Source organism: Notechis scutatus, chromosome 14, assembly GCF_049901735.1.
Source record: "Notechis scutatus isolate UNSWTSFEM ecotype Mainland chromosome 14, rNotScu1.2, whole genome shotgun sequence".
NCBI classification, from domain to species: Eukaryota; Metazoa; Chordata; class Lepidosauria; order Squamata; family Elapidae; genus Notechis; species Notechis scutatus.
The window spans coordinates 5,600,234-5,661,181 of record NC_142022.1 but is presented as its reverse complement, the minus strand read 5'-3'; the positions used below and the strand labels follow the sequence as shown (position 1 = coordinate 5,661,181).

Here is a 60,948-nt window from a genome sequence, read left to right as displayed (position 1 = left end):
TCCAACTCTCTCACTTACCAACTCAGTTTTATCTTCTATCATCACGGTGGTTGCATAACTTCAGGCTACAAAACGGAATCCCAGGTATTGGAGCCGAATTGTGCCACTTTATGGACTAGAAGATTGAGAGGGGGGAGGAGTCGGCCAGAGAAAACAGGAGGGGGCCAAAGCAGTTATGTTGAGTCTTGGGGGGTGTCAATGCCCCCCCTTCCAGATGTAGTTGACCTATACCTTGTCCCAACTCCCTAGGAATCAGCCCCCCACACCGTGAGGGATGCTGGGAATTATAGTTCAGCCATTTCGGGAGCTTTTAACCAAAGAACAGGGATCTTGGAGGTCTTCTAGTCCAACCCCCTTCTCCAGACAGGGAACCCAATACTATTTGAGACAAAAGGGGTGTCCTTTTGGGTACTCCTCCCTTTAACTCAGGAACCGGGGGAGCCCCGGTTCAAATCCTCGAGAACAAGCGCCCTCTCCTGCTGCTTACTCCGGAGTAAGCTCTTAGAGGCTTTCCCTCCACGGACCGGAGTTGCTGGCGCTACTCAAGATCGACTCCGAATTGGCTCTTTGCGCCTTTAAAGCCTCTCCCAGTTCTTCCCCTTGAGTTTCTCTTCTTCTTTTTTTCTCTCTCTCTTTTTTTTTTCTTTCTTTCTTTTTTTTTTCCTTTTTCCTGCCCCCGGGGGAGGCGTCGCCGCCACCCCTCGGCGGAGCGCTGACATCAGCCTTAAAAGCCAGCGGCCGGGCGTGGGAGGCGAGAGTAAGGCGCGGCTTTGCTTCATCCGGCGGCGCTCGCAGCCACTCTACGCGGAGGAAGGTAAGTCGTTGGGGGGGGAGGGGGAGAGAGAGGCAGGGGAGAAAGGGGGACCCCCAGGTGATCTTGGGGTAGGGGGGGACCCCTCTGGAAAAAGCCCACGCCTGTGGGGGTTGTTTTTCTCCTTCTCTTCCACGTGGAGCGGTGAGCATTCTCCTTTTCGCACGTGGCTTTGCAAAACCTCCGCGTCTGGGCTGGCCGCGTGGATGGCCTCCAGGGTTCCCACGCCCTTCTCCGCCTCGCTCGATGTCCCGTCCTTTCTTCTCTTCCCCCACCCTTCCGCCTTCCTTTCTCTTTCTTTCTTTCTTTCTTTCTTTCTTTCTTTCTTTCTTTCTTTCTTTCTTTCTTTTCTTTTTTTCTTTCTCTTTCTTTCTTTCTTTCTTTCTTTCTCTTTCTTTCTCTTTCTTTCTTTCTTTCTTTCTCTTTCTTTTTCTTTCTTTCTTTCTCTTTCCTTCCTTCCCCCGCTCTCTCTCTCTCTCTTTCCTTTTCTCTTTCTCTCCCATTTCTGTTTGCTTTTGGAGCGTTGCCTTCTGTCTTGGGACCGAAACTCCCATGTTGCCGCTAAAAGGGATGATGATATTTGTAGTCCTGAGCTTTTTGGGGAAGGTCTTGATCCCCTTTTTGCCAAGATCTTCTGCGTCTCGTTGGCAAAGAAAAGCCGGTTTAGAAGTTAGCCATAAGAGCTGGGCTGCGATTCTCCTGACAGCCACTAGGTGGCCCGCATAAAGATACGGTTTTGGCGGCCTCTGGTGGCTGTCTGGATGCCCCCCCCCCCCCCCCCCCCCGGCCCCCCCCCCCTTTGACACACACCCCAACCTTTGCACCCCAACTGTTATGGCTGATTTAACATCTGGCGCAACGTCCAGGCAATGTTGGTTTCTGCACTTAAAGGGTTGCCCAACAAGCTATGATTGAGTGAAAAACCCAGCTTTTCTTCTGAAACTGCTACCTGCCTCTTCAATGGTGGTCAGCTGTCTTTTCAAGAATCCCTTGCCTTTGGGGGTGAATGGCTAGGATCTCTCAATTCCCCGCCCAGATGTGCATTACTCCCAGCCTTTTCCCTGCCTCTGGCCTTGTGATTGGTGAACAGACGTACAGCTACCAACCTCCTCACCGCCATCAGCCTAAATCAGTTAGCACGCTTCTTCAAAGGCCCTCAGGAGTATAATTAATTTTTAAAAAATAGGAATAATGCTTCATCATCCCTATCCTCTGTATTTGCTGGTCAGTTGGCCTTACAGACCGGGCATAAGATAGAACAGGGGTGTCCAACCTTGGCAACTTGAAGACCTGTGGACTTCAACTCCAAGAATTCCCCAGATGGTCAAGCCAAGCCGGCTGGGGGAATTCTGGGAGTTGGAAGTCCACAGGCCTTTAAAAGTGGCACACTGTTGTTTGTAAGAAGAAAAAAGTTTGCAAAGCTACCGAAAATAGTTTGCAAAGCTACAGAAAGTGGTTTGCAAAGCTACCGAAAATAGTTTGCAAAGCTACAGTTTGTAAGAAGAAAGTAGTTTGCAAAGCTACAGTTTGTAAGAAGAAAGTAGTTTGCAAAGCTACAGTTTGTAAGACGAAAGTAGTTTGCAAAGCTACAGGGGGAATTTAGCGATCTGAGGCTTAGAAACAGCTCCATAAACCAGGAAACGAGAGTAAGGAGAATGCGGTTTTGCTTGGATGCTGGAAAAGGGTGAGAACGGAGTAATTTCTCTCTTTATTTATGGGCCCCCAAAGCCCGGCCTGTGAAGGCTGCTGCCACTGGACACTTCTGGCAAGTAGACAATTTGGACACTTTCCCAGGGCAGTTTTTCTCCCCCTGTAATAATTCTGGCTCTTTCCACCGACGCTCGTCCTCGGCTGATCTCTGGCAGAGTCTGGAATGTGGGGAATGACGAAACCAGGTTTCTGTGTAAACTTGCTCGTGGGGGGGTGGAAGGAAAAGCTGACCCAACCGATTTGCACCCTGGCTTGTCTCTACGGGTCGAGAAACAAGGGTGGTGGAAGGAGGAGGCTGGGATTGTCTCTGGCTGCCGGTGCCTCATTCATTGGGGGCAACACCCTGCTGGCTGGCTGGTGGGGGGGGTCAGCTACGCTTGGGGAGGGTGCCGTCTGCCCCGCAAGGGTTGTCGTAACCTTAGAAGCTGAGACAGTGGAGATGCACCTGTTATATTGTTCTCCCCCCCCCCCAATAATTTATTTTAGAAAGTTCAAATACAAAAAGGAAACTTTGCAAAAGCAGAACCAAACATTGAAAAAGCGCATTATAAAAGACGAGAGACAAAAACACATATATTGTCCCCCCACTAGACTGATAAATATATTGCAGTAATAGTTCTCCACCCCACTCGTTGCAAAGCAGGCCTACTTTTTATAAACTTCTCACCAATTTAACCTGTCCCCTATCTATTAAATATGAGAAAAGATAGTTAACGGGTAAACCAACAGAGCAGAGTTTCAATTTTATTATCCCTTTTATTATTTTGACAAGGGGTCTGCTAAGGGCAAACCTTCCTTTCCATGCTGCAAGTTCTCAATTTCTGCATCCAGTTTCTCCTAAGTGGCTGTTTTGAAGGGAGCAGGCATGCTACATGCAAGCCTTTTGAAGCTGTCCAAAATTGCCATCTTGTGGCGGGGAGTTCCATGGCTGGAGCTGTATTTGCCACCTAATATGACTGACAAAGAAAGCTTGTATGCTTTTATTTTTTGGCGCAATAGGACAATGCTTAAGTGTGTGATGGACTTAACAACCTTGGCAAAAAAGGGTTGTAAAACCAGGCAGGCCTCACTTAACAACTACTTCGCTTAGCAATGGAAATTAGGGTTTCAGTCGTAAGTTGAGGACTGCCTGTATATGCATAAACCTGAAGCATTTAAGAGGCTGCAAGAGAGAGTATCTGATAAGGCTCCAATACCAAATTTTTAAATTATTTAGGCTGAATTTCCCCCCCTTTTTAAAGGAATCCTCAGCAGGAGAAATGCAGATTGAGAATTTAATCAACGTTCCAATCTTTTCAACTTTTAATTTTCAGGAAACAGAAGAGGGAGCTAATTCAGACCTCCTTGCGGTCTGCAAGTACTCCTCGGCTTATGACCAAAAATTTGAGCCTCAAATTTCTGTTGTTAAGCGAGATATTTGTTAAGTTGAGACAGATTTCTGTTAAGTGAGAGTTGGAAGGGACTTGTAGGTCATCTAGTCCAACCCCCTGCCCAAGCAGGAGACCCAACACCCTTTCTGACAGAGGGCAGTCCAGTCTCTTCTCGAAAGCTTGTCGCTAAGCGAGACCTTTGTTAAGTGCCCCGTTTTACGACTTTCTTACCGTGAAGTGAGTCACTGCAGTTGTTAAGTTAGTAACCCGGTTGTTAAGTGAATCTGGTCACAAATGGGGATCATGTAACCTTGGGATACAGCAACAAGTCATAAATATGAAACCAGCTGCCCACCATCTGATCTTGGGGACGTTACAAAGTTTGAAACGGTGAAAAATGGCCATAAGTCACATTTTTCAGTGCTGTCATAACTTGGAACGGTCACTAAACGAACTCTTGCAAGTCTAGCTGTATTAGAAACCGTGCCGGTAATATACTTACTTATCTCTTGGAGGCCCTTGTCATTTTTTTATTGTTTTTTTTGGATGCAAAAAAAAAATGGAATTCCTTCCTCGCTACAGCTTGAGAGCAAAATAATAAAACTTTCGACCTCGAGAAAGGCACAAAAAAACACAATTTTTGCTGACATGCAATTCCTGGGATCGGAGTCCTTCCAACCGAGAGAAGAGGCTCCAATAAAGCCCGAAGTTAATTTAAATAAATATCTGCCTGGTATTGTGCAAACTTTCAAGAAAATAATATGAAACCGAAATGAAGGAATTTTCCCCCCCCCCTCCTTCCCTGCGCAGGGTGGTTAAAAACCACCTCGGTTTGTAAGAGGGGGGAATTCGGCCGCTGCATTTTCAAACTGTAGCCAAACTGTGATTTGTTTAATTGTGGCTTACTGAACAAACGCACATGGTTTGGGCTGTGCTGCGGCTGGGATTCCTCCCCTCCCCTTTTTATAATTACGGCCATGTCAGCCATGCAGAGTTGGGCTTTTGTTAAAGAGCCCCACGCCCATGTTAACAGATAACAGGTAATCAGAGTTGGAAGGGACCTTGTAGGTCATCTAGTCCAACCCCCTGCCCAAGCGGGAGACCCTACACCATTTCTGACAGAGGGCAGCCCAATCTCTTCTTGAAAGCCTCCAGGGATGAAGCTCCCACAACTTCTGAAGGCAAGCTTGAATTCCCACAATGCCCTGGAGCAAAACTACATCAGCAAAGGGCATTATGCGAAATTTAAAAGGGATAGCTGACCCTCAAGCTTTCTTGCCAAAACAGAAGAGGTCAGGATCTGTAGAAATATTCCTGCAGGATTCAGGCTGCTATTCTGTATAGGCAGTCCTCGATTTATGATGGTTCATTTAGCGACCGAAGTTACAACGGCATTGGAAAAAGTGACTTACGACGGTTTTTCCACACTTTATCACCGTTGCAGATCCCTGGGGTCATGTGATCAACAGAGGCTTGGCAACTGGCTCGTATTTATGACGGTGGCAATGTCCCGGGGTCACCCCATGCCCCTTTTTGTGACCTCCTGGGGACCAGCAAAATCAATGGGGAAGCCAGATGCATTTAACAACCGGGTTACTAACTTAAAAACCGCGGTGACTCACTTAGCAACGGCGGCAAGAAAGGCCGTTGAAAGGGGGCCAAAGGCATTTGATCTGTGTCTCACTTAATAACAGAATTGCAGTCTCGAATGTGGTCGTAAGTCCAGGGCGACCCGGACTGCATCAACCAATGGATTTTTAAGAAGAGACTGGACACCATTGGTCTGAAATGGTTGTTTCCTGCTTGAGCAGCGGGTTGGACTAGAAGACCTCCAAGGTCCCTTCTGACTCCGTTATTCTGTGAGTCTGTTAAATTCCTTTCTAAGTCACGTTTGCAAGAGGCATCTCTCTTCGAAAAGAGATCTGGGCCAATATTCTCATTCTGCTTTTGACATCGGACCCAGAAATCCTGAACTGATTTTTTTTGTTGTTGTTGTGTTGACCCACAATAGGTGTGACGGCACTTTCTGTTTGCCTTCTGCATTTCTGCATCGTTGTGGTTAGGAGGGTAGGGTGGTGGTGGCTGAATCAACATTTCAAAGATAAACAAGATCAACTTTCTAAGGCCAATGGGCTTTTGTGTGTGTGTGTGTGTGTCTTCCTAAGCGTATAATAAAACAGTTGCTCTCTACCTGAACTGTACAACTAGAAAAGTACAAGTAGACAGAAAAAGTACAGGTAGACAGAAAAGTACAGGTATGTGTGACCATGAGGGATGGTTCGTTTAGTGACTGAAGTTACAACGGCACTGGAAAAAAAGGGGATTTATGACGGGTTTTTCACCCTTTATTTTATTGCCTCATACAATCTTCAGTGCACATTATGACTATGAAAATAAACACAAACACACCTCCTTCACATTCTATACCAGGGGTGGCTAACCTTTTTGGGGCTTCTGTGTCAAAAATTGCATGCACGCTCACGTACTCGTGTGCCAGCACCCAGAAGGCCATGCGCGCGGGGCTCCCCCACACCCCTTGAACATACACATGCCATCTTCCCCTCCCCTCCCGCTGCCCCCTTCCTTGCATCACGCATATACGCGCCTCCCAGGTGATTTTCGGGCCTTTTTCGGCCTCCCAGAGGCTTGAGGGAAGCTTCTGCAGCCCTTGTAGGACGAAAAATGGGCCCGTTTCGTCACTTCCGGTATTTCCAGAAATACATTGCACTGAAAACCCCTGACATTGCATTTAACAAGTGTGGTAACATCCCCCCGAGTCACGTTATCAAAATTTGGGACACTTGGCAACTGACATGTTATAGGCACTCCTCGCCTTACAACCACAGTGGAGGCCAACATTTCTGTCGCTGAGCAAGACATTTGCTATAAGGGGGTTTTGCCCCCGTTTTACGACCTTTCACGCTGCCGTTGTTAAAGGAATCACTGGCAGTTGATACTGAATTCTTGCTGCGGTGAATCACTGCAAGGGGTTAAAGTTAGCAATCCGGTTGTTAAGTGAATCGGAAACCTTTTGAGAAGGTCACAAAAGGGGATCACGTGACCTCCGGGGACGATGCAACCATCGTAAGTATGAACCAGCGTCCAAGCGTCCGAATTTCAACCACGTGATCATGGGGATGCTAGAACGGTCGTTAACTGTGAAAAACGCCGATAAGTCACCTTTCCGGCGCCGTTGTTAACTTTGAATGGTCACTAAATGAACTGGCATAAGTCGAGGACTACGTTTATTTATGGCAGTTGCACTGTCCCTGGGGATGGGGAATTCTGGGAGTTGAAGTCCACCCATCTTAAGGCGGCTGAGGTTTGGAAAAATTGGCCGAAAGATGATCAGAAAAGGAAAATCAAAGAACAGAAATTGGTTTTGGGGGGGAAGAGTTGGAGAAGGAGGCAGGGTTGCTAGCTTTGTCTCTCTCCTTTCAGGCATGGGAGGGTTTATTTTACACACACACACACACACACACACACACACACACACACACACACACTAATCAGTCAATCCTGACCTTTCTTTTAAATCTTTGAGCTGCGAGGCTGAGAAAAACTGGGTGTGGCTTTAATCCTTCCTGCTTCCTTATCTGTGGCAAGGTGGGAATTTTTGTTCTGAGTTTGTGTGTGTGTGTGTGTGGGTGGGTGGGTGGGTGTCAGCCAACTCAGCTCTGCTGGCAGAAGGGACAGAAAGGGTGAGGCAGGCAAGGTAGTTCCCCTTTGCGTCAAGCCTTGTTTGCTGCTCTGTTTTGTTCTCCCAATCTGCCCCCAGGTAGGCTGCTGCCTTCATTCTCACCGCCTTCTGTGCTTTCACGAATGGGTTAAAAGCCCCAAGGGCTGGCAGTCCTTGGCTTAGAACCGCAGCTGAGCCCAAAATTTCCAACTGCTAAGCCAGACGGGTGGTTAAGTGAGTTTTGCCCCATTTCCTGCCCCGTTTGTTAAAAGCTGAAAGGGTTTAGTCACACGGTCGTTAAGTGGATCTGGCCCCTCTGAATTTTGATTGTGTGGCCGAGGGGGATGCTACAGTGGTCGTAAGTGTGAAAAAGGGTCATGTCGTTTCTTTTTCGGGGCCGTTGAAACTTTGGAACAGTCACTAAACAAACGGTTGTAAGTCAAGGATTACCTGTAGCTTCCTTCCTGTGACCCAGCAGAAGCAAACTAGAGATGGAAATTATACAGGTAGAATACAGGTAGCCCTCAATTTATGACCAACCATTCATCAAACATTCAAAGTGACAACAGCACTTAAAGAGGGGACTTCGACAGGTCCTCACATTTTTTTCTTTCTTTTTTTTTTGGGGTAAACATTTATTTTTTGACAACAAACATAAACATAAAACAACAATTAAAACCTTCTTTCAATTGTACAATGTGTCGGTTGGTACATACGTCCTGTGCACAATATCTATAGTCTTTCCCTCTTAAATTTAAATTTATATTGAAGTTATATTAATCAACTTTTCATGTCATGTTATATTATTACATCATCATCATCAGACTTTAATTGCAGGTTCACATTATCCTTTTATAGCAAATCTCAGTTTTTACCAGTTCTGATTCGTATTATAATTCGTTCCATAATAATCAATTATAACATATCATTACTATTGTATTATATTTACTATTGTATTATATTTATATTGTAATATATTTCATTTTCCTATTTTTCCATCTAGCGATTGATAAAATAAATAGGTCCTCAGAATTTCTGACCATTGCAGCATTCCCAGTTTTGGGGGGTGTTTTTTGCATCCCCAAATTTTGCATTTGAATTTCTTTTTTCATCTTGCGTCCCCAAATTGCGGTACCCTAAAGTCACACGCGATCACCATTGGCCACAACAGAAGTTCCTAGGTAGGTCAAAAACTGCGGCTGGATTAAAATAAGCTTCCTTCTAAAGTTAGGTTTCGCTGAAGCTCTTTGGCGATGGAACCTCCCAGCTTAGGCACAGTCTACCTGCAATTATGGGGGGGTGGGGGGTGGGCAAGCAAGCCAATGGAAAAATGTTATTTGCAACTTGTGCCCTGCCTCTGAACTTCCCCCCAATGCATCTCTCTGGCTAGCGAAACGGAAATCGGTGGCTGGACTCGGACCGTTGAGCATCCCGAAAACTCTGCGGAAAAATAAATAAAAATCCTGTTGCTACAACAAGACTTTGTATATTTTTTTAAAAAACTCAGGAAGTTTCTCGCCAACCATTGCGGCTTCTGACTTCCACATCTCTCTACTCCACTCCTTCCTGTGCCAGTGGTGTGGTTTTGGGGTGTTAACCAACGTCAGCTCCTTCTCCCCCTCCCCCCGCATAATGCCACATTTTGAACCTTCTGAGGTCACCTTGCTAATAGCTACCCAAAGCCTCAAGTGCAATGCTGCACTTGGTGTGTTTTTCTTCAATTATAAATGGCCTGCCACGCCCTGAATGAGAATCTTTTAAACTTTCTGCAGATTCAAACTTCCTTTCCTTCCTTCCTGGAGCTTGCTTGAATTTAACTCGGTTGGCTAAGCCCTGGATCCTGGTTGCAGTGTTTTTTGGGGGGAAAGCCAACTGGGATGGGATTAGCGGACCCTGATTGATTAGCACCGGGAAATCTCCTTAATTCAGTACAACCATGTACATGGAGTCCTCAATTTACAACAGCTCGTTTAGTGATCGTTCAAAGTTTCAAAGGCACTGAGAAATGGGATTTACAACTGATTTTTCAGTTCAACCTTTGTAGGATGATGTGGTCAAAATTCAGATGCTCTGTGGCAGCCCCTCAAATATTGGAAGACTGCTCTCCTGTCTCCCCTGGTCCTTCTCTTCCCTGGACCAGCCAGGCCCAGTTGCTGCAACCGTTCTTCATATGTTTTAGCATCCAGTCCCCTAATCATCCTGGTTGCTCTTCTCTGCATTCTTTCTAGAGTCTAAACATCCTTTTTATAGTGTGGTGACCAAAAATGGATGCAGTATTCTAGGTGTGGTCTTACTAAGGATTTATAGAGTGGCACTAAGTACCTCACTTGATCTTGATTGTATCCCTCTTGTTGATGCAATTTAGGACTGCGTTGGCTTTTTTGGCTGCTGCCACACACTGTAGAAATAACAGAGTTGTAAAGGACCTTGTTAGGTCATCTAGTCCACCACCACCACCCCAGCCCAAGCAGACACTACACCATTTCTGACAGATGGCAATCCAGTCTCTTCTTGAAAGCTTCCAGGGATGAAGCTCTGACAATTTCCAAAGGCAACTTCTGTTCCGTTGGTTGATTGTCCTCCCTGTCAGAAAATTTATCTTTATTTCCAGGTTGAATCTCTCCTTGTTCAGTTTCCATCCATTCTTCCTTGTCTGGCCTTCGGGTGCTTTGGAGAATAGCTTGACCCCCTTTCTCCTCTCTGGAGCAGCCCCTCAAATATTGGAAGATGCTATCCTGTCTCCCCTGGTCCTTCTCTTCCCTAGACTAGCCATGTTCCTGTAACGGTTCTTCATATGTTTTAACCTCCAGTCCCCTCATCGTCTTGATTTCTCTTCCCTGCACTCTTTCCAGAGTCTCAGCATCCTTTTTCATAGTGTGGTGTCCAAAATTGGATGCAGTACTCTAAGCTGTGGTTTTACTGAGGCTTTATAGAGTGGCATTGAGTGCTAAGTGTTGTTGCTTAGCAATGGACATTCAAGTTGCAACAGTGGTCATAATTCGAGGACTACCTATATTTTCATTCTCAAAAATGCAGAGTTCTACCAGCAGGATGGCACTTTTTAAGGCACTTTCCTGGTTTCTGAGCCTCCTTGGCTTTGAGAAGACTAGTAAACATTCGCAGAGAGATTTCCCCCCAAAAAAAAAAAAAAAAAAAACACAGAAGGGCTGCTTCCACGCAGAAGCCAAACACAAGAGGGTGGATTAGTTCCAGGTGATTTCCAAACTTCGGCCCGATGCCAAAGCACCAGCCAAGAACTGCCAAACGTCTATTTTGCATAACAGCCATAATGTGGTTGAAGTTTCTCTGCCTGGGAGAAAAAGAGATTTATTTTTTTTCCCTTCCAGATTTATGCAAATCAAGGTTTCTCCAGAAAAGCTCTGGTTTGGGTTGCACCCTGCTAAAGCCCCTAAAATCTGGTCTTTTTGTTTTTTTCAAACCACAGGCCAATTCAAAACCAAAGCAGAGTTTAACACAATGGGATGGGATGGAATGGAATGGAATATACTGTAGAATAGAATAGAATAGAATAGAATAGAATAGAATAGAATAGAATAGAATAGAATAGAATTCTTTATGGGCAAAGTGTGATTGGACACACAAGGAATTTGTCTTTGGTGCAAATGCTCTCTGTGTACATAAAAGAAAAGAGACATTCGTCAAGAGTCAAGAATCATCAGGTACGACACTTAATGATAGTCATAAGGTACAATAAGAAGTCAAATCGTACTAGGAAACAGTCAATATAAACTGTAAGGATACAAGCGACAAAGTTACAGTCATACAGTCACAAGTGGGAGGGGATGGGCGATAAGGAGTGATGAGAAGATTAATAGTAATAGTAGTGCAGACTTTGTAAATAGTTGGACAGTGTTGAGGGAATTATTTGTTTAGCAGAGTGATGGCGTTGGGGGGAAAAACTGTCCTTGTGTTTAGTTGTTCTGGTGTGCAGTGCTGTATAGCGTCGTTTTGAGGGTGGGAGTTGAAACAGTTTATGTCCGGGATGTGAGGGGTCTGTAGATATTTTCCCAGCCCTCTTTTTGACTCCTGCAACGTACAGGTCCTCGATGGAAGGCAGGTTGGTAGCCATTGTTCTTTCTGCAGTCCTAATTCCCCTCTGGAGTCCGTGTTTGTCTTGTTGGGCTGCAGAGGAGTGCTGTCAAAGACAGGTATACTGCAACTGTATTTGGAGGCTTGGCTTACGTTTGTCAACGATGGGGCGGGGGGAACAGGAGCAAGTCTGTGGGTTGCTTTTCAGCTACCAGTTGTGATCTCTCACCTCCCGGGCTACATACACACACACATCCTGTTTTGCACACTGCTCCATTTCTGGTTGAGTTCCTCCTCCCCTCCCTCTCCGGTCTCCACTTTGCTCATAATTCTTAGTTTCCTGTTTCATATCTTAAGTTCTGCTTCTGGCCATATTCCTCTTTTTTTTCTCTCTCTTTTTTTTTTTGGTAATGTCCTTCTTGTTGTGTTGCTCCGGGACTGAATCTCCCTCCGTTGCAGAGGCTTTTCTTGCTGGGCTACAGGTAGTCCTCGGTTTATGGCCACGATCGAGCTCCCAAATTTCAATTGTTGTTAAGTGTGAGGCATTTGCCCAGCGAGTTTTGCCCGATTCTACGGCCTTTTCTTGACAGCCTCGTTAAGTGAATCCGTGCAGTTGATAATGTTGTTAAGTAAACCCACTGACTTTGATTGCAAAAATAAGGGGGAGGGGGAGGGATCGTGTCACCTTGGCATACTGAGACCATCATAAATGCGAGTCACTTGCCAAGCACCTGGATGTTGATCACGTGACCACGGGGATGCCTGCAACAGTTGTAAGTGTGAAAAACACTCCTAAGTCACATTTCCCAGTGCCGCTCTATCTTTGAATGAATTGTCTTTAAGTTGAGGACTATCTGTAGTTGGATGGGGACAATATTGCAACTTTGCAACCCCCAAAATCACCCCTTTCTCATTCTTCTTCCTCCTTCCAGGAAACTGTCAATTTTCTCCTTCTAACTTCCTTTGCACCGACTTGGGTCTGTTCGCTACATTTTCCTCTCGTTGCAGAATCAGATCTTGAAGCCATCTTGTTCCTTCAGCGCGCAACGTGGCTTGTTCTGTTTTCTTTTCCCACCTTGATTGTGGTGGCCCAATGAAACTGGCCACAAAACTCAGCCACGTTCTGGGTTTACACGGCCCACTAAGCCAACATTAATAATAATAATAATAATAATAATAATAATAATAATAATAATAATAATAATAATAATAATAATAATAATAATAATAATAATAATAATAATAATAAAACTTAGTCTGCTGGGTAAATGTGCTTGCTAAGTCTTCCCCTGATTTGGTTAAAGCATGTTGGCCACTGGATCTTGTTCATTAAACCATCATTAAGCAAATCATAGCTTTATAGGACTTGGATAGTATTTGCTGGCCTTCTTTTCCCCTTTGAAGTAACCTGAACGTGCAAACCCAGTTGGCCTATCCAACACACAAGGGGATTCTGGGAGTTGCAGCCAGTGGTGGGATTCAAAAAATTTTTTACTACTGGTTCTGTGGGCGTGGCTTGGTGGGCGTGACAAGGGAAGGATACTGCGAAATCCCCATTCCCTCCCCACCCCACTAACCTGCTTTCCAGCTCTGTTCTCCTTTGCTGGGCAACCAAAGAAGACCCAGCCAATCAGCTGGGACTCGGGAGGCGGAGAATAGATATGGGGGCGGGGCCAGTCAGAGGCGGGATTGGCCAGTTCTCCAAACTACTCAAAATTTCAGCTATCAGTTCTCCAGAACCTGTCAGAACTGGCTGAACGGCACCTCGGGTTGCAGCCCATTTCGACCAGCCAACTTGCTAGGGATTCTGGGACTTCCCATCTGGATGTGAGAATGTACATACCCCCTTTTCAGGACTTGGGATTGGAAATGTTGCTATTTTGATCAGGAAAAGCTCCAGAAAACGTGTCCTAGTTAGGCCAACAACCACTGGAGTATGAGCCAATGCAATTCCAGGCTGCATCAACAGAGGGACAGAATCAAGATCGCATGGAGCGTTAGTGCCACTTTTACACTACGCTGATGTGGCTACACTTGGAATAATTGCACACCCAGTTTGGGTCACCACGAGACAAAAAGAAGAAGAGGAGACTCTAGAAAACAGGGGTCTTCAAACTTGATGGCTTTAAGACTTGTGGAGTTCAACTGCCAGAATTCCTCTTCCAGTCACGTTAGCTCAGGAATTCTGGGAGTTGAAGTCCACAAGTCTTAAACTTGCCAAGTTGGAAGAACCCTTTGCTCTAGAAAGAGTGCACGGAAGAGCAACAAAGGTGATTTAAGGGTCTGGAGGCTAAATTGCACGATGAACAAATTGATGGAGCTAAGAGAAGGATGAGGGAGGGGTAACATGATAACCGTCTTCTGGGAGTTGAGGGGCTGCCCCAAAGAAGAGGGGTTCGACCTATTCTCCAAAGCACTAGAGAGTAAGACAAGAAGCAACGGATGGAAGCTTATCAAGGGAAGATCCAACCTAGAATTAAGGAGAAATCTTCTGACAGGGAGAATGACACAGAGAAACTCGGTGGTTTCTTCCCCAAACCCCCAAAACTTTAGACTGTCTACTATTGACCTCACCCCTTTCCTAAGAGGCCTGTAGGGAGCGTGCATAAGCGCACCAACGTGCCTACCGTCCCTGTCCTATTGATTCTTTTTTAGTCGTATCCGTCTCGTGTGTTCATAACCGTGCTTATACCTGTTATCTAATACTTGCTTGACAAATAAATAAATAAATAACCAGGGGAACAACTTGCCTCCAGAGTTTGTGGGTGCTCCATCACTGGAGGTTTTTCAAAAATAGACTGTAGAACCGTTTGATCAGGATGGTATAAGGCTGAGGAATTCTGGGAGTTGAAGTCCGCAAGTCTTAAAGTTGCCAAGGTTGGACACCCCTGGTCTAGAGGATCTCTGAGGTTTCTTCCAGCCCTACGATACCGCGTATAATTAATTCATAATTATAATTGATTCTCATCATTCAGCCGTTGCCTGGTTTGATCTCAGTTTGAAGGAGGGGGTGGGGGGGAAGAGTTATTTTTCAGGATATCAAAAGGACAAATCAGCCCAGGGCACAAAAATGGTGCTTTAAGCCGGGCCTCTTTTGCAAGAGCAGAAAGAAGGGGCCTCTTCTGGTTTGGGCCAGAAACAAAGACCGTAGTGTTGTCTGAGGAAGGGACAATGGATGCCAGCGGGGGGGGGGGGGTCTGGGGAGGCCCCTGAGGAGGGGGCGCTGGAAAGTTGGCATGGCTGTGGGAACCGACCTGCATTTTAAAAAGTTTTTAAAAGCCCACTGTGCATCTTGGCCAGAGGAGTTAGCCTTTCTCTGTGTCCCTTCAATATTTCCGTTTCCCTTTAATGCAAAACTTTTGTGTGGCTCTCTCCTCTTTTCTCCCCCCTACAAGTTGCTTGCTTGAAGGGATTCTTTTTAAAATATATATATATATATTTCCCCCCCAATTCCGGGACATGAAATCCACCCAGTTGAAAGTTTGAGACACATTTGTCTAAAGGATAGTGTGTCCTTGCAGATAAACTTGATATTATTAACTTGTTTGCTTGTTTGTATCCTGCCTTTATTATTTTTGACAAATAATGGCAAGGCTATGAACATACACAACTACCTATCTTTCTAACGCTCTTGAGTAAGGTGAGTGGGTACAAGGTCCGAGATACCTCTCCGTGGGTGGATTTCTCACCAGACAGTCCCCGTGGGAGTTGCAGACAGACTGGCAGCCCCTGATCAATAAGATCAGGCCGTGGGAATCTTTCCAACATTTTTCTCTGGCGTCCCCCATCAAGGCCCAGGTGAGGGACAGTGGGAGGGAGGCAGAAAAATCAGCTGTTAGCCTTAGACAGGGACATTGGCTGGGTGACTTTGGGCCAATCACCCTCTTCCTATTTTTCTGACAACAACCCTGTGAGGTGGATTGGGCTGAGAGAGGGACTGGGCCAAAGTCATCCAGCTGGCATTCATGCCTAAGGTGGGACTAGAACTCACCGTCTCCTGGTGATTGGCCCAAAGTCCCCCAACCAACTTTCATGCCTAAGGTGGGACTAGAACTCACCGTCTCCTGGTGATTGGCCCAAAGTCACCCAGCCAGCTTTCATGCCTAAGGTGGGACTAGAACTCACTGTCTCCTGGTGATTGGTCCAAGACCACCCAGCCAATGTCCCTGTCTAAGGCTAATAGCTGATTTTTCTGCCTCCCTCCCACTGTCCCTCACCTGTGCCTTGATGGGGACGCCAGAGAAAAATGTTGGAAAGATTCCCACGGCCTGATCTTATTGATCAGGGGCTGCCAGTCTGTCTGCAATTCCCACGGGGACTGCCTGGTGAGAAATCCACCCACGGAGAGGTCTCTCGGACCTTGTACCCACTCACCTACCCAAGAGCGTTAGAAAGATTATCTGTGTGCCTTTTTTAAAAAAAGACAATTAGCCAAAGCATCTCTGCCTTTAGACCGCTTTCCTACCCTGTGAGAAACTTGGCTCCCCGTTTATCAGATTTGGAACTGGATACAGAGGAAATTTTTAAACAAAGCCACAGAGGCTCATGATGTAAGAATTGGACTGAGGAAGGAAGGAGGGGCTGAGAGGAGCCATTAACGGGTGTTCCCTCCGGTCACAGGAGAATATCCTTGATTTGCCCCAAGTAAGGCTGATAGCAACCCAACTTTGAGCATTGGCATCCATTTTGTCCTGCCGGGGTGGGGAGAGAAGGAGGGCACAGACAATTAGGGTGTGCCAGGCCCCCGAGAGCCTCTTTTTCCAACGGCTTGTAAGAGGGGCACTTCAAATGAGAAATCTCAGGATTCAGTCAGAATAGAGCTGGGAGAGACCTTTGGAGGTCTTCTAGTCCAACCCCCTACTCAAGCAGGGGAGACCATTCCAGACAAATGGCTGTCCAGTCTTTTCTTAAAAACCTCCAGTGATGGAGAGCACCCACAACCTCCGAAGGGAAGCCGTTCCAGTGATTTAAGAGTTCTCACTGGTTGCTTCTCTCCTGGATTAGTTTCCATTCACTATTCCTTGTCTTCCCTTCTGGGGCTTTGTAGAGTAAGTTGACCCCCCTCCTCTTCTTTGTGGCAGTCCCCCAAATACTGGAAGACTGCTATCCTGTCCCCTTAGACTAACTATACCCAATTCCTGCAACCATTCTTCATATGCTTTAGTCTCCGGGCCTTTAATCATCTTGGTTGTTCTTCTCTGCACTTGTCCCAAAATCTCAATATTCTTTTTGTCCAACCCCACCCCCCCACCCAAAAAAAAAGTTGTAAAATTGGCCCAAGTCTCACTTAACAACCCTCTTGCTTAACAATGGAAATTTGGTGCTCCGTTGTGGTCCTAAGTCATAAGACCACCTGTATTCCCAATTCCTGGCCTCGTGGCTGGCAAGCAGGTGGGCGCAACCCCCCCACCCCCCACCCCCCAGGAGGAACGGATCCAAGGCTTGGATAAGAGAACAGGCCCAGCTTCATTTCTCCAGCTGGATCCGGATCGGCTGTTTGTGATCAGGGGGGCAGAAGGTGACTCAGAGGATCCGGTTTCAAGTCTCATCTAGGAAGGTTTGCCCCACCCGCCTCTGCTGAGTAAGAAAGCTGGGGTGTTGCCAATCCTGCAGAGAGATAGGAATCCGGACCCATAGCGCGTTTTTTTTTTCCACCAGCTTTGGTGGGAAGCATCTCCCTTAATCCCCTTGGCTCCTGATGCCAGTCTGGATGGTGTCAGAAGGAGGACCCTAAGCGCGCACAGAGAGCTATTCGCCTTGATGTCCAGCTGCTGTGCTAAGATTTAGGATACCGTCATAGCACATCAGGACAGGTGATTGAGAGAGAGCCAGAGCGTCTTGTGAAGCAAAACAGCTTTTTCTTCACCCGGGTTCCTTCCTCCACTGACCACGAAATCAGCAAAAGATCAAGAGTCACTTGTCCCCTGGCAAGTTTTTACTTCGCGCACTTGGGTTTTCTTTGCTGTGCTTTTGATTGACATCCTTGGATTTACACCGGGAATGTCGAAAACTGGCAGCTTTAAAGATCTGTGGACTTTGACTCCCAGAATTCCCCAGCCAGCATGGATGTAAATCAGGGAGTTGTAGTCTGGCTGGGGAATTCTGGGAGTTGAAGTCCATTCCTCATAAAGCACGCTGGCTGGGGAATTCTGGGGGGTTGAAATTCACCTATCTTAAAGTGCATTGGTTGGGAATTCTGGGAGTTGACATCCATTCCTCTTAAAGCAGGCTGGCTGGGGAATTCTGGGAATTGAAGTCTACACATCTTAAAGTATATTGGAGGGGAATTCTGGGAGTTGAAGTCCATTCCTCATAAAGCACGCTGGCTGGGGAATTCTGGGGGGTTGAAATTCACCTATCTTAAAGTGCATTGGTTGGGAATTCTGGGAGTTAACATCCACCCATCTTAAAGTTGCTGCGATTGAGATACCTTGTCTTGCACCTTAATAAATTCTGGAATATCCAATCGTTTAATCCTAAGATTGTCTTCGTCTCCCTCTCTCTCTCTCTCCCCCAGATCACGTTTTTGGAAATCCATCGCCCACCCACCTTTACCGTCATGGCAAACCGAGGCCCTGCTTATGGACTCAGTCGGGAGGTTCAGCAAAAGATCGACCGACAGTATGATCCTGAGCTGGAACAGATTCTCATCCAATGGATCAAGGCCCAGTGTGGGCCAGACATCGGGGAACCTGAACCGGGCAAAGACAATTTCCAGAAATGGCTGAAAGATGGCACGGTGAGAAATTATTATTATTATTATTATTATTATTATTATTATTATTATTATTATTATTATTATTATTATTGCTACGTTGCCTCTATTCTTTTCGCTCTGCTTGCTCTCACTGTATTGGATGAAGCAGAACTGGCTCTCGAAAAATTATTTCGGAGGGTATTTTGGTCAAATCCACCATGGAGTTGGCGAAAGGGTGGAAGATTTAAAGCAAAAAAAGAAAAAGAAAGTACATGAATGAAACCCACCCACGTTGGGAAAATTGTACGGCCTAAAGGGAAGAATTTGCATTAAAAAATAAGTTCTAGCAGCTCTTGTTAAATTAGTTATATAAAGTCCGGGGAGAGGCATGGAAAAGACTCCAGATGTTGATGCAAATATAAATAGTTTGAAACTCTCTTGTGGGCTTTTTAAATAAATCATTTAAAAAAAAAAAAAGGCTAGGCTACTATTATGGAAGCATTAGTGCAAGCCATAAAGCAGAGCAGATTTTTAGAGCCACACTAATAAGCAACTTATTCTTTGGCATTCAGACACAAAACCACCATTTGACTGATCATTTACTGGAGAAAAAGAGGTGGTTTTTTTTAGATTCACACTTTTCTAATAGGGATTAGCAACTTCTCCCTTGACATTTAGACACAAAATCACCATTTGACTGATCACTTGGTAGAGAAGAGATTTTTAGATGCCTGTTTTTCTAATAGGGACTAGCAACTTGTTCCTTGGTATTTAGACACACACACACACAAAAATGACCATTTGACTAATCATTTTGTAAAGCTTTATGGCAGAGACCTCAAATCTGCCATAAATCACCCCCAGAGTATTATGCATCATGTTTTTTTGGCTCAAGGAGACCAACTCTATCTGGTTTTTGACCCTTGAACAGAGAAGTTAAGACAATCAGCCAAGGGGAATGAGGAAATTAAATGTGCGGTGCTTCCTGTTCTCCGTAGGTACTCTGCCGGCTCATCAACAGCCTGTATCCTAAGGGCCAGGGACCCGTGGCCAAGATCCAGTCTTTCACCATGGCCTTCAAACAAATGGAGCAGATTTCTCAATTCTTACGTGCAGCCGAGAAGTACGGCATCCTGGCGTCGGACATTTTCCAAACGGTGGATTTGTGGGAAGGTATGTTTCGAAAAGAAAGATCAGAGGCCATCAAGCATTGGTGCTTCTAGCAGCAAGCTGCCTGGACTTAGAAAACCCACCTGCTATTTACACTATTTTGTTTTTACGGGACTGGAGGCTAAAACATATGAAAGATGGTTGCTGGAACTGGGTATGTCTAGTGTGATGAAAAGAAGGACTAAGGATGACATGATAGCAGTCTTCCAATATCTCAGGGGCTGCCCCAAAGAAGAGGGAGTCAAGCTATTCTCCAGAGCACCTTGAGGGCAGGACAAGGAGCAATGGGGGGAAACTAACCAAGGAAAGAAGCAACTTAGAACTTAAGAGAAATTTCCTGACAGTGACAACAATGAATCAGTGGAACAACTTGCCTCCAGAAGTTGTAAACGCTCCAACATTGGAAGTTTTTAAAAAGATGTGGATAACCATTTGTCTGAAGTGGTGTAGGGTATCCTGCCTAACCAGGGGGTTGGACTAGAAGACCTCCAAGGTCCCTTCCAACTCCATTAGTCTATATTCTATACCCTATCCTATCCATAAGTCCCAAGTTGGGCAATGAGAGGTTGAATTCTCTGCTTTTTTTAAAAAAAGATAAAATTTTAAAAAGAGTTTTAAAAGGTTTTTTTTTTAAGGGTGCTTCGCTGTCCCACTCTCTGTAGTCATCAGAAAACAGGAAAAAAGAAAAAGAAACCAGAAATTAGTTGTTGTTTTTGTAAGTTATCCCGAACACACACAAAAAATGGCTGCCAGATAAAGAGAGGTTGAATTTACATTGGTGGATCTTCCTTTGTGATACTTTGAGCAGCTATTTCAAACTGATGGTTGATTTATACCGTTAAAAGTGCACATTTCTAGGAATCGCAGAGTTCTGTTCCATGGCAGTGGCTAGGGAATTCTGGGAGTTGAAGTCCACCCATCTTAAAAGCATTCTGGCTGGGGAATTCTGGGAATGGAAGTCCAGAAATATTAAAATATGCTGGCTGGGGACTTCTGGGTCCACACATCTTAAAGCAGTGAAGGTTGAGAAACACTGTTTCATGCAAAGTCTATTTGAGCTATCGTAGGGTATCTTTATTTTGCAAATTCTTCTTTCTTTCTTTTTTCTTGGCATTTAAGGGAGATGAGGCAGTCTGTTAAAAACTGGCCTATTTGCAGTTTTCTGTCAAGTTTTGACCCAAAGTCATTTTTGTAGCATTAAATGTTTTGATACTCACCTTTTTTTTTTTTTCAAAAGGTATCTGATTTTAGTGAATGTTTTCAAAACTACAATACTGTTTGGATTTTATGTTGCAACACTTAAGGGGAAATGGTGCACTTGTTTTGTTTTTAAGGAATGGCTAGATACTAAATTTCTCTTTTTCCTTTCACTGGAAAATCTGAGAACTGGGGACAGAATGGGCAGAGGCCAATATAGATAGTCCTCGTTTTACCACGATAATTGAGCCGAAAATGGCCAAATTGCTAAGCAAGACCAGTTTCTCAGTGAGTTTTTTGCCCCGTTTTATGACTTTTCCTGCAGCAATTGTTAAGTGAATGACTGTGGGGAGAAAGGTTGTAACGTGGAGCCACACTCACCTGTCTCGCTGAGCAACAGAAATTTTGGGCACCATTGTGGTCATAAGTTGAGGACTGCCTATATAATATATAGATCAGTCCTTGGTATTCTCGGAAAGCTGTGCGAAGAGCCGTTTGTGAAAAAAAGGTTCAGGGTTTTTAAATCCTTATGCAGAATGCAAGCGATTGTGAGAATGAGGCTAGGATTTGAAGTCCAGTGGACTGGAAGTCTGTAGAGATTCAGTCGTGTAGAGACTCAGTCGTGCTTGCCCCAGAGGCGTTTTTTCAGGGGACAACTGGACCTTTCTTGTTTCTTGTTTGAAGATGTTTTGCTTCTCATCCAAGAAGCTTCTTCAGTTCTGACTGGATGGTGGAGAATGGAAGGATTTATATTCCTTGCAGGCAGCTGGTCATTTGCATCCTTTTTAGAGGGTTGTTGAGGCCACTTGGAGGTTATATCTGTGTCCTTAGGGTCACCTGAGTGGTGCAAATAGGGTGGGGGGCCTTCTTGGATCTGCTGAAACCACTCAGGTGACCCTGAGGATACAGATAAGCCTCCAAGTGGCCTCAACAACCCTCTAAAAGGATGCAAATGACCAGCTGTCCGCAAGGAGTATAAACCCTTCCATTTCCCCAACATCTAAATCAGAGCTGAAGAAGCTTCTTGGATAAAAAAAATGAAACGTCTTCAAAGAAAAAAAACAAAGAAAATCCAGTTGCCTCGTGGGAAAAAAAAGGCACCTTTGGGACAATGGACTGGAAGCGACGCTGGAAAACCCTTCCCGACCTCTTTCCACCCTGCAGGGAAGAACATGGCCTGCGTTCAGAGGACCCTGATGAACCTGGGCGGTTTGGCAGTCTCCAAAGACGACGGCTTCTTCGTGGGAGACCCCAACTGGTTCCCCAAGTAAGTGGGCTTGTCAGCCAGGTTTCTGTACTGATTGGAAAGCCAAGCGTGGGCACAAGGGTCTGCCTGGGGTATTTATGATATTTTATTATGAAAATTGATATGACTGCACTCAGGATGATTCTGGGCGGCTTGCGGAATCAACACCCCAATCAAACCTTACTCTTTTGACAACAACAATCACACCAGCCACAATTAAGTGGGTGCTGCATCTCCCTGGGGAGGGTCCCTCAGGCCTGTTGGCAGAACCAGGTCTTCCTAAATCAGGAATAGAGGTGGTATTCAATAGGAGCCTCTGTGGCACAGTGGTTAGAGTGCAGCACTGCAAGCTGCTTCTGCTGACCGCCGGCTGACTGCAATTTGGCAGTTCAAATCCCACCAGGCTCCAGGTTGACTCAGCCTTCCGTCCTTCCGAGGTGGGTAAAATGAGGAGCCAGATGGTTGGGGGCAATAAGCTGGCTCTGTAAACTGCTTAGAGAGGGCTGTGAAGCACTATAAAGTGGTATATAGTCTAAGTGCTATTGCTATTCAGCCAGTTCGGACCGGTTCTGGAGAACCAGCGGTGTAAATTTTGAGTAGTTGGGAGAACCGGCCAATGCCGTCTTTGACTGGCCCCGCCAACCCCATCTGCTCTTCTCTGCCTCCCGTTGAGTCCCAGCTGATCGGCTGGGTCTTCTTTGGTTGCCCTGCACAGGAGAAGGGAGCTGGAAAGCAGGTTAGTGGGGTGGGGAGGGAGGGAAGGGGGATTTTGCAGTATATCCTTCACCCTGCCACGCCCACCAAGCCGTGGCATGCCCACAGAACCGATAGTAAAAAAAAAAAATTTGAATCCCACCACTGATCAGGAAAGATGTCGTGGGAAGGGAGCCACCACAAAGAAGGCCCTTCTTCCGGATCCCACCAAATAGAGCAGGGGTCTCCAACCTTGGCAACTTTAAGACCTGTGGACTTCAACTCCCAGAATTCCTCAGCCAGCTTTGCTGGCTGAGGAATTCTGGGAGTTGAAGTCCACAGGTCTTAAAGTTGCCAAGGTTAGAGACCCCTGAAATACAGCATCTTAAAGAGAGGGGACCCCAACCTCCCCTGCCTCCCCCTCTCTGGTGAGTGGGGTGGATGTAACTGCCCCCGAGCCAGGTAGGGCTTCAAAGGTGACAACCAGCATCTTGAATTGCACAGGTAGTCCTCGACTTACGACCACAGTGGAGTCGTTGTTGAGTGAGTTTTGTCCCACACGTTAATCGCTGCAGTCGTTAAGGGAATCGTACGGTCATTAAGTGAATCTGGCTTCCCCCATGGACGGGGCTTCTTGAAAGATAGCTGGGAAGAAGTTTACGAATAGTGATTCCGTCTCCCCGGGAGAGTTCAATTGTCATAGATGCAGTCAGTCCTTGAGTTAAAACAGTTCATTTAGTGGCCGTTCAAAGTTACAGTGAACAGCACTGGAAGGAAAGTGACTTATTTTTCCTCATTCTTCCTCACTTACGACCATTTTTCCTCACTTACGACTGTTGCAGTATCCCCATGGTCACATGATCAAAATCTCAGGACGCTTGGCAACGGGTTCATACTTATGACTGTTGCTTGGGTCCCCAATGTCACGTGATTCCCCCCCCTTGGTGAGCTTTTTGCCAAGCGAAATCAATGGGGGATCCAGATTCGCTCAACAACCGTGTTATAATTGATCCGCTGCAGCGATCCACTTAACAACGCAGGCAAGAAAAGTCTTAAAATGGGGCAAAACTCGCTTCACAAACGTCTCACTTAACAACATAAACGTTGGGCTCCGTTGTGGCTGTAAGTCCAGGACAACCTGTACATACCTGCTGCCCGGCATCCAAATTTTGATCACGTGACCGGGATGCTGCGATGGCTGCTGAAGTGTGAAAAATATCACACATCGCTTTTTGCAGTGCCGTCGTCACTTCAGGCCATCACTCAACGAACGGTCGTAAGTCGAGGACCACCCGTATTGCTGTCCCTTGAGGTGCCCGCCTTTCCCTTTGGGGTTTCTTGCTTAAACTACCATTAAGCCAGCATCGTCTTCGTTAAGACTCTTTTTTTATTTCCCCCCCTTTGTGTTGCTTAGGAAATCGCAGGAGAACCGCCGAGCCTTCTCGGACGACCAACTCCGCGAGGGACAGAGCGTCATCGGGCTGCAGATGGGGACGAACCGAGGGGCTTCCCAGGCGGGCATGACGGGATACGGGATGCCCCGTCAGATCCTTTGAGGCGGCCATCCCGGCCTTCCCCTTCGCCTCCTCCAATATCTTCCTTTCTTTTTCTTTTTTCTTTTTTTCCAGAGAACTTTCCGAGTTTCTTTTCCAAGAAACAATCCTTTGGGATTCTCCCTTTTTTTTTTTTTTTTCCCCTCCAGATTCCTTTTGGCCATTTTTTAAATATGACAACAAAAATTCCTCTAGGGCAGGGGTGTCCAACCTTGGCAGCTTTAAGACTTGTGGACTTCAACTCCCAGAATTCCTCAGCCAGCTTTGCTGGCTGAGGAATTCTGGGAGTTGAAGTCCACAAGTCTTAAAGTGGCCAAGGTTGGACACCCCTGCTCTAGGGTTTATTCGGTCGTATCTCCCCATTCCTGCTTTTCCTGCCTCAGCCGAGAATTACTTTCCACCCTGCCTCTCCATCGTCTCACGACCCTTCATTTCTCCAAGGATGCCCAAATCTTGAGATATAGATATATATATTCTCCCCCCACACCCTTTCCCACCCATTCAGGACCAATTCTTGCCCAAAGACAAGGTGGTATGCTTCCCCCATCTTGCCTGCCTATCTCCAAACCTCCTTTAAAGGCCTTTAAAGGCATTTTCTTTGGAACCAAAACCCGGGGTCGCACTTTTCTTCTGGACCAAAATTATTTTTTAAAAAACAAAGTCTTATCTGAAGTTTCAGGGGACTTGTTTTGCTTCATTCCAAAATACCCATTAGACGCTCTATAGATGGTGAGCTGCACTACTGCGTTTCTTAATTGGGGGTGAATTTTTGAGGGTCCTGCACACTCACGCCCACCCCAATCTGAAAAAAAAAAATAGGTGATTCATTCCTTTCTCCAAAAAGTGACCCCTGGGGATCTGGGTTCTTGGAAGACCCCCTATCTGGGTTCAGCTTTTTGAGGAGGGGGGGGGGGGGCATGGTGTTAAGAGGGGACACAACCACGCAGCTGAGTCTGCTGTCATCTGTTTCTCTTGCAAAAAAATCCTGAAGTCAGTCAAGGAGGAGAAGACGGGAAGACCAGCCTTGGGGTACCCAGATCCATGGTGCTGCCTTGCCTGTCTTCACCCTCCACAGTTCGGCCCAGATGTTTTGGTCTTGGCCTTCGGGTGTTTTGTGGCAAAGCCAGAAGTGACCTTTGAAACGGGCGTGGAAAGTATTCTGCCTCAAGGCTCTTGATAAAGAAATAAAGATTGCTCAATTCTTTTGTTTATGAGCCTACGTTTGCTTGTCTTTGGATCTGCCGCTCACATAGAGCTTTGGGAACCTTTCCATGGCGTCGTCCTTCGACTACCCTTCCCAGCAGCATCTAGCAGCAGGGAGATTGGCCCTCCCACCCCTCCCAGGTCTTCTTGGTTTCCGGCTGGATTAGACATTGTTTTCAGACCCCCACGGAAGAAAAATATTAATTCTCCGGGCGGGCTGGTAAACGGAGATTCAGAATAATGTCAGCTGGTGCTCCATTCAAAATCCAAGAAAGAAATACTTAAGGCTCCATTAACTAGAGAAAAGATATCTTTTACTGGAAATCAAGTGGTGGCATCAAAGGAATTCTGAATCTTGAGAAAATGAGCGCGTAAATCACATATACAAAGTGATGGCAACGGTCCCACCCACAAGAATTCAAACTGTCCATCCAATTAAAAGGTGTATATAATGTCATGTGGGGGCATCTTCAGGTGGTGATGTGGCATTTGCCCGTTGACCTATTTTGATAAAGAGGTGTGCTTGCACATAGCATGAGAAAGCATAAACAAGAAACTTCCCCCCACGACTTAGACAGTTTATACTGAAACCTCCAGCTCGCTTCCCATAACTATTTCACCCCTCCCCACCCCCGTTACTTAGGACAGCCGAAAGATGCAAAGCAAAGAAAGAAACCTTGAAGGCTGACACCCAGCCAGAAGCTTGAAAGTCTACGCAAATCCCAGTTTGCTAAGAGGGTGTTTGCTAAGAGGGTCAGGCAGAGGCGATGGTGGGTGGGGTGGGAGGGTGAAGAGCACACAGGGGGGAAACCCTTCCTGATGAAATTCGTCTCGGGGTGGTGGTGATTTAATTTTGCCATCCCTGTGCAACCCGTCCAGCCGTTCGTGCAAGAAACGACATTGCTCAAGTCTGGCAATTTGATTTGCAACGGCGGCAGCTTCCTGTTTTAAAATACTTCTATGGAAACAATCAATTGGAAAACAGGATACACAAGGGAGGGAGCCGGGGGGGTGGGGTGTCTGGGAAATGTTTGGGGGAGCTTTGCCTAATGCCTGCAGGAAAACAATTGGAAGCCTTCATAAAGCCTAGATGGGAAAAACCCTAGGTTGAGATCTAAAAGCCAATGGGGGGTGGTTGTTTTTTTAAAACCGTCCTCATTGACCAAATGACTTTAAGTCTGTGCGTGTCCGTCTTGTCTTTTGACACACATGCACAAACTTGTTTTTAAGAGGAGACTAGACGGTCACTTGTCTGAAATGGTATAGGGGTCTCCTGCTTCGGTAGGGGGCTGGACTAGAAGACCTCCAAGGTCCCTTCCGGCTCCGATTCTGATTTTTTTGCTAGGCAATTGTGCCTTTCAGGAAGAGCATCTACAGACAGTCCTCAATGTACAACCACAATTGAGCCCAATATTTTTTTTTTGTTGCTAAGCAGGGCAGTTGAATGAGTTTTTGCCCCGTTTTACGTCCTTGAAAAGTGACTAGCCCGATGAATAAAACGAATCTGGGTCCCCCCCCTTGAGGCTGCTTGTCAGAAGGACGCAAAAAGGGATCACTGCAACCGTCGTAAATACAGGACGATGGCCAAACATTTGGATGTTGATCGAGGGACCGCTGCCGAGGAGGCCGTAAGTGTGAAAGATGGTCTTAAGTCCACTTTCTTTCAGCGTCGGCATAACTTCGGAACAGTCATTAAAGGGCTGTGTAAGACTTTTTGTCATTCAGGCTGCTGCTTTTCGGCGCCCAGATTAGATTCCCCCACTGGCTGGCGTTGATTCAGACCTGCTTTTAACCCAGAAGTCCCCTCAGCAGGAGCCGAATCAATCACTGGCCTGATACATTTATTAGCCATGCATAATACTTGTTTAATAAAGGCGCCATCCAACCCCCCCCCCCGGCGCTTAATCTGAAGGCTCCCGATTGCCAATTAATTTCTGTTCCCATCACGCTCTGCCAACCTGTTGCAATAGGTCTACCATGGCTGTACTTGCGTAACCAGGTTAAAGGGCTTTCAGCTGTTAAACCTACAAATCCGTGCAAAAGTCGGGTTGAAGCATAAGCTCCTTTTTTCTGGCCTTCGCAATCTACAAACTGGTCTGGGGACGAATTATTTAAAAATTGTTCCTGGCTGTATTACTTTACGAGCAACTCAAGGTGGCGAACGTATCTCATTATGCCTTTCTCCTGCTATTTTTTTTTCCCACAACGACCCTGTGAGGTTGGGCTGAAAGAGAGAAAGAGGGACTAGTCCAGGGGTGTCCAACCTTGGCAATTTTAAGACTTGTGGACTTCAACTCCCAGAATTCCTCAGCCAGCAAAGCTGGCTGAGGAATTCTGGGAGTTGAAGTCCACAAGTCTTAAAATTGCCAAGGTTGGACACCCTGACTAGGCCAAAGTCACCCAGCTGACTTTCATGCTTAAGGTGGGGACTAGAACTCCCCATCTCCTGGTGAGTGGCCCAAACTCACCCATTTTGCTTTCATGCCAAAAGTAGGACTAAAACTCACCGTCTACGGGTGATTGGCCCAAAGTCACCCAGTCGGCTTTCATTCCAAAAGCAGGATTAGAACTCCCTGTCTCCTGGTGATTGGCTCAAACTCACCCAGTCAGCTTTCACACCTACAGTGGGACTAGAACTCCCAGTCTCCTGGTGATCGGCCCAGAGTCACCCAGTCGGCGTTCATGTCTAAGGTGGGACTAGAACTCCCAGTCTCCTGGTGATTGGCCCAGAGTCACCCAGTTGGTGTTCATGTCTAAGGTGGGACTAGAACTCCCAGTCTCCTGGTGATTGGCCCAGTCACCCAGTTGGCGTTCATGTCTAAGGTGGGACTAGAACTCCCAGTCTCCTGGTGATTGGCTCAAACTCACCCAGTCAGCTTTCACACCTACAGTGGGACTAGAACTCCCAGTCTCCTGGTGATTGGCCCAGAGTCACCCAGTCGGCGTTCATGTCTAAGGTGGGACTAGAACTCCCAGTCTCCTGGTGATTGGCCCAGAGTCACCCAGTTGGCGTTCATGTCTAAGGTGGGACTAGAACTCCCAGTCTCCTGGTGATTGGCCCAGAGTCACCCAGTCGGCGTTCATGTCTAAGGTGGGACTAGAACTCCCAGTCTCCTGGTGATTGGCCCAGAGTCACCCAGTCGGCGTTCATGTCTAAGGTGGGACTAGAACTCCCAGTCTCCTGGTGATTGGCCCAGAGTCACCCAGTCGGCGTTCATGTCTAAGGTGGGACTAGAACTCCCCCATCTCATGATGATTGGCCAAAAGTACCCAAGCCAGCTTTCAACTTTCAGGCAGACCTAGAACTCCCAGTCACCTGGTTTCTAACCTTCGCCACTCAACCAAGCTGGTTGTTAAAATTCAATGCATTGCCTGAACCCCCAAAATGGGCAAAATTAAGGCTATTTGGCAAGTTCGGCTGCTAAAAGTTGCAACTGTATTGTGCAACCTGCTTCTAAAGATTCCCACAAGAGCAAATTTTAACTTTCCAGAGTTTTTTTTTAATTCCTAGGTGGCAGGCAATTCAGGTACTGAACAAACATGTGAGGTCATGTGCACGCATATATGTGTGTAAAGCCTCCATACTAGAGTCAATAGGAAGGAAGGAGGGGCCATTGTCTTCATCCCAAGGCTTTTAACAGATTAACAGAGTTCGAAAGGACCTTGTAGGTTATCTAGTCCAACCCCCACCCACCCACCCAAGCAGGAGACCCTACACCATTTCTGAGTTATCTCGGCTGTTCCCTATTTGTACATATATGCCCACTGTCCTCAACCAGGAAGTGAAGGTTTTTTTTTTTAATTTATCAAATTTATTGGCCGCCCATCTTATCGCAAGGTAACTCCAGGTGGCTGAAGCCAAGATTAATGGGCACTTCCATCTAGCTTGTAACCTTTGGTTCCTGGAAAATACAATCTTCTCCTGCATGACCTTCTTTTGTGGCTCTTTTGGGATTTCGATCTAGTCATTCCACCTCTGGGAGAGAAAGCCTTGCAAAGGATGCTGGAAAGCATCTCAGGTATGTCTCATAGAACATAGAATAGAATAACCTTTATTTGTCCTTTTTTTTTTTTTTCCCCTGTGGGACTGGCACCCATTAAAAATGAAATTCTGCTGCCTGCTCTCAAAATAACACACACATAGATACGCTGTATACATACACATGTTTATACCTACACCCGAACATATAAATACATACATATAAATATTAATCACTGTCCATCTTGAATACATAGCGGAAAGAGGAAGTTTGGGGAGTTCACAAGGTTGATAGAACTGTGGCTGAATCTGGATGTTCCACTTCAGGTACCACGGAGCCACGGTCGTGAACAAGGACGTGTATCAAGGTTGGAAGGGACCTTGGAGGTCATCTAGTCCAATCCCCCGCTCGAGTACAAGACCTATACCGTTCCGGACAAACGGCTGTCCGATCAGTGAATCCAAAAAGATCCAGAGACAAGCCAAAGATGGTTAAACTATCCTTCCCAGATGTCTATGGAGTCAGAGCCGAAGAAGCTTCTTGGATGAGAAGTGAAATAAATATAAATATAAATATATAAATATAAATACACACACACACACACACATATATACATACATACATACATACATACATACATACATACATACTGTATTTCCCCTTCTCTGCCCTTTTTTCTTTCTTTTTTCTATTTTTCTAACTTTTCTTTTCTCTGCACACGTACCTCAAAATGAAACTTAAATAAAAATGCCTTTTTTTAATAAATAAATAAAAACTCTCAAGATGGAGTGAACAATGTTCCTCTAACCACAACTTTTCTTCTAATTGGATGCTGTTTGGACTCGGCGCTGTCCACGAGGCCCGCCTCAAGTTGCAGTGAGTTCCACCTTAGCTATGTTCCCTACTCAGCACAATCCTTGGCTAAGACATCTGGCCGCTGACCCTAATTAGCAGGGATATTAAATTGGGAGGCTGGACGGAAGCCTTCCCTCCTTTGATCCTCACCGGCTTGCTTTGCAAAATTCTTCGTCAGAAGAAGAAGAAGGCGGAGGAATTAAACCGGGTAGGAATGCGAGAAGGAACGATCCGGTGAGCAAACAGTTATGTGGAAGGTTACACCCGAGTGTTTGGTGGGGCGATTATCATAATTTGGGACAGGTTTGTCCCGCCTTTGTTTGTGCTTTGGGGTGTGTGTGTGTGTGTGTGTGCGTATTGGCTGGGCCAGGCTTTGCACTTGGAACAAAGTTTCCTCCGTTTTAAACACAGGGTGCACGCCCTAGTGGCTAGTGATATAGTCCTGAAGGCATATTCTGGATGGCAAAAGACACAGGGAAATTGTTCTATTTCAGCTCCAAAGCAAGGTGCCCTTGGCGTACGGCTTAGTTTTTCCAATTAAAAAAAAAGAAAACTCAATTAAAACCAATTATGTCCAGCTCATTAATCTCGGGAAGGGACCAACCACTGATGAGAGAGAGGGCCGCCATGTCGGTTTCAGAGACAGAAAACCAAGACAGAGAGCAAAGCTGCATGAGTCACTTCCGGGCCATTCATACAGTGGGAAATTGTAAGAGGGCATAGTTGGGGCTGAGTAGACCAGGGACCTGTCTGGACGAAGGAGTAGGAACAAAACCAACAAGGTAGCTGGGCCCTAATCCAGGTGCTTAAGAAAGAACCAACTGTCCTCAGACCGTTCAAACGTCTTTTTGAGGTTTTTTCACTTTTCACGTAGAGTCGCAGGCTTGAAAGGGACCTTGGAGGTCATCTAGTCCAACCTCCCGCTCGAGCAGGAGACCTGACTCCATTCCGGACAAAGGGTCGTCCAATGTCTTTTGGGAAACCTCCAAGGTGGAGGCACCCACAACTCCGAGAGGCAACTTCCATTGATGAAATGTTCTCACAGTCAGGAGATTTCTCCTTCATTCCAGCTCACTTCTCTCCTTGATAAGTTTCCATCCGTTGCTTCTTGTCCTGCCTTCGGGGGCTTTCGAAAATAGGTTGACCCCCTCTTCTTTGGGGCAGCCCCTTAAATATGGGAACACTGCTGTCAAGTTACTTCCCCCTAGTTTTTTGTCCCTCTTTGAATTTAACAGTAACAGAATAATGGAGTCAGAAGGGAGGTCTTCTAGTCCAGGGATCGCCAACCTTTTGGACCTCAGGGACCACCAAACTCATCATTTTAAATCCCACGGACCAGAGACCCTGGGAAAATCCCCAAAAAAAGTCTGCAGGAAAATTCCCCACCCCGATTTCCGACCGATCAATCGTTCTTTATTTGGGATTGCAGGATACCGTCTCCAGCTCCGTTCTCGGGGAGAGAGAGACTTTTGGCTTCATGCAAGGAAAGCAGCAGAAGCAGCAGAAGTCTTTCTTTCTCTCCCTCAAACTCCACCAGAAATGAGTCTTTGTGAGACTTGTCATGCCAGCGCAGCCTCTTGGAGCAGGAGGCCTTGCAGGGTCCCAAAGACTCATTTCTGGCAGAGTTTGGGGGAGAGAAAGAAAGACTTCTGCTGCTTTCCTTGCAGGCAGCCCAAAGCAGAAGAAGAAAGAAGTGGAAAGAAGCAGACAGGTGGCCAGGCCAGGCGTGTGGGGCAAGTCCCCCCTCCCTGCCCTTTCTCCCCTCCTCTTACTACCTCGTGTTATTCACAATGCAAGTGACGTAAGCCTCTTGTTCCCACACAGCCTGGATTAGTTGCTTTGGGGGTGACATTTCTCTGTGAACCACCAACATTTTCTCACGGACCACGAGTGGTCCCCAGTCCACTGGTTGGTGACCACTGTTCTAGTCCAAGCCTCTGCTCAAGCAGGAGACTCTATCCCATTTCAGACAAACGGCTGTCCAGTTTTCTTCTTAAAACCCCCCATTGATGGAGCACCCACATCATCTGCAGGCAAGCCGTTCCACTGATGGATTATTCCTAATCTCCTTCATTCTACATTGGCTCTCTCCTTGCTAAGTTTCTATCCGCTGCTCCTTGGCCCCCTCTTCTCTGTGACAGCCCCCCTCAAATATTGGAAGGCGCCGATGACGCCCCCCAAATCCCTTGGCCCTCTTTAAATTCCCTAAACCAGGGGTCTCCAACCTTGGCCACTTTAAGACGTGCGGACTTCAAGCTCTGCCGGCTGAGGAGTTCTAGGAGTTGAAGTCCACGCGTCTTAAAGCGGCCAAGGTTGGAGACCCCTGTCGTAAAACATGGACATAGAAAAATCCTTTTTGGGGGCTGGCAAGGGCTCAGAAATTGCAGAGGGGCAGCTTGGACTCCCGTGCTTTGAGGAAAAAACAGAGTGGACCTGCCTGTCCTCGTTCTGCAAGGTTGGAGCAGAACTCTGATGCCCTATTTTTACAGTTTGTACCTGCCCTTGAACCCTCTCTAAGCGGCACCTTGCTAAATACTGCCGTCGAGGCCAAATATGCCGCTTGAGGTTGGTTGCCGAAAAAGAAAAAGAAAAAAAACCACGGGAGCCCAGCCATCAACTGCCCAAGCCGGTTATCGAGCCGGACTTGATTTGTCATTTCAAGTAGCTGCAAAAAGCTGGCAAATAAATCAAGAGATTATAGAACAATGTTCTCTAAATTCCTCCCCCCCCTTTTTTTGCTTCTCTTTTATTTGCATTTTTTCTCCCCCATTGAGGAAGAATGAAAATGAATTAACCCACATTCGTGGTTCATTAAATAAACAGAAATCTGTGTTTGGGGGGGGAGGGAGGGGGGATAACCTTGCTTTATATCTGGCTTTAGGCCAGGGGTGTCCAACCTTGGCAACTTTAAGACTTGTGGACTTCAACTCCCAGAATTCCTCAGCCAGCTTTGCTGGCTGAGGAATTCTGGGAGTTGAAGTCCACAAGTCTTAAAGTTGCCAAGGTTGGACACCCCTGCTTTAGGCTGTTCATCCTTCCCTGCCAGCAGCTCAGAGGCAGGTATACAGGTAGCCTTCGACTTACGACCACAACTGAAGCCAAGGTTTCTGTTGCTAAGCGAGACGTTTCAAGGAGTTTTGCCCCCATTTTATGACCTGTCTTGCCACCAGTGTGAAGTGAATCGCTGCAACGTTGTTCAGTTACCATCAAAGAGGACGTGATCACATTGCAGCCCTGGTCAAAAGGGCCCAGAAGAGATTATACTACCTGAGGCTTCTCAGGAAACAACAACGGAATGGAAAACTGCTGGTGACCTTCTACCGCTGCACCATAGAGAGAATTTTAACTCACTGCACCTCTGTAGGGTTTGCCAAATTGCACAGAGGCAGATAGGACAGCACTCCAGAGAGGATTAACATCATTGCCCAGAAGATCATGGGTTGCCTTCTCCTCTCTTTGGAAGAGCTTTATAGCTCCCTCTGCCTTAAAAAAGCTCAAAACATCCTCAAAGATCCATCTCATCCTGGGCACCCTTTTTTTTTTAAACTATTACTATCTGGCAGACGGTACAGGATAATAAAAACAAGGACAAATAGGCTGAAAAAACAGCTTCTATCCCAGGGCAGTAGCTCTTTTGAATGGTGCTGTATAGTGCAGTACTGGTGCAGTGTTGGGGTTTTCCGTTCAATGTGTGGAAGTGAAGGATGTGTGTTTGTGGTTTTTTTCATGGTCATGATCATGATGTGCACTGAAGATGGTGTTGATTTCGTTGTACGAGGTGCACACTTCACAATTGCGAAGTGAATCTTCGCTTAGGCAGAAGGTCGCCAAAGGGGATCACTCGACCCCAGGACATTGCAACTGTCATAAATGCGAGTCACTTGCCAAGCACCTGAATTTGGATCAGCTGACCGTGAGGATGCTGCAACGGCCATAAGTGTGAAAAACGGCCATAAGTCGCTTTTTTCAGTCCCGTTTTAACTTTGAACGGTCACTAAATGAACTGTTGTAAGTCAAGGACCACCTGTATATTTAGCCGTATATATTTAATTTAGAACAATTGGTCAACAAAATAGCTCAACTCCCAGAATTGTGGGGAGCACTTTAAAAAACAGACTGCAAAAACCTTTTTTAAACCCCTGCCTGGAGCAGGGGTTGGACTAGAAGACCTCCAAGGTCCCTTCCAGGCCTAGGATGCTACATTCTGTGTTCAGCAGCTCTCTGCACATGGATTCTTGCATTCTCGTGCCCCTGGTCCCAAGTCAAATTCAGCCCAGCGAACCAATTCTAATATTGCAAGTAAGAAGAATAGGAATTATATCGGCATTGACAAAATCCCCATTGGTCAATTGCAAAAGGCAGCTTGATTTGGAAGTGTTTACCTCACGCGAAGAGACCTTTCACACTGCCCAATGTGATCTGCCCACTCCAGGTTCTTGACACAGGACAAAAATGTCAAACCCAGCTGACTGTGCAACGAATCATAATCATAATAATTGTACACCATGGGCATTGATAAAAATCCCTATTGGTCAATTGCAAAAGGCAGCTTGACTCAGCTGACATCCTGCGATGCTATCTCTAACTTCATCAAACAGTCACATCTGCCTATCCCAGGTCCTTGGGAAAGATGCAATAGCTGGACAAAAATGCCAGACCCAAACATTTGGCTGATTGTACAGTGAAACATAATAATAATAATAATAATAATAATAATACATTTTATTTCCCCGTCCTATGAGCCAGCATCTTTAGGAGATGGGATAGGCTAGAAATACGATCCTAAGGCAGAGGCAGATATTTCTCTCTCTAGGCACGATGAGAATATACCTGCTGAATATAACTCTGCACTGGAAACAGGAAGGGCACCCGGCCAGTAAACACTTAGCTCCATTCAGTTGTCCACCCCGCAAGGGATTATGAGGTCATTAAACGAAGATGATAGGCCAAAAAGAGACCCTGTTTCCAAAGAGCTAACATGACAACTCTTTGGAAATAGACTAGCTGTGACTAGCTGCTGTGAGAAGGTGCGTGCAATGGAGCAGGCAGATTTCCCAAGACAGGCTAGGATGGTTTCATCATCTCTGCACCGAACTTGGCTAGGCGAGAATTGTTGGGCGTCTTGGCAGCTACTTCAGGAAAGGCGGTGAACTGAGGCAGTGGGAAGAGACAGCAGAGCAGCAGGAGATGGCCAGGCCAAAATTAATTCCCCAAGTGAGACAGGAACTTTGTTAGGCACAGAAGGATGACCAGAATGAAGAAGGATGTCAACAGGGTTAGTCTTGGATGAGAAACCACCAGGTCACCCCAGGCTATTTGGAAATTTTAGAATAGAATAGAATGACAGAGTTGGAGGGGACCTTGGAGGTCTTCTAGTCCTAGGCAGGAAACCCTACCCCACTTCAGACAAATGGTTATCCAACATCTTTTTAAAAACTTCCAGTGTTGGAGCATTCGCAACTTCTGGAGGCAAGTTGTTCCACTGATTAATTGTTCTCACTGTCAAGAAATTCCTCCTTAGTTCTAGGTTTCTTCTCTCCTTGCTAAGTTTCCATCTGTTGCTTCTTGTCCTGCCCTCAGGTGTTTTGGAGAATAGCTTGACTCCCTCTTCTTTGGGGCAGCCCCTGAGACATTGGAACACTGCTATCATGTCTCCCCTAGTCCTTCTTTTCATTAGATTAGACATACTCAGTTCCTGCAACCGTTCTTCATATATTTTATCCTCCAGCCCCCTAATCCTCTTGGTTGGTCTTCTCTGCACTCTTTTCTAGAGTCTCAAGAGATTATAGTATTTTTGACATCGTGGCGACCAAAACTGAATGCCTTGTTCCAAGTGTGGCCTTACCAAGGCCTTATAAAGTGGTATTTACACTTGATCCTGATGTGTTGGCTTTTTTGGCAGCTGTTGCACACGGCTGGCTCGTATTTAAATGGTTGTCCACTAGGACTCCAAGATCCCTCTCACGGTTACTACTATATATACTGTACCACCTATACTGTACCTGTGCATTTGATTTTTCTTGCCTAAATGTAGAAACTTACTTTTTTCACCATTGAATTTCACTTTTGTTTGATTGCGCCCAATGTTCAAGTCTGTCAATGTAAAACAGGGGTCGCCAAACTTGGCAACTTTAAGAGTTTTGGACTTCAACTCCCAGAATTCTGGGAGTTGAAATCTGCAAGTCTTAAAGTTGCCAGGTTCGGGGACCCCAATTTAAAAGAACATCCGTGGAAAAAGTGCAATAGATGGGGGCACTTTGATTTGGGAGAACCTCGGCAGGTAGAGAGGTCGGGAAGCTTCGATTCTTGTTTTTAAACCAGCTTTTTAAACCAGCTTTCTTCCACCATGAGTCCCCACCTCTCCAGAATAGGGTGGAATACCCTTTCTAGCGTTTCAGAAGGTCTTCCAAGTAGGCCACGATAAGAAAAATATTGGGGCTTTATTACTAGTTGGAAAATGAACAACTGGGTTTGCTTAATATATTTCTACCTGGTTACTGAATTAAGGCATTTCCAGGTTTACAACATATCCTGGGCCCTCAACGAGCCAACCAAGCAACGTCAACAACTCTTTATACTTAAGCAACTACTTAAAGTCCGAAAATGATCTGGTTGGGCAAGTTGTAGAAAAGCCAGGCGGTGCGAACGGGAGGCTACCAAAGTGACGTTCAAGAACTTTTCCGTCGGGCGATGCCAACTCCACCAATTCAGAGAACCAAGATTAATCCGGAAGCAATTCCCCCGCGGAGAAGAGTTAGGCAGAAAAAAAACCGAAGACAAAGGAAGAAAAAATGGGGGGGGAGGAAATGTGTGAAAAAAATGACCATTTTTCACATTTACAACCATTGCAGCATCACCGCAGTCACGTGATCAAAATCCAGGCGCTTGACCGCCGACTCACATTTATGACGGTTGCAGCGTCACACAATCCCCTTTTGTGACCCTTCCGGACAAGCAAAATCATCGGGGAAAGCCAGATTCGCTGAAGAACCGTGCGACTAAATTAACAACTGCAGCGATTCACTGAACGACGGTGGCAAGAAAGGCTGCAAAGTGGGGCCAAGCTCACTTAACAGCCGTCTCGCTTAGCAACAGAAATGTTGGGCTGAATTGTGGCCGTAAGTTGAGGGCGGCCTGTAACTGCTTTTGGGGTTCTGGTGCTGGGGAAGCCTTCGGAAGTCCCTTGGACTGCAAGGAGAGCCAATCAGCCTGACCCCAATGGAAATCAACCCTGAGGGTGCCTTGGAAAGGACGGAATGAAAAGAGAGAAGTTGTTGGAAAAGATCCAGGGAGAGGAGGAACAGCCGACAGGGAGTGGGAGTGTGGCTCTGAGGAGGTTGTGGAGGAGGCTGGGGAAGGGCAGAGGCCGGCTGGGCAGTCAGAGGAGGACCCAGGCCCATCCCCTCTCCATCCTAGGGCACACAGGGAGGAGAGGATAAGGGAGAAACGTGAATGGTGTGGTCTATGGGGGAGGAAAGGGCCTTGATCCCCTTCATGGGCTGCCGCTGTGAGAACTGGTTAAAAGGACGGACGTGCATATGGGCCAGTGCTGGAAACAAAGCATGGAAATATCTCTCATCTGTCGTTCCTCTCTGAGTTTGGCGTCCTTCTCAGTGTGTGTTCCGATATCTGTGGACGTCTTCAAGCCCTTATCGTTGTCTGGTTCCCTGAATTGCTTCAGTGTGGTTTGTGTTGTTTTTCCTCTCTATAATTTATAGGCATTTTTAGTTTAAACGGCATTTCCTCCTTTTCGTAACTGCTTGTGGGGGAGTTTTTTGTCTGCAGTCAATATTTGGAGCTTGTAAGCAAAGTGAAGGAATAAAAGGGGCTTCACCTGTTTTTGTGACTGTGTTTATTTTGTATCCCACCCAGGGTCATCACATCCTGCTTGGGCGGGAGGTTGGACTAGATGACTCTACAAGGTCCCTTCCAACTCTGTTAATCTGTTAAGTATCTGTTAAGATGGTTAGGTAGCGTCGTCGTGACGCAAGGAATGTGAATCTCGACACATCCTGGGAGACAATGGTTTAGGGACCACCGGATCGCGAGGTGTCAAACCCGACTTAATGACTGAAGAACAACAACACAAATAACATTTTATCTGTAGCTAGGGTTCACCCGAGAGCCAATTCGGTAGGGCAGGGCACCAAAGCAGATGCCAGCCAGCCAATGCCCCTTCCTGCAGCTGTTTCATGCATTCCAAGATTTATCTTGGATTAGACACACCAGACAAGATTAGTGAGCTGGAGAATATGAGGAGAAAAGAAAAAAGAAAAAAAAAATTTGACTGCAGGGCTGTGCAGAGAGGAGGATGCAAGCTTCGTCTTAAATTAGAAAACAACCTCCCGAGATATTTCTTTACTTTTTAGTGAACTCCAGAGCGGCTGTTTGTTGAAAAGGAAAACAGAGCCGATGAATTCTGGTGCCACCTCATGGCCGAAAAACTGGAGATTTCTGATCAAAAAGTAAAGAGGGATTGAAGTCAGGCATCAAAACATGGGTTCCAGACAGAGGTTTTGTGGGGTAAATGCCAGGAAAATGGCCTTAGCTGTAAACTGCTTGAGTATTCTTGCCATAATAAAACAAGGCTGGCCTGAGACGATTGGGGAAGGATTGAAATGTAAAAAAAAACCAGAATAAAGTCGAAGATGACCTGAAGTGAATTTCACACAATTGCTTTGTGTCCCTTTCTATACAAGTGGAAAATTCCCCTTTGCACATGGGTATCATTAATAGTGGCATTTCCATAGCAGCCTCCTATAAGGTTTATCAACATCAGCTGTTTCATAGTGAGCTGTGACTGAAATACACCTTGGCCCCAGTACATAATAAGTGTTATCTATATAATTCACGCGACTTATCTATTCGGTGCTGTTTTAACTAAATTGCATTATTTGTTGGACTAAGTACAAGTTTCCTTATTAGTACTAAAACTGTGGGGCCCTTGGTACTCTCTGAGCTTGATTATTTTCTTGCAGACGTTTCATTACCCAACTAGGTAACAAAATCAGTATTAGAAGAGTGTGGAGTTTGCTGAATGGAAGAGGAGGAAGGAGAGGACGGTGACTATGGGGTCCTTGATGCTCTCTGAATTTCTCTTATCTTCTTGCAGACATTTCATGACCTAAGTAACGACATCAGTATTAGAAGGGTTTGCTGAGAGGAGGAGGAGGAGGAGGAGGAGGAGAGGAGGGAGGAGGAGGAGGAGGAGGAGGAGGAGGAGGAGAGGAGGAGGAGGAGGGAGGAGGACTCTAATTTTCTCTAATTTTCTTCCAGACATTTCATGACCCAACTAGGTAACATCTTCAGTGCGAGAAGGGAGGGGGTTTGTTTATATACAATAGCTTGGATGTGTTGATGGGAGGTGTGGTGTTTTTCCTTGATAGTTTCTTGATTAGACTGTCATTTACTGCTTGTTTGTTTGTCGGAGTTGATAGTTCCTTGATTAGGGTATTGTTAATTGCTTGATTATTTGTCTGGTATTAAGCCCTGCTTATCTGGCTGTTGATTGCTAATGAAGGATGCGGCCTGGTGTTTTGTTTCCTTTTTAGCTTGTTTATTGTCTCTACTGGAGGATGAGGAAATGTTATTTATCTCTATGTACCTGTGGATAGCAGATTTGTCTGAGTACCATGTAGAACGGAATGGGATAGAATTCTTTACTGGTCAAGTGTTCTCGGACACACAAGGAATTTGTCTCCGGTGCACAGCAGTGTCTTTTTGCACAATTTACTAGCATTTTTGGATTTAGCTCTAGGGTGCTCCGTTGCCCAGTTGAAACTACAGTTAGGTCTGGCCACGTATTGTGAAAGCTCAGAGAGAGGCAAGTTCAAAGCTGAGCTGCAAATCTTCTCTTTTAATAGTTCTAAAAATTAGTTTTTAGAGTTAATTAAAATGAGTTCTCCTGAACCCTCATATATATTTAAAAGCACAACTACAATGACATGGGAAAATACCCGAACAAAGCTGAATGCCATACATGTAAGTACCATGAAAACTTAAGAAAACATTATATATATATATATATATATATATATATATATATACACACACACACACACACACACACACACATATAAATTCTTGAGCAAACTTTCCTTTGTTTAATAACCATTTTTGTAGTATCATCCGGAAGGAATTTTTTCCCCCAGTTTCATCCCTAAAGTTTTTCTCACCCCAGGACCTCTGTGAAAAAGATACCGTCCCACTGATAGGGCACCATCGGTATAGATACCAACACATTTCCTCCAAAACAGACCTTCTACAGGCAGTCCTCGAACTTATGACCACAGCGGAGCCCTAAAATGTCTGTTGCTAAGGGAAGACAGTTCTTAAGTGAATTTGCCTCCATTTTATGGCCTTTCTTGCCACAGTTGTTACGTGAATCACTGCAGTTATCAATTTAGTAACACCGTTGTTAAGTCAATCTGGCTTCCCCATTGACAGAAGGTCGCAAAAGGGGATCGTGTGATCCTGGGACCCTGCAACCATCATAAACGCAGGTAGTCCTCGACTTACGACCACCGTTGAAGCCCAGCATCTCGTGGCTATGGGAGAAATTTGTTGAGTGAGTTTTGCCCCATTTTTACAGCTTTTCTTACCACTTTTGTTAAGCGAATCATTGCAGTTGTTAAATTAGTAATACCGTTGTTAAGTGAATCTGGCTTTTCCCCCTTGACTTTGCTTGTCAGGTCGCAAAAGGGGATCACGTGACCCCGGGGTCCTGTAACGGTCATAAATATAAACCAATTGTCAACCATCCGAATGTAAATGAAAAGACCGTGGGGATGCTGCAACCGTCATAAATGTGAAAAAAACCAACACTTTTTTTGAGTGCCGTTGTAACTTCGGTCACTAGATGAACCCTTGTAAGTTGAGGACTACCTGTACATGCCAGTTGCTGAATTTTCATCACGTGACCCTGTGGGCTGTGTGGAAAATGGTCATAAATCGCTTTCTCCAGTACCGCTGTAACTTCAAACCGTCCCTAAACGAATGGTAAGGAGGACTCCCTGCATTTCCAGGCACGAAGACAAAAACACTCAACAGATTTGTTTTTTGCAGCCATAATGCCTTTCCTGCAGTGGTGGGATTCGAATTTTTTTACTAAAGGTTCTGTGGGTGTGGCTTGGTGGGCGTGGCCATGAGACTGGGTAGGCGTGGCTTCTTTTTTTTGCTTTTTTTTGCTTTTTTGCAGCAACTCCTACCCGTTTTTTGGGCCTTCTAGGCCTCAGAGGAGCCTTGGGGGTGGGGGCGGTTTTGCTCCCATAATTTATTTTATTTTATTTGGTTTGTCAATTGCTTACAAGATAATAGGTATAAGTAAAAACATAGTTATGAATAAATGGGTACATATAAGAAAAATAAAAGAAGAATAAGAGAAACAATAGGACAGGGACGGTAGGCACGTTGAGTGCGCTTATGCACGCCCCTACAGACCTCTTAGGAAAGGGGTGAGGTCAATAGTAGACAGTCTAAGGTTAAAGTTTTTGGGGTTTGGGGAAGAAACCACAGAGTCGGGTAGAGTATTCCAGACATTGACCCCTCTGTTCTTACTGAAGTCGTATTTCCTGCAATCAAGTTTGGTGCGGTTTACTTTGAGTTTGTACCTATTTGTGTGCTCTTGTATTGTTGTGGTTGAAGCTGAAGTATTCATTGACAGGTAGGACATTGCAATGTATGATTTTATATACCATACTTAGATCGGACCGAAGGCGGCGTAGTTCTAGGTTTTCTAGGTCTAGAGTTTCAAGTCTGGCGGCATAAGGTCTTCTGCAACGAGTAGAGGAGTGGAGAACTCTTCTTGCGAAATATTTCTGGACTTTCTCAACTGTGTGGAGAAATAAGGCTCCTCTGATGCTCAGGAAGGCAAAAAAATGGAGCGGGTGGGCATCCTGAGCCATTTTTTGCCTTCCTGGGCCTCAGCAAGGGGAATCCCAACACAGCTGATCATATGTAGGGGGGAAAAAAGAAAGAGATACTTTATGCGAATGTCAGGCAGGCGGGGTGAGCGAGCATCGGGTGGGAGGGCAACCAGGTCGGGGGCGCGGCCAGCCAGAACTTACTACCAATTCAGTGACCCACGCCAAATCCTGGCAACCAGTTCGCCCGACCCGGTGCAAACCGCCACCGCTTTCCTGAATTTCACCATCGCTGTCCAATTCTACTCATGACATTTATTTGTGAAATCAAATCTTTCGACACAATCCACGTTTTGTAATGTTGACAATAATAACAAGAGCCTGGCAGGCTGGGAGCTGAGCTGCAGTAAAAAATTCCTGCCACTGCAAGCGCCAGTGCATAAAGTTTAAAATAATAATGCTTTGTTTTGTTTTCAATCACAACTTCTCATGAATACAGGAAAACAGTGAGGAAACGAAATAATGCACAGGCTGCATTCACACCAGATAATTAATTATAGGGGCTTTTCGTTGAAAGAAGAGAATTGATTGAAAATTGATTGTTTCTGGGTGTGAGGATTAAAAAGGGACAAAGAGATTGAAAAAAGAATGATAATTACACTACTGGATAGAAAGAAGGTCAGAAGACATAACATATTGTCATTCATTCTTTTTCTCTTTATCTTTCTTTTTTGTACATAGATTTTACTGCATTGAAAAATTCTAATTTATTTATGAAATTTTTATGCCACCCATCTCGCTTAGAGGCCTCTCTCTCTCTCTCTCTCTCTCTCTCTATCTATCTATATATTCTTAAGTTTTCGTGGTACTTACATGTATAGGTATTCAGCTTTGTTCAGGTATTTTCCCACATATTGTAGTTGTGCTTTTAAAGTTGTAGCAACGTTTCGGCAGAATCTCATTTGCCATCATCAGGCTTTGATTGTGTCATCTGTCAATACAGAAGTCCTGATGATGGCAGATGAGATTCTGTGAAACGTTGCTACAACTTTAAAAGCACAACTATAATGAGGTGGGAAAATACCCGAACAAAGCTGAATACCATACATACATACATACATACACACACTACACACACACGTTATATATATATATATATATATATATATATATATATATATATATATATATATATATATATATATATATATATATATATATATATATATATATATATATATATATACACATACATACATACATACATACACATACACATACATACATAATATACATATATATATATATATATATATATATATATATATATATATATAAACACACACCCACAGACATAGCTCTCCTTTTGCCATCCTATAATCCCTTAATTCAAGGTGGAGTCGGTGCAATACATATATATGTATAATTAAAACCTAGAATTTTTCAGTACACCGAAATTACATAAACCAGTAAAAGGTAGAAACTAAGGAAAAAAGAGAAAAAGAAGGGGAATGAAAACTATACACATATTTTAAAAAAAGCAGGATAAAAGCAGATAAAAGCATTTAGATAAAACAGCGGAATACGGAAGGATCATCTAGATTTGAATTGGATTACATTGGATTAACGTTTGTATGTAAACGTATACATATTATACAGGTATAATAAAAAGGGATTAATCCCCATTGATACTCATCTGTTTATTATTCTTACACGCATTTATACAAGCATTTTTAGACATGCATATTGCAATGCAGAGAAGCGCTGCCTGTATTATATACACTCACCTATTAGTCGCCTCGAATGTAAACACCCACGTGGCGTTGGCGAGGAAAGAAACATCTCGGAAACTCCGCCTCCCGAGCAGGCGATGCGTCTCTCTACAATTAGTAGATCTATGCGGACTCGAAATGCCGTTTCGGAGACGGAAATGCCGTTAAAGACGAATTTCGTCCCGACGGGAGAAACGGCGGTTTTTTGACAACTCGAGAGACCCCCGTCACCGCACCGCTCGCTTTTCACTCCGGTCCCGCTCGGGCCGGGAGGGAGCGAGGCCGAGGCCGAGGGGAGCAACGTCTGAGGGAAAGGGGGATTGGAAAGAAAGACGGGAAATCTACGTCACTTCCGCCACGCGACTAGTCTCCCCGTCGTCATGGCGGCTGAGAGCGCCGTTGCCATGGCGACCGGCAAACACGCGGAGCCGGGCTGCGGAGGCGGCGGCAGTAGCGGAGATGGTGAGACCCGCCGGAGCTTCATTTCCCCCGCTTCGCCCGAGAGACGCCGGGCTGATCGGCTCATCCGACGACGGGGTACCGTTCGACCCGTGCCTATCCCAGGAGGGCCGTTGTTAAGGAAAGCCGCCCAAGCCCCTCTGCACATGCTCAGAGACCCCCCTGCCCATTCCTTAGTACCAAATCATTGCCGCTTTTTAAAATTATTTTGAAATGAATTTATGTGTTTTTTTAACGCCCGTCTTAGCCTCAAACTTTTGCGTTGGGCAAATATCATAAATAGAAATGAATGGGTTATTAGCAGCAGGGTGTTTTAATTCTTTGATATTTCAGATAGTTTTCTTCTTTCTTTTCTTTCTTCCTTTCTTCCTCCCTTTTTCCTTCCTTCTTCTTTCCTTCCTTCTTCCTCCCTTTTCCTTCCTTCCTTCCTTCACTCACTCACTCACTCACTTGTTCATTCATTTTATTAGCCACCCATCCTACCACAGGGTAGCTCTGGGTGAATTTGGTTTAATTTAATTTCATAATTTATTTTCATAATTTAGTTTAATTTCATAATTTAATTTAATTTAATTTCATAATTTAATTTAATTTAACTTTGATGTTTTAAATGCTTTGCAGATCTGCTGTGGCTGGAAGCATTCCCCACAGGGGGAACCAAGCCAGCCAAACACTGGCTAGTTGCCTTCATAAGAGAGATAAAGATGAATTGGTTTATTTCTTGGTGGCAGAGCCAATTTGCAGAAAAGACAAGAAAAGAAAAGAAAATTTGGTTAATACAAGATTTAAGGGTTGCATTCACCTACCCATCCCTTAGCCTGCATCCAAGGATTCCCAGATTTTTCTGGATTCACACCATGCATTTTATCATAAGCTAACGAAAGAGCCTCACGTAACACGCTAATAATAATAACAACTCATAACATGGCAGAGATAACTCTGGTTGAAAAGAAGAAAGTGTGAATAATTGATATAGAAATATCAGGGGAGTAAGGGGTAAAGAATGGGACGGGATCAGAAAGCATCAAGATCTGATCATCGAAACTGAAATATTATCTCATAAACCCTAATGGTTATCTAGTGGCACACTAAGTACCATATCAAAATGAAAACTAAAAATTAAAAAAAAATTGGATGGCACTTAGAAAATCTGTGTATGGACAAGATTTCCATCTGCCAGTTGCCAAAGATGACACTGCTTAGATCCACAGATATCCTGTTTGTGCAAATGCAACATCTTTGATTCTTGGGAAGAAGGTAATGCAAATGAAGGCAGCACCTCTAAAGAACTGCCAGTTCTGATTTCCTTGGGTTGGGAACAGACCACAAATACTATTAATAATAATACTTGGGGCGGGGGGGAAGTGACTTACAACCAGTCCTCACCCTTACGCAGCGTTCCCACAGTCGCACGATCAAAATTCAGGCATTTAGCAACCGAAATGTATTTATAAAGATTGTGGCATCCTGGAGTCATATGATCAGCATTCAGGAGCTTTCCAGCTTCCAACAAGCAATGGGAGAAGGCGGATTTGCTTTACGACTGCATAATTCACTTAACAACTGCAGTGAGTTGCAAAAAAACTGGAGCGTGATTCACTTAACAACTGTCTTGATTAGCAGTAGAAATTCTGGCCTCAGTCGTGGGTCACGCTTTTAAGAAGACTCACCGAGCAACTCGGATCCATGGGTCTTTCGAACACGTGTCTTTGTATTCACACGTTCGTTCTTCCTTCCCCGCAGCCGAGCAGTGTGTGTTCGTTGGGCAGCTCGTCCAACGCTTCCTCAGCCAGATCCAGGTCTCATTCTCGCACCCGTTACCGGACCAAGGCTGCAAGTTCGGAAGTCGACGAGAGCCTCTTTGGGCTTTCCAAGGTGAGGGCAAGGAGGGTGCTGGGATCCGAGGTCTTAGAATGGAATAAGACCTGGAAGAGATGGGAATGAAATTGTTTAATGACACATTTTTAAAATCCCTCCCCATGAATTCTAGGGTGAGTTCTAGTCCCACCTTAGATATGAAAACTGGCTCAGTGACTTTGGGCCAATCACCAGGAGATGGTGAGTTCTAGTACTGGTTTAGGCATGAAAGCTGATTGGGTGACTTTGGGCCAATCACCGGGAGACGGTGAGTTCTAGTACTGGTTTAGGCACGAAAGCTGATTGGGTGACTTTGGGCCAATCACCGGGAGACGGTGAGTTCTAGTACTGGTTTAGGCATGAAAGCTGATTGGGTGACTTTGGGCCAATCACCAGGAGACGGTGAGTTCTAGTACTGGTTTAGGCACGAAAGCTGATTGGGTGACTTTGGACCAATCACCAGGAGACGGTGAGTTCTAGTACTGGTTTAGGCACGAAAGCTGATTGGGTGACTGTGGACCAATCACCGGGAGACGGTGAGTTCTAGTACTGGTTTAGGCACGAAAGCTGATTGGGTGACTTTGGACCAATCACCGGGAGAGGTGAGTTCTAGTACTGGTTTAGGCACGAAAGCTGATTGGGTGACTTTGGACCAATCACCGGGAGACGGTGAGTTCTAGTACTGGTTTAGGCACGAAAGCTGATTGGGTGACTTTGGACCAATCACCGGGAGACGGTGAGTTCTAGTACTGGTTTAGGCACAGCTGATTGGGTGACTTTGGACCAATCACCGGGAGACGGTGAGTTCTAGTACTGGTTTAGGCACGAAGCTGATTGGGTGACTTTGGACCAATCACCGGGAGACGGTGAGTTCTAGTACTGGTTTAGGCACGAAAGCTGATTGGGTGACTTTGGGCCAATCACCGAAGACGGTGAGTTCTAGTACTGGTTTAGGCACGAAAGCTGATTGGGTCACTTTGGACCAATCACCGGGAGATGGTGAGTTCTAGTACTGGTTTAGGCACGAAAGCTGATTGGGTGACTTTGGGCCAATCACCGGGAGACGGTGGGTTCTAGTACTGGTTTAGGCACGAAAGCTGATTGGGTGACTTTGGGCCAATCACCGGGAGACGGTGGGTTCTAGTACTGGTTTAGGCACGAAAGCTGATTGGGTGACTTTGGGCCAATCACCGGGAGAGGGTGAGTTCTAGTACTGGTTTAGGCACGAAAGCTGATTGGGTGACTTTGGACCAATCACCGGGAGGCGGTGAGTTCTAGTACTGGTTTAGGCACGAAAGCTGATTGGGTGACTTTGGGCCAATCACCGAAAGACGGTGAGTTCTAGTACTGGTTTAGGCACAAGCTGATTGGGTCACTTTGGACCAATCACCGGGAGACGGTGAGTTCTAGTACTGGTTTAGGCATGAAAGCTGATTGGGTGACTTTGGGCCAATCACCAGGAGACTGAATTCTAGTACTGGTTTAGGCACAAAAGCTGATTGGGTGACTTTGGACCAATCACCGGGAGACGGTGAGTTCTAGTACTGGTTTAGGCATGAAAGCTGATTGGGTGACTTTGGACCAATCACCGGGAGATGGTGAGTTCTAGTACTGGTTTAGGCACGAAAGCTGATTGGGTGACTTTGGACCAATCACCGGGAGACGGTGAGTTCTAGTACTGGTTTAGGCATGAAAGCTGATTGGGTGACTTTGGGCCAATCACCAGGAGACTGAATTCTAGTACTGGTTTAGGCACAAAAGCTGATTGGGTGACTTTGGACCAATCACCGGGAGGCGGTGAGTTCTAGTACTGGTTTAGGCACAAAAGCTGATTGGGTGACTTTGGACCAATCACCAGGAGACGGTGAATTCTAGTACTGGTTTAGGCATGAAAGCTGATTGGGTGACTTTGGACCAATCACCAGGAGACGGTGAGTTCTAGTACTGGTTTAGGCACGAAAGCTGATTGGGTGACTTTGGACCAATCACCGGGAGATGGTGAGTTCTAGTACTGGTTTAGGCACGCTGATTGGGTGACTGTGGACCAATCACCGGGAGAGGGTGAGTTCTAGTACTGGTTTAGGCACGAAAGCTGATTGGGTGACTTTGGACCAATCACCGGGAGATGGTGAGTTCTAGTACTGGTTTAGCACAAGCTGATTGGGTGACTGTGGACCAATCACCGGGAGAGGGTGAGTTCTAGTACTGGTTTAGGCACGAAAGCTGATTGGGTGACTTTGGACCAATCACCGGGAGACGCTGAATTCTAGTACTGGTTTAGGCACGAAAGCTGATTGGGTGACTTTGGGCCAATCACCGAAAGACGGTGAGTTCTAGTACTGGTTTAGGCACGAAAGCTGATTGGGTGACTGTGGACCAATCACCGGGAGAGGGTGAGTTCTAGTACTGGTTTAGGCACGAAAGCTGATTGGGTGACTGTGGACCAATCACCGGGAGAGGGTGAGTTCTAGTACTGGTTTAGGCACGAAAGCTGATTGGGTGACTTTGGACCAATCACCAGGAGAGGGTGAGTTCTAGTCCCCCTTAGGCATGAAAGGGTGACATTGAGTGGGCCAATCCCTTTTTCTCAGCCCAGCCCCACCTCACAGGGTTGTTGTTGTGAGGAAAACAGGAGGAGGAAAGTGTGTTGGATATGTTGGCCGGCTCAAGTTATTGGTAAATATAATAAAAAGTGTAATTACGCATGTTTTTCGATCCCTCCCCATGACTTTCCGAAGACATTCTGAGCATCTTTCCCTCCTTTCTAGAACGTGCAACTTTCCCGCCCTGGCAGCCCCGTTGTGATCCTTCACGATGCAGGTTCAGCAAGAGGGAAGCCCCTGGGATGGGGACGCAAGCCCGAGACCATCCGGCTTATTACTCGAGACCTCATTCGGGACCTGGTGTAAGTCCACCCGGCATCTTGTACCCCCCGACTTCCAACTCTGGCTTTACTCCTCTTCCCGTAGAGATTCTCCGCCATCCAGATCACGATTGTCCCAAAGGTGCTTTTTTTCCTCAGGAGACAATTGGACTTTCTTGTTTTTTTCTTCTTTTGAAGACATTTCGCTTCTCATCCAGGAAGCTTCTTCTGCTCTAACAGGACGGTGGGGAACGGAAGGAGTGATACTCCTTGCAGACAGTAGTCTGCCCTTTTTCCTCTGGAATTGTATAGCTAAAAGGACGACTAAGAATCTCTACAGACTTTTAGCTATATAATTTGGGGCTTTGAAGGGCGTGGGTGGAGGAATAGATTTCCAGAGGAAAAATGGCAGACTGCAGGAACCATTTGCGTCACTCAAGTGACCCCCGAGGACACAGATCAACCTCCCAGCGGCCTCAACGGCCCTCTAAAAAGGATGCAAATGACCAGCTGTCTGCGAGGAGTATAAATCCTTCCATTCTCTCACTATCCTGCCAGAGCTGAAGAAGCTTCTTGGATAAGAAGCGAAACGTCTTCGAAAGAAAAAATAAAGTCCTGTTGCCTCCTGAAAAGGCACCTTTGAGATCTCCTTTCTACAGCTCCCTCTAGGAAGCACTTGGCCGACCCATCGCCCACAGATATTTATTTATAGGCTACATTTATTTGCCGCCTGTCTCACTGTGGCGGCTGCCCTAAGTGGCTTGCAATAACAAAAAAGGAAGGAAATACAAGAGACCTCGGGTGTTTTGCAGCCTCTGGCCACATTAGGAAATCCATGTCTGGCCCACGTGAAGTCAGTTGGCAGTTAGGAAATTAAATGTAAATAAAGGTGCCGCAAGGGACGGGGAAGAAGCAGCCAAATGTATCCCTTGAGGCAAGAGGAAGAGGATTTGCACACCTGCGGCAGAAAACCGGCCGCCAGGTGAGGCCCCGTGCTCCTTCCTCCCTCAACACCTGGAACACCATCAGCAGACTTAAGTTCAGCCCGTGGGCTCAGCCTTCCACAACAGCCTCAGTTTCTCCTACCTGTCGACTCATAAAATACTTCTGTGATCTTTTAGAGTTGCCAACAGAAAGGGAGGGGGGAAGCAGTAGGCAGCTTGCATTCCATAAATGTTTTCAAAGATAGTTTCTAGGTGACCGAAGTTTCTGCAGCACAAAATTCTAACTGGAGAGCACGATTGATGATGACTCTGGGCTATGGAGGTGTCCCATTGGAGAATATGAATTATGATACACCCAGGGGTGGAGGGAAAACCAGGGTCAAGGGTGACAGTGAACGATGTGCCTCAGAGTCGGCTACACCCAGGCAGTGCCAGCATGGTTACTCCTAATAAATCCTCTTTAAGTTTTGGAAGTTTGGCTCGAGACTCATGATTTAAATGGGGGGGGTCACTGCCGGAGCCCTGACCCTATGGCTGCTTGGGGAAATGAATTGCCCCGATCACCTGTTACGTCCGGTTTTTTTCAGCCATTTCAAACGGCCTTCTGACAAGCGGTTGTAAGGTCGAGGACTCCCTGCCTGTTTCTGACTGCTCAACCCCGAGCATCTCTGGATTGAGAGATGCTGAGGACGAAATGTTAAATGAGAAGGTCCACTCTGGATAAAACAAAAGGAGTCCTCAACTTATGACAGCTCGCTTTAGTGACCGTTCAAAGCTACGACGTTGCTGAAAAGGAGTGAGCTACGACCATTTTTTTCCCCCGCACTTAACGGCTGTTGAAGCATTCCCTGTGGTTAATGTGATTTATGCTTGGAGGCTTAGCCACTGGCTCATATTTATGATGGTCGCAGCGTCTCCCAGGAGGGTGTCACGTGATCCCCTTTGGCGACCTTCCGATGAGCAAGCCAGATTCACTTAACAACCATGTTGCCAATTTAACAACTGCAGTGATTCACTTAACAACAGTGGCAAGAAAGGTAGTGAAATAGCAAAATGCATTTAATAACTGTCTCGCATGACGTAAATTTTGGGCTCCGTTGTGGTCGTAAGGTGAGGACAAGCTATATTTGATGGATTTTGTCCCTCCTAGTTGCAATGCTTGGCTGATTCTGGCTTTCTCCATCCCCCCCCCCCCCCAGCGTCCCCACGGTGGATCCCTCAGGAGAATCTCTGATCATCAGCCCTGAGGATTTTCGGCGGATTAAGGAATCCTCTCGAGTCCTGACGAAGGAGGAACAGGAGGCCCAGCAAGCGGTTGCCAGGGCAGAGCGAGAAGCCACCATTGTAAGTCTGTTAAAAAAAAAAAATCACCTCGGGGGGGGGGTTGGGCTAGAAGACCTCTGAGGTGCCCTTCCAACTCTGTTGCTCTGCATTTTCTCTTTCTGAGCAGCCCAACCAAAGATCTTTTTTTTTTTAACTCGCCTCCGAAAAACGAGGCTTACACAGAAAGCCCCTCAAAACTTCCCCAAGAACCGACCACAGGCAGTCCTCGACTTACAACTGCGATCCAGGCCAAATCTTTCTGTTGCTTAGAGAGGCGTTCGTTTAAGTGAGTTTTGCAACCTTCCTTGCCACGACTGTCAAGCGAATCCCTGCAGTCGTTAGATCAGTCGCACGGTTGGGAAAGCGATTCTGGCTCCCCCATTGATTTTTTCCTTGTCAGAAGGTCACAAAGGGGCAACGGCCATAAGTATGAACCCGTTGCCAAGCATCTTACTTTTCATCCCCTGGACCACGAGGTGCTGCTAAGTGTGAAAAACCGTCATAAATCGCTTTTTCAGCCCCGTTGTAACTCTGAGTGGTCATGAAATGAACTGCTGTTTAAGTTCAGGACTACACATATAGCTGAGATTGCAGTGATGCTCCTTCAAAGGGACTTGCCAATTTTTGGAGTCAATCAATCAGAATAGAGCTGGAAAGGGACCTTGGAGGTCTTCTAGTCCAGCCCCCTGCTGAAGCAGGAGAGTCTATCCCATTCCAGACAAGAGGCTATCCAATCTCTTCTTAAGAACCTCCAGCGATGGAGCACTTACAACTTCTGGTGGCAAGCTGCTCCGCTGGTGAATTGTCCTCCCTGTCAGAAATTTTCTCCTTAGTTCCAGGTTGGATCTTCCTTTAATTAACAGAATAGCAATATAACAAGAGTCGGAAGGGAGATCGAAGGTCATTTAGTCCAACCTCCCGCTCGAACAGGACACAACGCCAGTCCAGACAAAGCATTGTCCAAACTCTTCTTGGAAGCCTCCAGTGATGGAGAACATCCGCAGCTTCTGGTGGCGAGCAGTTCCACTGGTTAATGGTCCTCACTGTCAGGAAATTCCTCCTTAATCCCAAGATGCTTCTCTCCTTGGTCAATTTCCATCCGTTGTTTCTTGTCCTGCCTTCAAGGTGCTTTGGAGAATAATTTGACCTCCCTTTTTTGTGGCAGCCCCTCAAATACCAGAACGATTCCCCCCTCCCCCCCACCCCCCGGCCTTCAATCATCCTAGCTGCTCTTCTCTGCACTTTTTTTTCCCCAAAGTCTCACCCTCTTTTTATGTAATATGGTGAGCAAAACTGGATGCATTATTCCAGCTGTGGCCTTACTAAGGGTTTATAAAGCAATATTAATACTTCACGTGATTTTGATTCTATGCTTCTGTTGATGCAACCTGGGATTGTAATTACCTTTTAAGTGACTGTCGTATTTAAGTGATTGTCATCTGGAGTCAGTCACTTTGAGCTGTTTAACATCTCCAAACCCACAGAGACTCCTCCACTCCCCAAGACCCTGGCTTTCTTTCTTTCTTTCTTTCTTTCTTTCTTTCTTTCTTTCTTTCTTTCTTTCTTTCTTTCTTTCTTTCTTTCTTTTTCTTCCTTCCTTCTTTCTTCCTTCCTTCCTTCCTTCTTCCTTCCTTCCTTCTTTCTTTCTTTCTTTCTTTCTTTCTTTCTTTCTTTCTTTCTTTCTTTCTTTCTTTCTTTCTTTCTTTCTTTCTTTCTTTCACCAAGGAACAAAGCCTGTTTTGGGCCTCTCCCGTTTCCCATTTTCAAAACCTTCTCTGAGCTGTCAGGAAGCTAATTGGCAGGTTATTCCCAAGCGGCTTGATGTTGCTCTCCGCCGCATTCCTCCGCGCTCAATCATCACTCATTGTAGCGTTGGTATAAATGTTTGTTTATTCCAGACTGTAGTGAAGTGGAAACAACTTTGACGGCAAGTTAAATAAGAAAGAAGGTGGTGATTATCGTGTTTTTAAGTGGGGAGGCAATTAAAGTAAACTAAAGTATGGTGTCCTGCCACCAATAAGCAGTAATTTGGCAGATGAATAATATTTCACATTGGCCGATATTCCTGGTTGAGCTTCAAATACGTCCCATCTAAATTAGATTTGTTGAATTGTGTTCCCTTCTTTTCTTCTTCTTTTTTCTTTACTTCTACATCTGTCTCTCTATGTCTCTGCCTGCCTGCCTGCCTGCCTGCCTGCCTGCCTATCTATCTATCTATCTGTCTGTCTATCTATCTATCTATCTATCTATCTATCTATCTATCTATCTATCTTTCTTTTTTCTTTCTTTCTTTCTTTCTTTCTTTCTTTCTTTCTTTCTTTCTTTCTTTCTTTCTTTCTTTCTTTCTTTCTATACCTACCTACCTACCTACCTATTTATCTATTGTCTATCTATTGCCTATCATCTATTTACCCACCTACCTACCTACCTAATATCTCTATCCATTTCTCTCTTGTATGTCTGCCTATCCATCTACATTTATCCATCTATGTCCTCATCTATTAATCTATGTACCTCTTTACCTCTTTATCTCTATATCCCTCATCTCTTTATCTCTTAATCTATTTCTATTTATCCATTTCTATCTATCATCTATCTATCTCCTCATCTATCTTTTAAACTATCTCTTAATCTATCTCTATCCATCTCTATCGGACAGAATGAGATGGATAAATAGACATAGATTAAGAGGTAGATTAAAGGACAGATGAGGAGGTAAATAGATGGGTCCATCCCTCTCAAAGGAGAGGGACCTAGGAGATAGATAGATAGATAGATAGATAGATAGATAGATAGATAGATAGATAGATAGATAGATAGATAGAAGAGAAAGATGTAGATATATACAATGAGATAGATAGATAGATAGATAGATAGATAGATGATAGATAGATAGATAGATAGATAGATAGATAGATAGATAGATAGAAGAGAAGATGTAGATATATACAATGAGATAGATAGATAGATAGATAGATAGATAGATAGATAGATAGATAGATAGATAGATAGATAGATAGATAGATAGATAGATAGATAGAAGAGAAAGATGTAGATATATACAATGAGATAGATAGATAGATAGATAGATAGATAGATAGATAGATAGATAGATAGATAGATAGATAGATAGATCCCTCTCAAAGCCCCTCTTTTGGGCGAGTTTTGGTTGAGTTTTGTCTTCCAAGATAAGGTAGGTGCCAATGATGAAGAAACATAATTTTCCCAGTTCTTTTTTTCCCTCTAATCAATTTTGGTGCATCATTTAACTTGCTCTCAGTCTGACTTCATTGTCGATCTTGTCAATTATGATCCTGGCAAGAAGGATTTCCTTGAAACAGGGCAGGTCCACCCGCCCAAAAGGAAAGCGGAGGCGTTTTTCCCGGTATGAGTTCCAGGCTGCGAACCCCAAGTCGAGGGGGCTCACCCAAACAGCTTCCTCGTCTCCTCGCCCACAGGTGGCCGTGAACGAGCGGAAGAAATCCATGAAGCTGAAGGAGATCCTACGGAAGAAAAACGAGAAGCTCAACGACCTGGAAGAGGAGGCCAAGAAACGAGCTCAGTACCTCTTAGACCGGGCGAACAACCTCCGGATGGAGCAGGAAGACGAGATCAAAACGCTCGGCGAGGTGGGCAGGAGGAAGGGGCCTTGTGAGGTCATCCAGTCCAACGTCTGAATTTTGATCACACATCCGTGGGGATGCTGCAAAGCTGGGGGGGGGAAAGTCCCTTTTTTTCGGTGCCACTGTAACTTTGGTCACTAAGCGAACCGTTTGTAAGTTAAGGGCCTACCGTCTCTCTTGGGCAGATTATCCTCGAAGCCAAGTGCCACGCCATCCGGGACGCTCAAATCCTGGAGAAGAAGCAGATCGACAAGGAGATGAGTGGGGAGGAGATGAGAGTAGACCACCTGATGGAGGTCGAGAGGCAGAAGGCCAACCAGATGCAGGATGAACTGGAACGGAAGAGGAAAGAAGAACTGTACAGGTGAAGGAACCAACTTTGCTCTTCTTTCTAGCCAGGATCTGGCGCAAGCCTGCCAATCCATAGCCGTAGCAGTAGCGCTTAGGCTTATATACCACTTTACAGTGCTTTACAGCCCTCTCAAAGCGGTTTTCTGATTAAACAAGACTTTATTTCATCCCACGTTTAAAAAAATAAATAAAAAATGCCTCCACATCCCGCCATATCGTACTACAAGGACTGGGGAGGAAACGTCAGGCGTGAGATGAAATCTCTCGCCGAGAAAGTCAAAGAGGACTGCAGCCCCTAGAAGAGTCTGTGTCAAACTGGCCAACGTTAAGAGGGGGTGGACTTCAACGCCCAGAATTCCCCAGCTGGCCTGCTTGGTGCAGACGTCTTTAAAGTGTGCTGGCGTGGGACTTCTGGGAGTTGAAGTCCACCCATCTTAATGTATGCTTGCCAGGGAATTCTGGACGTTGAAGTCCACCTATTTTAAAGCATGTAGATGGGGAATTCTGGGAGTGGAAGTCCACCCATCTTAACGTATGCTTGCCAGGGAATTCTGGGGGTGGAAGCCACCTATTTTAAAGCATGCAGATGGGGAATTCTGGGAGTTGAAGTCCACCTATTTTAAAGCATGTAGATGGGGAATTCTGGGAGTCGAAGTCCACCTATTTTAAAGCATGTAGATGGGGAATTCTGGGAGTCGAAGTCCACCTATTTTAAAGCATGTAGATGGGGAATTCTGGGAGTGGAAGTCCACCTATTTTAAAGCATGTAGATGGGGAATTCTGGGAGTGGAAGTCCACCTATTTTAAAGCATGTAGATGGGGAATTCTGGGAGTCGAAGTCCACCTATTTTAAAGCATGTAGATGGGGAATTCTGGGAGTCGAAGTCCACCTATTTTAAAGCATGTACATGGGGAATTCTGGGAGTGGAAGTCCACCTATTTTAAAGCATGTAGATGGGGAATTCTGGGAGTTGAAGTCCACCTATTTTAAAGCATGTAGATGGGGAATTCTGGGAGTCGAAGTTCACCTATTTTAAAGCATGCAGATGGGGAATTCTGGGAGTTGAAGTCCACCTATTTTAAAGCATGCGGATGGGGAATTCTGGGAGTTGAAGTCCACCTATTTTAAAGCATGCGGATGGGGAATTCTGGGAGTGAAAGTTTACCCCTCTTAAAGCATGCAGGCTGGGGGATTCTGGGAGTGGAAGTCCACCAATTTTAAAGCCTGCAGATGAGGAATTCTGGGAGTCGAAGTCCAGACATCTCAAAGCCCATTAGCTGGGGAAATCTGGGAGTTGGCAAGCGGCTTCCCTGGAGCCCCCCGCTTCTCTCTCTCATCTTGTCTAGGGGAAGGCGCCACCTCATCGAACAGATCGAGAAGAACGAGGAAATGCGAGCGATGAAGGCTGAGCAACGTGACCAAGAGGCCCAGGACATGCTGGAGTACCTGGAACGGCTGCAGTTTGAAGATGAGAGGGTGAGGCCCAGAAGCAAATGGGGAGAGGAATGAGGTCTAGTCCCGCTAGGAAAGCCGGCTGGGTGACTTTGGGCCAATCACTGGGAGACGGTGAGTTCTAGCACTGTTTTAGGCACGAAAGCCCACTGGGTGACGTTGGGCCAGTCCCTTTTTCTCAGCCCAGCCCACCTCACAGGGTTGTTGTGAGGAAAATAGGAGGAAGAAGCTATATGGATATGTTCGCCACCTCGAGTTATTTGTAAACATAATAAAGGCGGGATACAAATAAATGTGTCAATAAACAAGGGGGGGTCTCAAGCAAAGTTAGAAGCAAGCAGGAAAACCCTTATGAAGCAGGCTGAGATGGAACTGCAGACTGTGGGTTGTGGTCGATTTTTTCAGGCTAGGTGGAAAGAAAACTCGTAAACCTGTCATTGCACGGTTTATCTGAATTTTCAAGGGAAATGGCATCACCAGATGATAAGAGACTTTAGGACAGACGAGGACCTGTCATGAGGTCTGTCTGTCTGTCTTTTTCTTTGTTTCTTTCTTCTTCTTTCTTTCTTGCTTGCTTGCTTGCTTGCCTTCTTTCTCTCTCTTCCTTTCTTCTCTTCCTTCCTTCCTTTTTCTTTCTTTCTCTTCCTTCTTTCTCTTCCTTCTTTTTTTCTTCCTTTCTTCTTTCTTTCTTTCTTTCTTTCATTCTTTCTTTCTTTCTTGCTTGCTTGCTTGCTTGCTTGCCTGCCTGCCTGCCTGCTTGCCGCCTGCCTTCTGCTTCTCTTCCTTTCTTCTCTTCCTTCCTTCTTTTTCTTGCCTTTCTTCTTTCTTTCTTGCTTTCTTTCTTTCCTTTCTTTCCTTTCTTTCTTTCTTTCTTTCTTTCTTGCTTGCTTGCTTTTTGCCTTTCTTTCTGCCTGCCTTCTGTCTCTCTTTCTTCCTCTCTTCCTTCCTTTCTTTCTTTCTCTTCCTTCTTTCTCTTCCTTCCTTCTTTTTCTTTCTTTCTTTCTTTCTTTCTTTCTTTCTTTCTTTCTTTCTTTCTTTCTTTCTTTCTTTCTTGCTTTCTTGCTTGCTTGCTTGCTTGCCTGCCTGCCTTCTTTCTCTCTCTTCCTTTCTTCTCTTCCTTCCTTCTTTTTTCTTCCTTTCTTCTTTCTTTCTTTCTTTCTTTCTTTCTTTCTTTCTTTCTTTCTTTCTTTCTTTCTTTCTTTCTTTCTTGCTTGCTTGCTTGCTTGCCTGCTTGCTTGCCTGCCTGCCTTCTGTCTCTCTTTCTTCCATCTCTTCCTTCCTTTTTCTTTCTTTCTCTTCCTTCTTTCTTTCTTCCTCTCTTCTTTCTTTCTTTCTTTCTTTCTTTCTTTCTTTCTTTCTTTCTTTCTTTCTTTCTTTCTTTCTTTCTTTCTTTCTTTCTTTCTTTCTTTCTTTCTTTCTTTCTGTCTTTTTCTTTCTTGCCTGCCTGCCTTCTTTCTCTCTTCCTTCCTTCCTTCCTTCCTTCCTTCCTTCCTTCCTTCCTTCCTTCCTTCCTTCCTTCCTTTCTAATCTTCTCTAGGAAATGGAACGCCGTAGGTTGGAACGCTCGAGGATCCAGGCCGAGATCCGGAACATCAACGACGAAAACCAGAGACGCAAAGAGGAGAAGCTGAACCAGGAGAGGATGGCCGACATGCGGGTGTTGGAGTACCAGCGACAGAAAATGGTACGGTGTGTGAGTCGCTGGAAGCCGCCCAGCCCTCCTAGACGTCGACGGCTTCTCCCAATGAACCATGTCCCCCAAAGACACACACACACACACACACACACACACATGGTTGGGAAAGCTCGATGGGGTCTTTTCTGGAGTGGCTCCCAGGGGGCGGAATTCCCTTCCCACCAAAGGTGCTGAGGTGAAAAACAAAACCCACAGATTTTTCTCCTGCTCGAGCAGGGGGTTGGGCTAGAAGACCTCCAAGGGCCCTTCCAATGTGGCCCGCAGTGTCATCTTTGGAGACTTAGACAATTTTTTTGCAGTCCTAGTCTATCATTTGCTGCAGTCTCGTGAGTGGGGAGAAGGTTCACCCCACTTGGCGCTCTAGGGTTGTGTTGGGACGAGAACTCCCAGAATTGCATTGGGAGCTGGGAGCTGGGGAGTTTTGGGCATTGCAGTCCAACTGGCCCCCCCAAGCCCATGAAGGGGTTCAACGTATTCTCCCAAAGACCTGAGGTCAGGACAGTTAGCAACAGGTGGAACGATCGTTAAAAGAGAAATCCCATCCTGGAACGAAGGAGAATTTTCCTGAGTGGGAGATCAGAGTGGGCGGAGGGGCAGGTTGGACTAGATGACCTACAAGGCCCCTTCCAACTCTTGATTTATCCCTTAATCTGTTAACTCTGTTGTTCCTTTCTCCCTGAATGCAGGCACGGGAAGCCGAATTCGAGGCCGAGCAGGAGAAGACCCGCCGGGAGAAGGAAATGGAGACAGCCCGTCTGCGGGCCCTACAGGAAAAAGCCCAGGATCACCAAGCGGAACAGGTACGGTTTGATATTGGGGGTCTTCCCCCTCGATTACCCATGCTTGACCACCCAAAGGGGGCAGGGGTGGGCTTCCAAAAGTTTTAGCGACGGGTTCTCTGCCCGGTTGCTGGGTGGGCGTGGCCATCGGTGGGTGTGGCCTAGTTGGCCTCCTGCACCACAGCAAGAAGGGGGGCGTTTTTGCCCTCCCCAGGCTCCTGAGGCTTCCCTTGAGCCTCCGGGACAGCGAAAACGGAGCTGACGTCGCAACGATACGGTTGCAATCTCGGGGCTCTGAGACTGCAGCCGATATCTTCGCCCCCTGGTCGGTCCAAACGGACCTAAACCGTCCCGTAGAGACGGTGATAGTGAAGGGCACATCCTGTGGATCCCAGGGACACCGCAAAGTCCCTGGTCGATTCAGGAGAAGCCCTTTTTGCCGGCGGCGGAGAGGCAGCCATTAAAGCTGCTGAAGTTGGGACAGCTCCGGAACGGAAGAAACTGAAAGAGAAAGTGTGTCGGCTCGGTGATAACTTTTTTTTTACCAATATTCTGAGATTTGAAAGGAGGCTCTGCATCCAAAACGGGCCACGTGGGGACTCCTGGGAGGGGCGGGACCAGCCAGGAGTGGGATTTGGGCAGGGGTGGGATTCAAATTTCTTAACAACCAGTTCTGTGGGGCGTGGCCTAATTTGTGGGCGTGGCTTGGTGGTCATGTGACCGGCTGGGGGTGGCTTGTATGTAAATATTGTAAATATTTGTGTAAATATTGAATTTTTTTATAAAAAAGAGCAACTTTTACCTAAAACCAAGGCCAAGCAGGCAGGCAGATTGAGTTGCTCGCAGAATCACAGATTCCCTTAGAGATCTATTGTTCTGCAATCTGCTATCTGAGTCTGCACTGAAAAATAGAAGCTTCAGTCCTAAGGAAGGTTCAGCTCTGCTTTTAGATTAGCTAGACAGCAAGAAATCCAATGATTTCCAGCACAGCAGAACAGCTGATGCCTGAGGGGGAAAAAAGGAAAAAATAGCAACTTACCAAATGCAGGCAAGTTTGATGGCACGCATGCCAGGTAAAGAGTAAGTGGGCAGGGAGGGGAGAGGACCAGCCCGTGGCACGATTTGCCGGTTCTCCGAACTGGGCAGAATCCTAACAACCGGTTCTATAGAACTGGTCCGATCAGGTAGAATCCCACCCCTGGATTTAGGGGTTTTCTGAATTGCACAGAATCTTAATTAGAGAGTAAGACCACACCTAGAGTCCTGCATCCATTTTTGGTCAACACACTATAAAAAAGGAGGCTGAGACTCTGGAAAGAGTGCAGAGAAGAGCAACCAAGAGGATTAGTGCACTGGAGGCTAAATATATATATATATAAAGAACCGTTGCAGGAATTGAGTGTGTCAAGTCTAATGAAAAGGAAGGACCAGGGGTGACATGATAGCAACCTTCCAGTGTTTGAGGGGCTGCCACAAAGAAGAAGAAGGGGTCAAATTATTCTCCAAAGCACTTGAAGGAAGAACAAGAAGCAACAGATGGAAACCAATCCAGGAGAGAAGTGAGCTGGAATTCAGGAGAAACTTCCTAACAGTGAGGACAATTAACCAGTGGAACAGCTTGCCACCAGGAATTGTGGGTGCTCCATCGCTGGAGGTTCTTTAAGAAGAGGCTGGACAGACACTTGTTTGAAATGGTATAGGATCTCCTGCTTGATCAGGGGGCTGGATTGGAAGACCTCCGAGGTTCCTTCCA

The 60,948-nt window shown here is 45.8% G+C and overlaps 2 protein-coding genes across 3 annotated transcripts in view; both read left to right on the top strand.

Annotated features, from left to right (window-relative positions):
• Window positions 1–753: 753 nt before the first annotated feature.
• TAGLN2 (transgelin 2) lies at window positions 754–24,353 on the top strand. The gene is made up of 5 exons (XM_087943580.1): window positions 754–814; window positions 18,138–18,359; window positions 19,316–19,490; window positions 21,849–21,951; window positions 24,038–24,353. Exons 2-5 carry the CDS (start codon window positions 18,180–18,182, stop codon window positions 24,177–24,179), a joined length of 600 nt encoding a protein of 199 aa, XP_087799706.1. The 5' UTR covers window positions 754–814; window positions 18,138–18,179; the 3' UTR covers window positions 24,180–24,353.
• Window positions 24,354–43,947: 19,594 nt separating this feature from the next.
• CFAP45 (cilia and flagella associated protein 45) overlaps window positions 43,948–60,948 on the top strand; it is a 20,401-nt gene continuing 3,400 nt past the window's right edge. The window contains exons 1-9 of one of the 2 annotated variants that reach the window (XM_026689733.2): window positions 43,948–44,309; window positions 46,050–46,181; window positions 48,932–49,068; window positions 51,170–51,314; window positions 54,752–54,922; window positions 55,102–55,280; window positions 56,615–56,744; window positions 58,258–58,404; window positions 59,103–59,216. In XM_026689733.2, coding sequence (XP_026545518.1) covers window positions 44,307–44,309; window positions 46,050–46,181; window positions 48,932–49,068; window positions 51,170–51,314; window positions 54,752–54,922; window positions 55,102–55,280; window positions 56,615–56,744; window positions 58,258–58,404; window positions 59,103–59,216 — 1,158 coding nt within the window. In that variant the 5' untranslated portion in view covers window positions 43,948–44,306. Of the gene's footprint in view, window positions 44,385–46,049; window positions 46,182–48,931; window positions 49,069–51,169; window positions 51,315–54,751; window positions 54,923–55,101; window positions 55,281–56,614; window positions 56,745–58,257; window positions 58,405–59,102; window positions 59,217–60,948 lie in introns of both variants that reach the window. The other variant, XM_087943566.1, reaches the window with a different exon arrangement.

Bases quoted from the DNA above. Each gene is read 5' to 3' on its own strand.
- TAGLN2 (XM_087943580.1), top strand. From the start codon at position 18,180: ATGGCAAACCGAGGCCCTGCTTATGGACTCAGTCGGGAGGTTCAGCAA. The intron at 18,360-19,315 runs GTGAGAAATTAT...TGTTCTCCGTAG, and splicing joins AATGGCTGAAAGATGGCACG to GTACTCTGCCGGCTCATCAA. The intron at 21,952-24,037 runs GTAAGTGGGCTT...TGTGTTGCTTAG, and splicing joins GACCCCAACTGGTTCCCCAA to GAAATCGCAGGAGAACCGCC.